The sequence below is a fragment of the Bombina bombina genome, chromosome 2, assembly GCF_027579735.1.
Source record: "Bombina bombina isolate aBomBom1 chromosome 2, aBomBom1.pri, whole genome shotgun sequence".
Lineage (NCBI taxonomy): Eukaryota > Metazoa > Chordata > Amphibia > Anura > Bombinatoridae > Bombina > Bombina bombina.
In genome coordinates this window covers 677,102,866-677,174,954 of record NC_069500.1, presented here as the reverse complement: position 1 = coordinate 677,174,954, position 72,089 = coordinate 677,102,866, and positions in this window count along the sequence as shown.

The window sequence follows — 72,089 nt, the reverse complement described above, 5'->3', positions numbered from 1 at the left end:
TCACTCCTCATTCCTAACTGAGTTGGAGTTTTTCCCACTACTGTGGGGAATACCTTGCGTGTGATTACATTAATACAATCAAATCCATAAATGGAGAAGAAATACATAAAAGAAAAAGAAACAAGAGAGAAAAGAAAAGAAGGGAAAAAAAGGGGGTATAACCGCACCCTTCCTCTCTTCTCACCCCCCCACCTTAACGTCCCCCACTGCCGCAATCCCCTATAACCTTAATCCATGGTCTGCTAATTATCTTCACTCAAATTTGGGAATTCATTTCTTGCAATTGCATTATTCAAGGTTTCTGACTATCTGAAAGGATATATTAACCGTACTTCCTCAGGCAATGATTGAATAAACTTTTTCCATTTACTAAAGAAACGTTTAATGTGTGACTCAGATTTAACTGCAGTATCATATTGCTCCACTATCAATTGTCACTCTACCACTTCTTTTGGCCTTTCAATGCTTTAATATCAGCGATCTCCCTATCAATATTACTGTATTCACAAATCTGAAATTAACCTGTGTTCTAGGGATTTGAAACATTAAAAGGATGTCTTCTTTATCTAATTGAATCACTTTCCTATTAACTTTATTCAGCCAATAATTGAGTTTACACCAGAATTTTTGAATTTTTGGGCAGCTCCAAAGACAATGCGCTAAATCGGCTAATGGCATACTACATTTGAAGCATTTGTTAGCTGCAGTTTTATCCCATTTTGCTTTTACAGCTGGAGTGATATAGACTCTATTCACTATTTTAATGTGGGATTCTCTCCAAGCAATAGATAGGGTTGCTTTGTCTACCAAATTAAAGCTTTTTTGTAATCTCTCTACTGGCTGACGCCAATCTGTCGCTAGTGCCCCTATTCTTGTTGTCTCTTGATACTTTTTTATTTTTTTGTAAAAAAAAAAGAGATAGAATAGTTTCCTTGCCTATAAAGGTTTAGTATTAAATTTATCTTTTCACTCGCATTATCTTCTAAATGTTCTTTATTTAAATCTTCAAAAAAGTGTCGTATTTGTAAGTAAGCAAAGAATTCTTTATTTGGAATTCCATACTCCCTTTTTAACTCCTGGAACGCTCTGCATTTTTTAGTTTCTTTATCCCTTAATTGTTGTACAAAAATCAATCCCTTTATTTTACACCTATGAAATATTTTAGACTCAATCGCTAGTATAAAATTTGGGTTCCCAGTTATTGTCAAGTATTTTGAATATTTAGGGTTGATTTGTAGATTTTTCATTAGTTTATGCCATGCCACGATTACATTTTTTATCGTTGTAAGGTTTTTAACTTTATCTAGTAGCTTCTCTCTGCAACGAATAAGCGCCTTTAGATCAAATGGGGCAACTAGCTGTTCTTCCAGCTCAGATATAGCATAATGATTTACCCCTGTTAGCCATTCTAGTGCAAATTTCCCTACACATATTAAATTATAAATTTCCAGGTCTGGGAAGGCCAAACCTCCCCCCGTCTTTAATAAGGTCAAATTATGTAAAGCAAGTGCCTTGCGTTTCTTCCCCCACAGAAACTTTAGACAATCTTGTCTAAACCTTGAAAGATCCTTTCGTATAATAAAAATGGGAAAATTTTGTAAAAGATATACGGCTAGATTTAGAGTTTTGTCGGTAACGACCCGAAAAGCTAACGCTGGCTTTTTTCTAGCCGCACCATAAAAATAACTCTGGTATTGAGAGTCCACATAAAGGCTGCGTTAGGCTCCAAAAAAGGAGCGTAGAGCATATTTAACACAGCTTCAACTCTCGATACCAGAGTTGCTTACGCAAGCGGCCAGCCTCAAAAACGTGCTCGTGCACGATTCCCCCATAGGAAACAATGGGGCTGTTTGAGCTGAAAAAAAACCTAACACCTGCAAAAAAGTCGCGTTCAGCTCCTAACGCAGCCCCATTGTTTGCTATGGGGAAATACTTCCTACGTCTGCACCTAACACTCTAACATGTACCCCGAGTCTAAACACCCCTAACCTTACACTTATTAACCCCTATTCTGCCGCCCCCGCTATCACTGACCCCTGCATATTATTATTAACCCCTAATCTGCCGCTCCGTAAACCGCCGCTACTTACATTATCCCTATGTACCCCTAATCTGCTGCCCTAACATCGCCGACCCCTATATTATATTTATTAACCCCTAATCTGCCCCCCACAACATCGCCTCCACCTGCCTACACTTATTAACCCCTAATCTGCCGACCGGACCTGAGCGCTACTATAATAAAGTTATTAACCCCTAATCCGCCTCACTAACCCTATAATAAATAGTATTAACCCCTAATCTGCCCTCCCTAACATCGCCGACACCTAACTTCAATTATTAACCCCTAATCTGCCGACTGGAGCTCACCGCTATTCTAATAAATGTATTAACCCCTAAAGCTAAGTCTAACCCTAACACTAACACCCCCCCTAAGTTAAATATAATTTACATCTAACGAAATTAATTATCTCTTATTAAATAAATTATTCCTATTTAAAGCTAAATACTTACCTGTAAAATAAATCTATTATAGCTACACTATAAATAATAATTATATTATAGCTATTTTAGGATTAATATTTATTTTACAGGTAACTTTGTAATTATTTTAACCAGGTACAATAGCTATTAAATAGTTAAGAACTATTTAATAGTTACCTAGTTAAAATAATAACAAAATTACCTGTAAAATAAATCCTAACCTAAGTTACAATTAAACCTAACACTACACTATCATTAAATTAATTAAATAAAATATCTACAATACCTACAATTAAACCTAACACTACACTATCAATACATTAATTAAATACAATATCTACAAATAACTACAATGAAATAAACTAACTAAAGTACAAAAAATAAAAAAGAACTAAGTTACAAAAAATAAAAAAATATTTACAAACATAAGGAAAATCTTACAACAATTTTAAACTAATTACACCTACTCTAAGCCCCCTAATAAAATAACAAAGCCCCCAAAATAAAATATGCCCTACCCTATTCTAAATTACTAAAGTTCAAAGCTCTTTTACCTTACCAGCCCTGAACAGGGCCCTTTGCGGGGCATGCCCCAAGAAGTTCAGCTCTTTTGCCTGTAAAAAAAAACATACAATACCCCCCCCCCCCAACATTACAACCCACCACCCACATACCCCTAATCTAACCCAAACCCCCCTTAAATAAACCTAACACTAAGCCCCTGAAGATCATCCTACCTTGTCTTCACCATACCAGGTTCACCGATCCGTCCTGGCTCCAAAATCTTCATCCAACCCAAGCGGGGGCTAGACATCGGAATTCGAGGGACGCCATCTTGGATGACATCCCTTAAAGGAACCGTCATTCTTCAGTTGGACGTCTCCGGATGAAGATGGGTCCGCGGTGGAGGTCTTCAGGATGGAGCCGGTCCTCATCGGATGAAGATAGAAGATGCCGCTTGGAAGATGATGGTTGCCGGTCAGGATCTACTCTTCTTCCCGGATAGGATGAAGACTTTGGAGCCTCTTCTGGACCTCTTCAGCCGCCGGAAGATGGATGTCTAGCCCCCGCTTGGGTTGGATGAAGATTTTGGAGCCAGGACGGATCGGTGAACCTGGTATGGTGAAGACAAGGTAGGATGATCTTCAGGGGCTTAGTGTTAGCTTTATTTAAGGGGGGTTTGGGTTAGATTAGGGGTATGTGGGTGGTGGGTTGTAATGTTGGGGGGGGTATTGTATGTTTTTTTTTACAGGCAAAAGAGCTGAACTTCTTGGGGCATGCCCCGCAAAGGGCCCTGTTCAGGGCTGGTAAGGTAAAAGAGCTTTGAACTTTAGTAATTTAGAATAGGGTAGGGCATTTTTTTATTTTGGGGGGCTTTGTTATTTTATTAGGGGGCTTAGAGTAGGTGTAATTAGTTTAAAATTGTTGTAATATTTTTCTTATGTTTGTAAATATTTTTTTATTTTTTGTAACTCAGTTCTTTTTTATTTTTTGTACTTTAGTTAGTTTATTTCATTGTAGTTATTTGTAGGTATTGTATTTCATTTATTTATTGATAGTGTAGTGTTAGGTTTAATTGTAACTTAGGTTAGGATTTATTTTACAGGTAAATTTGTAATTATTTTAACTATTTAATAGCTATTGTACCTGGTTAAAATAAATACAAAGTTACCTGTAAAATAAATATTAATCCTAAAATAGCTATAATATAATTATAATTTATGTTGTAGCTATATTAGGATTTATTTTACAGGTAAGTATTTAGCTTTAAATAGGAATAATTTATTTAATAAGAGTTAATTAATTTCGTTAGATTAAAATTATATTTAATTTAGGGGGGTGTTAGTGTTAGGGTTAGACTTAGCTTTAGGGGTTAATACATTTATTAGAATAGCGGCGAGATTCGGTCGGCAGATTAGGGGTTAATAATTGAAGTTAGGTGTCGGCGATGTTAGGGAGGGCAGGTTAGGGGTTAATAAATATAATATAGGGGTCGGCGGTGTTAGGGGCAGCAGGTTAGGGGAACATAGGGATAATGTAGCTGGCGGCGGCGTGCGGACGGCAGATTAGGGGTTAATAAGTGTAGGTAGCTGGCGGCGACATTGTGGGGGGCAGATTAGGGGTTAATAAATATAATATAGGGGTCGGCGGTGTTAGGGGCAGCAGATTAGGGGTACATAAGGATAACGTAGGTGGCGGTCTACAGATTAGGGGTTAAAAAATTTAATCAAGTTGCGGCGATGTGGGGGGACCTCGGTTTAGGGGTACATAGGTAGTTTATGGGTGTTAGTGTACTTTAGAGTACAGTAGTTAAGAGCTTTATGAACCGGCGTTAGCCCAGAAAGCTCAACTACTGACTTTTTTCTGCGGCTGGAGTTTTGTCGTTAGATTTTTAACGCTCACTTCAGACACGACTCTAAATACCGGAATTAGAAAAATCCCATTGAAAAGATAGGATACGCAATTGACGTAAGGGGATCTGCGGTATGGAAAAGTCGCGGCTGAAAAGTGAGCGTTAGTCCCTATTTTGAGTGACTCCAAATACCGGAGGTAGCCTAAAACCAGCGTTAGGAGCCTCTAACGCTGGTTTTCACGGCTACCGCCAAACTCCAAATCTAGGCCATAGAATTTTGGGAAATAAAATCATTTTAATTAAATTAATTTTGCCAGACAGCGACAGCTGGAGGTTTGTCCAACTTACCAGGTCCTTGGATATTTTTGACCATATTCGGGGATAATTTAGTGTGTACCACTCCTCTGGATATCTGGCAAAAACAATGCCTAAGTATTTCAATGATTCATTTGCTTCCTTAAATGGCGGATTCTTATAGCTGTCTTTTTGTTTCTGTAGACAGAAAATCTCTGACTTATTAATGTTGACTTTATAGCCTGATAGCATACATAGAATAGAAGACAACATACATAGAATACTTTTCCAAAATCTGAATTAGGATGGGAATATTTCTTTTAGTATCTTTTATAAAGATCAGCAAATCATCTGCATAAAGCAGTAGTGTGATTCTTCTTTTCCCTAACCAGATACCTTAAATTTATTTTCTCAAATAGATGGCAAGCGGCTCAATAGCCAAATTGAACAGGTAGGGAGAGAGTGGGCATCCTTGCCGGGCTTCTTTCGGAAGTATAAAGTTAGGTGTCGTACTGCCATTTATTGAGATATTGGCCTGTGGTTCTTTGTAGATCAGCTGTACCAACCTGAGGAAGGAACCTGACATCCCAAATTTTTCTATAACTGTAAATAGATGGTCCCATGTAATCATATCAAAAGCTTTTTCAGCGTCAATAGATGTTATAGCCATATCTGCTTGTTTCCTAACTGCCTTTTTTTTAGCTAGATTCCAGTAGAAATCAATTGTCAGTTGGAGCTTCCTCAGGTTGGTCGTTGTCTTCTATTTGGCATAAAGCCAACTTGGTCTTTATGAATTAACGGGCCCATCAGTTTCTTCAATCTTTGATCAATAACACTCATAAGTATTTTATAGTTGTTATTTAAGAATGAGATGGGTCTGTAAGAACCCATCTCTTCTGGGTCTTTATCTTTTTTGAGTATTAACGAAATTGTTGATGCTCTAAAATACTTGGATTGCATCTTATTCTTTATATATAGCATATTATAGAGTCCTTCTAGTGTTGGAGTTATTTCTTCATTTATTAACTTATAAAATTCTATCAGGATCTGATCTGGACCAGGCGCCTTATTAGCTGTTGCTGTTTCTATTGCTTTCTTTATTTCCTCTTGCGTTATCAGTCTATTTAGTTCTTCCAGGCATTCTCTATCTAGCTTGGGGAGTCTAATTTTATCCCAAAAATCTATTTTAGCTTCCTGATTTATGCTATCCGCTGAGTAAATCTTTTGAAAATATTCATGTATGCATTCAATTATTTCTTCCATATTAGTTAATCTCCTGGTTCCCCTTTAATGGCCTCTATGACTCGTTTTTTTCTTCCTAAGTTTGACCAAATTTGCTAAGAATTTCCCTGCCCTTCCGCTGTGTCTATAAAAAAAGCCCTTGTTCTAAAGTCTTCCTGTCTTAGTTTCTGTAGTAAGAAAATTTATCCTGCTTGTTTAGCCATTATATACAGTATTTATCCCATCATTTTCTCGAAGTGTCACTTAAAGGGACACTGTACCCAAAATATTTCTTTTGTGATTCAGATTGAGCATGAAATTTTAAGCAACTTTCTAATTTACTCCTATTATCAATTTTTCTTCGTTCTCTTGCTATCATTATTTGAAAAAAAGGCATCTAAGCTTTTTTTGGTTTCAGTACTCTGGACAGCACTTTTTTTTATTGGTGGATGAATTTATCCACCAATCAGCAAGAACAACCCAGGTTGTTCACCAAAAATGGGCCGGCATTTAAACTTACATTCTTGCATTTCAAATAAAGATACCAAGAGAATGAAGACAATTTGATAATAGGAGTAAATTAGAAAGTTGCTTAAAATTTCATGCTCAATCTGAATCACGAAAGAAAAATTTTGGGTACAGTGCCCCTTTAAATATGCATTCTAGCAGTTACATACCTGCCCTGCTAACTGTAGAGCCTTCTGTTGTGTTACTCGTTTGTTCTGAACTAAGTAGGCCTTAATTTCACCTCTAATAACAGCTTTAAACGCTTCCCAAAATGTTTCGTATTTATTTTCAAACTCTTTGTTAAAAAAGCAATAATAGTGCAATTTTCTTATCAGCCACTCCTTAAATTGTAAGTTAGAACAGAGGTTAGGTGGGAAAGAAAACTTTTGCGGGATCTTATTAAACTGGAGGTTAAGGGAAATGATTGCGTGGTCAGATATGATAATCTCTTTAATATCTGACACCATTCCTGTACCTAATAAGTTTTCTGATATTAAAAAAGCGTCTATTCTAGACATAGTTTTATGGCTATGAGATATACATGAAAAACATCTTGTATCTGTATTCTGTATTCTGTATTCTCCAGATATCTTTCAATCTTAGATTCTTGAAGAAATTCTTAAGTATTTTAGTTTCCTGTCTGCTATTTCTATTCATGGAAGGTTTTAATCTGTCTAGAGTTGGGTACATTACCATATTTAAATCACCTCCCAAAATTATATTTTCCACACCAAAATTCATTAATTTATCTTGCATTTCGCTCCAGAAATGTTTATCTATTTTATTGGGACCATAAATATTACATATAATCAAGGATCTTTCCTGGGCTTCGATCCGCAAAATTATGAATCTCCCCTCTATGTCTAGTTCTTTTGCCAAAATTTTATATTTAAATGTTTTATTAAATAAAATTGCCACTCTTTTTTTCCTTGCTGTACACGGTGTTGCAACTACCTCCCGACCCACCCTGCTCGAAGTTTGCTTATTTCATGTTCTTTAAGGTGTGTTTCTTGCAACATTGCTATAGCTACGGAATGTTTTTTAAGTTGTTTTAAGATATTTTTCCTCTTCCATGGAGAAGAAATCCCTCCCACGTTCCATGATGCACATTTTATTTGGTCAATCATTTGAATTTAGTCTTACTCTTCCCGTCAGGGTAAGGAAAGGTGGAGCAGGGAGAAGAGAGAGAGGGGTGAGGAAAAAAAAAGGGGGGGGGGAAGGGAGAAAATGAGAGCAAGAGGGAAAGCGTCCCTGTGCAACTCTTAGAAAATGATAAAATCGGTGAGTTTTTACCAACCGAACCCCCTAGGTAAGATAACCTCCCAAAGCTTGATTGGGTGGTATTATTTTTGTCTTGAACCTCCATACCTCCCACTTGGAACTACGCCTTCTATTTGTGGTGCGTCAATCATTGTCTGTCCTGAGCGGTTTATCTTGCATGCAAAAAAGTGAAAGGCCTAGATTTGGAGTTTGGCGTTAGCCATGAAAACCAGCGTTAGAGGCTCCTAACGCTGGTTTTAGGCTACCTCCGGTATTTGGAGTCACTCAAAAAAGGGTCTAACGCTCACTTTTCAGCCGCGACTTTTCCATACCGCAGATCCCCTTACGTCAATTGCGTATCCTATCTTTTCAATGGGATCTTTCTAACTCCGGTATTTAGAGTCGTGTCTGAAGTGAGCGTTAGACATCTAACGACAAAACTCCAGCCGCAGGAAAAAAGTCAGTAGTTAAGAGCTTTCTGGGCTAACGACGGTTTCTAAAGCTCTTAACTACTGTACTCTAAAGTACACTAACACCCATAAACTACCTATGTACCCCTAAACCGAGGTCCCCTCACATCGCCGACACTCAATTAATTTTTTTTAACCCCTAATCTGCCGACCGCCACCTACGTTATACTTATGTGCCCCTAACACCGCCGACCCCTATATTATATTTATTAACCCCTAACCTGCCCCCCACAACGTCGCAGCCAGTTACCTACAATAATTAACCCCTAATCTGCCGACCGCAAAGCGCCGCCACCCCTATATTATATTTATTAACCCCTAATCTGCCCCCCTCAACGTCGCCTCCACCTGCCTACACTTATTAACCCCTAATCTGCCGAGCGGACCGCACCGCTATTATTATAAAGTTATTAACCCCTAATCCGCCTCACTAACCCTATAATAAATAGTATTAACCCCTAATCTGCCCTCCCTAACATCGCCGACACCTAACTTCAAACATTAACCCCTAATCTGCCGACTGGAGCTCACCGCTATTCTAATAAATGTATTAACCCCTAAAGCTAAGTCTAACCCTAACACTAACACCCCCCTAAGTTAAATATAATTTAAATCTAACAAAATAAATTAACTCTTATTAAATAAATTATTCCTATTTAAAGCTAAATACTTACCTGTAAAATAAATCCTAATATAGCTACAATATAAATTATAATTATATTATAGCTATTTTAGGATTAATATTTATTTTACAGGTAACTTTGTATTTATTTTAACCAGGTAAAATAGCTATTAAATAGTTAAGAACTATTTAATAGCTAAAATAGTTAAAATAATTACAAATTTACCTGTAAAATAAATCCTAACCTAAGTTACAATTAAACCTAACACTACACTATCAATAAATTAATTAAATAAACTACCTACAATTACCTACAATTAACCTAACACTACACTATCAATAAATTAATTAAATACAATTCCTACAAATAAATACAATTAAATAAACTAGCTAAAGTACAAAAAATAAAAAAGAACTGTTACAAAAAATAAAAAAATATTTACAAACATAATAAAAATATTACAACAATTTTAAACTAATTACACCTACTCTAAGCCCCCTAATAAAATAACAAAGCCCCCCAAAATAAAAAAATGCCCTACCCTATTTTTAATTACTAAAGTTCAAAGCTCTTTTTCCTTACCAACCCTGAACAGGGCCCTTTGCGGGGCATGCCCCAAGAAGTTCAGCTCTTTTGCCTGTAAAAAAAAACATACAATACCCAAGCCCCCCAACATTACAACCCACCACCCACATACCCCTAATCTAACCCAAACCCCCCTTAAATAAACCTAACACTAAGCCCCTGAAGATCTTCCTACCTTGTCTTCACCTCACCGGGTTCAACGATCTGTCCAGAAGAGCTCCTCCGATGTCCTGATCCAAGCCCAAGCGGGGGGCTGAAGAGGTCCATGATCCGGCTGAAGTCTTCATCCAAGCGGGGCAGAAGAGGTCTTCCATCCGATTGAAGTCTTCATCCAAGCGGGATCTTCTATGGTCATCCATCCAGAGCGGAGCGGCAGGATCCTGAAGACCTCCGATGCGGAACATCCATCCTGGCCGACGACTGAACGACGAATGACGGTTCCTTTAAATGACGTCATCCAAGATGGCGTCCCTCGAATTCCGATTGGCTGATAGGATTCTATCAGCCAATCGGAATTAAGGTAGGAATATTCTGATTGGCTGATGGAGTCAGCCAATCAGAATCAAGTTCAATCCGATTGGCTGATCCGATCAGCCAATCAGATTGAGCTCGCATTCTATTGGCTGATCGGAACAGCCAATAGAATGCGAGCTCAATCTGATTGGCTGATTGGATCAGCCAATCGGATTGAATTTGATTCTGATTGGCTGATTCCATCAGCCAATCAGATTATTCCTACCTTAATTCCGATTGGCTGATAGAATCCTATCAGCCAATCGGAATTCGAGGGATGCCATCTTGGATGACGTCATTTAAAGGAACCGTCATTCGTCGTTCAGTCGTCGGCGAGGATGGATGTTCCGCGTCGGAGGTCTTCAGGATCCTGCCGCTCCGCTCCAGATGGATGACCATAGAAGATCCCGCTTGGATGAAGACTTCAATCGGATGGAAGACCTCTTCTGCCCCGCTTGGATGAAGACTTCAGCCGGATCATGGACCTCTTCAGCCCCCCGCTTGGGCTTGGATCAGGACATCGGAGGAGCTCTTCTGGACAGATCGTTGAACCCGGTGAGGTGAAGACAAGGTAGGAAGATCTTCATGGGCTTAGTGTTAGGTTTATTTAAGGGGGGTTTGGGTTATATTAGGGGTATGTGGGTGGTGGGTTGTAATGTTGGGGGGCTTGGGTATTGTATGTTTTTTTTTACAGGCAAAAGAGCTGAACTTCTTGGGGCATGCCCCGCAAAGGGCCCTGTTCAGGGCTGGTAAGGTAAAAGAGCTTTGAACTTTAGTAATTTAGAATAGGGTAGGGCATTTTTTTATTTTGGGGGGCTTTGTTATTTTATTAGGGGGCTTAGAGTAGGTGTAATTAGTTTAAAATTGTTGTAATATTTTTATTATGTTTGTAAATATTTTTTTATTTTTTGTAACTTAGTTCTTTTTTATTTTTTGTACTTTAGCTATTTTATTTAATTGTATTTATTTGTAGGAATTGTATTTAATTAATTTATTGATAGTGTAGTGTTAGGTTAATTGTAGGTAATTGTAGGTAGTTTATTTAATTAATTTATTGATAGTGTAGTGTTAGGTTTAATTGTAACTTAGTTTAGGATTTATTTTACAGGTAATTTTGTAATTATTTTAACTATTGTAGGTATTAAATAGTTCTTAACTATTTAATAGCTATTGTACCTGGTTAAAATAAATACAAAGTTACCTGTAAAATAAATATTAATCCTAAAATAGCTATAATATAATTATAATTTATATTGTAGCTATATTAGGATTTATTTTACAGGTAAGTATTTAGCTTTAAATAGGAATAATTTATTTAATAAGAGTTAATTAATTTTGTTAGATTTAAATTATATTTAATTTAGGGGGGTGTTAGTGTTAGGGTTAGACTTAGCTTTAGGGGTTAATACATTTATTAGAATAGCGGTGAGCTCCAGTCGGCAGATTAGGGGTTAATGTTTGAAGTTAGGTGTCGGCGATGTTAGGGAGGGCAGATTATGGGTTAATACTATTTATTATAGGGTTAGTGAGGCGAATTAGGGGTTAATAACTTTATAATAATAGCGGTGCGGTCCGGTCGGCAGATTAGGGGTTAATAAGTGTAGGCAGGTGGAGGCGACGTTGTGGGGGGCAGATTAGGGGTTAATAAATATAATATAGGGGTCGGCGATGTTAGGGCAGCAGATTAGGGGTACATAGGGATAATGTAAGTAGCGGCGGTTTACGGAGTGGCAGATTAGGGGTTAATAATAATATGCAGGGGTCAGCGATAGCGGGGGCGACAGAATAGGGGTTAATAAGTGTAAGGTTAGGGGTGTTTAGACTCGGGGTACATGTTAGAGTGTTAGGTGCAGACGTAGGAAGTGTTTCCGCATAGCAAACAATGGGGCTGCGTTAGGAGCTGAACGCGGCTTTTTTGCAGGTGTTAGGTTTTTTTTCAGCTCAAACAGCCCATATTGTTTTCTATGGGAGAATCGTGCATGAGCACGTTTTTGAGGCTGGCCGCTTGCGTAAGCAACTCTGGTATCGAGAGTTGAAGCTGCGTTAAATATGCTCTACGCTCCTTTTTTGGAGCCTAACGCATCCTTTATGTGGACTCTCAATACCAGAGTTATTTTTATGGTGCGGCCAGAAAAAAGCCGGCGTTAGCTACGCGGGTCTTTACCGACAAAACTCCAAATCTAGGCCTTAGCTTCTTCAGGATTATTCAGCATAACATTCCCTTGATCATTGAAAATTCAAATTTTTGCTGGGTATATGATTGTGGCTTTCAAGCCCATTTTAATTAGATTTGTACATAAGGGTGCCATTTCTTTTCTTTTCTTTGATGTTTCTACTGAAAAATCCTGAAATAGCAATATGCTCTTATCTCTGATCACTATTGGTAACTTTTGCTTATATTGGCTCATAACATTGACTTTGTCTTGATAATTCAAATACTTGACGATGACTGGTCTGTTTTTAATCTTACCATCTAAATATGTTCTGGTACTTCCTACCCTATGTGCTCTTTCGACCTGTAAGCCTTTTGGGGGGATTTACATGCCCAATAACAGAGGTAGTTGTACTGCAGTAAACTGTACTAAGTCCTGAAATTCTTCTAGTTCTGGCAATCCTATGATTCTTACGTTATTGCGTCTTGCGCGATCTTCTTACTCCTCAACCTTGTTCTGAAGTGTACATAGCTGGCTAGCCTGTTCCTTAATCCTTATCGTGTCTCGTGCTTAGATTTTCTATGTCTGAATTTCTGGTTTCAGCCTCGGAAAGTCTAACTGAGAATTGTTTTACTTCTGACCTTAACTCCGATATGTCTTTCTTAATTTGTTAAAATTGCAGCAGCATAATATCTGAGATTTGTTTTACTAGATCTTGTGACTCTGTGGGGTGCATGTTTATATTTGTTGTTTCTGCTAAGCTTTCATTCGCTGTGTCCAAACTGTTCCTCTTAAGATTTGTTTTATCTTTTCCTTTAGGCGGCATTGCCGGTGATTTGTTTTTAACAGTGACAAACCTTTCCATGTGTATTTACCGTGCAGGTAGTGAGGAAAAAAAAAAAAAGGAGTGAATAGTTGAATATACTATATATTACTGTTGTGAACTACGTGTGTGATTTAAATACTAGCAATGTGCTGTACAAACGTAAATGGCAATGCCTATTTTATCCTGTAAACAGTTATGTACTTCTAAATTTGCTTATTTTCCTTATATGCAGTTATTGTTTTTCGCCCTTTAAGGGCGATATATAAAGCAACCTCTTGACCTATCTTACCTTCTTACACTTGGATCAATTACTTATAAAGCCTTGTTTTTGTTGTGGTAACAAACAGTTGCTATTAGAAGATTTTCTTTAACACCTGCCCAAACAGTGCCAATTATTTTTCTAATATAAAATTTTAAGCTGTACCTTGCATGTTAACTGTAATCAGAGCATCTCTACAACGCATTTCTAATTTAGTTTTTTCTTTCTTTTCCCTTCTCCTTTATTCCCCCTTTTTTCTTTCCTTCTATACAATTATTACTTTTTACCCTTTAGTAGCTCTTTCAAGGTAGGCTTGCGTGGATCAGTCTCTTAAACTATTGACAACCCAAATGCTTACGTAAGCTGCATTAATAATAACTTTATTGCTGTTCTGTTAAAACATTTAGCAAAATGTTGCTTATGAACTACCTAAACAGCCCCTACTTAGACAAAGATATAGGGGCCTATCTATCAAGCTCTGAACGGAGCTTGAAGGCCCGTGTTTCTGGCGAGTCTTCAGATGCAGCTCAAAATTGGCAGAAACCAGTGGGACCAAGGTACATCGATCTACTTTCTCAACATCATAGAGTCTGTCTGGGATTACATAATGAGACAGAAGCATGTGATGCTGCTTAAATACAAAGAAATATTGTAGTAAATTCTCCAAGGTGTTTGGGACCTACCTGCTGAGTTCTTTAAAATACTGTGTGCAAGTGTACCTAGAAGAATTGATGGTCTTTTGAAAGCAAAGGTTGGTCACATCAAATATTGATTTGATTCACATTTTCATTTTGTTCACTCATTTTGGGCTAGATTACAAGTGGAGAGCTAATTTATCGCACACCCATAAACGAGTAAAATTGCACGTTTACAGGCAAGCAATAAAAAAACAGCCATTACAAGTGGCTGGCTATTGCTAACTCGAGCTCACAGTAGCAATTAGCGCTTATACAATTAACCAGAGATCAGATCTCTGGTTAATTTTATAAATGTCCCAAATTGGCCCTAAATTTAAGTCTTTAAGTTTTTCATTTTAATTTTTTTATAGCGTTTTTAGGGGTTAAAAGTTGGCAGGTGTGGGGTGAACTAAAAAGTGCCTTTATATTGCAGTCTATGGGGAACTTTGTGTTCCCTGTAAATATATATATATGTGTGTGTAATCTAGCCATTTGTGTTTTATTATTTCCTAAAATTATCTTCTAACATTTTTATTTTTGAAAGCATTCTTACTTTACAGCATTTGTTCACACCTGTCTAAATCTTTTTTTTATTTCCACACATTCTGCAGCATTACAGGTCATTATATTATGCTATCAGGGGGTTAGTGAAGTCTGCTGCTTGTCTAGATAAGACAGGCATAATACTGTATCATGTTAGTGAAAACATATGGAATTGCTTTAATGTCAGTTAAATTATATCATAAAGTATGGGAAATTAGTATATAGCGTGCCAATGTTAAACTAACTGTTAAAGTGACACAAAACCCCCAAATTAGACTGCCTTTAAACTAGGTTTAAAACGTTCTGTTAGTTAAAAGCAATTCTCTGGAAGTTTTGAAAACAATTGCTATTATTATTCAAAGAACTCAGCTTATTTTGAACTCTATCCTCTCTAATACCCAGTCTTCTTGTGCAAAATGTTTGCTTTAAAATGATTTTGTACATAACAGCGATTAATACACATAGCGAATTTACTCCCCCTACAGGACAAAATTATAATTGCATGAACTTGTCACAGCCAGGAAGTGATATAAAAATTAAAATATTATTCATGAATGAATGGGAGATGATTAACAGGCTTCACATACACATGTGGAAAAAAAATAATAACCCTGTGCAAAAAAGTTTTATGATGTTTAAAATATTTAGTGTTCAAAATTTGATTTTAATGTTATTAAAAAAGAAATGCCTAGATTCTAATTGAGTTCTAATTATTTATAACAGGGAAGCAACATAACAATAAAACCTGTTATTATTAAATTCAGGTCACAAACTATCCAAATTAATGCAGCCAAAAAGTCAGCATCAGCATAATGGGTTATTATTAATTACAGTCACAAAAGGCATTTCACTATTATGTCCGTGGGCATCTGGGATGGGGGAGGGGGGATCAAATTCCCCCTCTCTGGATTTTTGAACTTTATATCAAAATGTCAGCACCTACTTGCCTTTTATATGTCAATGAACCAACACATTTAAAATAATATGAGGCTCATTTGTGCATTAAGCATCACTCTCTTGCTGCACATGCTGCCACAAAATTGGGTCTCAAAGCTTAAAGGGACATGAAAACATTTGTCTTTGATTCAGTCAGAGCATACAATTTTAACAACTTTCCAATTTATTTATATTAAAAAATGTGCTTTATTTTCTTAGTAACCATAAGAAAATAACTACTGGAGTATAGCTGTACACAATTCTGGTAAGCCAATGACAAGAGGCATATATGTGCAGCCTCCAATCAGCAGGTAGCTTCCAGTAGTGCATTTCTGTTCTTGAACCTACATAGGTATACTTTTCAATAAAGGATTCCAATAGAAGTAAATTGGAAAGTTGTTTTAAATTGCATGCTTTATATAAATCACAGAAGTCATTTTGACGTTAATGTCCCTTTAATATGCTGGAGAGACATGGTAAAGGTTAATGTTATATGAGGGCTATGTGTTAAGGGGTCATGCTCTGAAGAGTCCCCATGGTATAACAGAATTTGTTCTATTTTTCTCTGTTCCTGTTTGCACTCCCTTTTTCATGTGTTCTTTTTTACGGTGAAGTTTACCACAATGGGGGAGTTCCTGAAGGTGTGTAGTAGGTTATTTATAGAGTAGCATTGTGTGCTGTTAGTTTGATTGTGGTCAGGCCAGGGCAGACCATAGCTGAATGTTTATTGCAGTGGGGGGGGGGCAGAAGCAAGGAGTTAACAGCTGTTGGGGGTCCAGCAGGCATAGTGTTGAGTCCAGTAATTTAGGATTAATTGAAGCATATCTTAGATACTGGATGGAGAAATCAAACATCATGGTTCTGTTTTTATAGCGCAATTGAGGACTAGCACTTAATGTGTTATTACTTTCAATTTCACTTTGGTACAAAAGTAAATAAACAAGATTCCAAGTTTATACTGTAAGTGCTTTCAATGGTAAGTTCCTCAAACATCAATATCTACCTAAGCTAGACATCCCACAAGCACAAGGCTGGAATTGAGATATCCTGGCGGGCTGCAGCGGCTTGGGCTGACCAGCTACAATTTAAGGGGGTGGTGCTTCTGGTGAAGTGAGGCAACTGTATCACCTCTCTTCTTCCCTCTAAACTATACTTATTAAGTATTTACTTGTAAGTTTTATTCCCTAGACCATGTACCATTTAGTAGCTCTTTTTTGAATGGCTTCTAGTGTCTAGACAAATCACACAGAGACAGAGTGACACACTGTTATGAGGATCTTCTCCAGATCAGACTATGGATAATCATTCTCACGTTGTAAAAGGGAGTCATGAATGAAATTGGATAGTAGGGTGCCTATATAGCAACAATCTGGATGGTTATTTATTACAAATTAATATAATTTAATTCTTAAGAAAAAAAATAGTGGGAAAGAAGTACCCCAGCAATTGACTTAAGAAAAATGGGGCTTGTGCATTCTATGGACTGCTTTTTATTCCCTGCACAAGCAGTACATTTATATAGTGACTGCTTTGATAATAAATTGGTTAAATATTGTTATGCATGAGTACAACAATACATGCACATAATTAAAGCTGAAAAGGAGGCAGTGACATTGGTTAAATGAGACTTCAATCTGTGATGATCACTGCACAAAAACATTCTGGTTCCTTAAAGGGACATGAAACACATTTTTTTTTATTTCATGGTTTAGAAAGAACATGTAATTTTAAACAACTTTCCAATGTACTTCTATTATCTATATTGTTTTGTTATTTTGGTATCCTTTGTTGAATAGCATATCTAGACAGGCTCAGGAGCGGCTGGTTGGTAGCTGCACATATATGTCTCATGTTATTGGCTTACTCATGTGCCTTGCTGTTTCTTCAACAAAGGATACCAAAAGAACAAAGCAAATTATATAATAGAACTAAATTAGAAAAGTTGTTTAACCCCTTAACGAACAGCGACATACCCTGTACGGTACTGGTCTTTCAATGGAGCTTGCTTTTTTAATATGCAGCTATTCTAGGAGGCCTGCTGGAAGGAGGTTGTAATAGTGCAGTCTTGCCTCTGGCAGCAAGATCTGCGCTATTATGGGCCGAAAAACCCTTAACGACCAGCACTGTGGTCGTCAAGGGGTTAAAAATTAATTTTCTATCTGAATCACTGAAGAAAACAATGTGAGTTTCATGTCCCTTTAAAGGGACATTATACACTCGTTTTTTCTTTGCATAAATGTTTTGTATATGATCTATTTATATAGCCCATAAAGTTTGTTTGTTTTAAAAATGGATAGTTTTGCTTATTTTTAAATAACATTGCTCTGATTTTCAGACTCCTAACCAAGCCCCAAAGTTTTAGGAGAATACTGATGTATACCTACTCCATCTTGCTTCTGTTTGTGTAAAGGGTCTTTTTATATGCAAAGGAAGGGGGTCTGATATTTCCCACTTGCAGTGGGTGTTCCAGTAACCTTTTAAACAGAGCTAAACTGAAAGCTTCTAAGTAAGTTTTTAAACGGTTTTATACTGGATTTTTATATCAGCATCTGTGCATCTTATTCTTTATAGTAGTGTCTATTACATACAGTTATATACAAATTGGTGTATACTGTCCCTTTAATGCTCTTTCAGGGCTGGATAGAGGAAACAGATGTTGCCTAAGTTGAGGATGTTTTTGAAAGGTGGTAATTTCATCAATTCAATGTATAGTAGATCTAGTCAGAATTAAACTTTCAGAATTCAGAAAGGGCAAGTAATTTTAAACAACTTTCCATTGTACTTTTATCATCAAATTTGCTTTGTTCTCTTGGTATACTTTGTTGAAAGCTAAACCTAGGTAGGCTCACAAGCTAATTTCTAAACCCTTTAAGGCCGCCTCTTATCTCAGTACATTTTGATAGTTTTTCACAGATAGACAGCGCTAGTTCATGTGTGTCATATATATATATATATATATATATATATATATATATATATATATATATATATAAGATTGTGCTCACTCCCCTGGAGTTATTTATGAGTCAGCACTGATTGGCTAAAATGCAAGTCTGTCAAAAGAACTGAAATAAGGGGCAGTCTGCAGAAGCTTAGATACACGGTAATCACAGAGGTAAAAAGTGTATTAATATAAAGTGTTGGTTATGCAAAACTGGGGAATGAGCAATAAAGCGATTATCTATCTTTTTAAACAACAATTCTGAAGTAGACTGTCCCTTTAAATTATCATCAATTTTCCCAAGTAGTAAAAAATGAACTAACACGTGAAGTCAGTGATATGATTAGAATCTAGGCTTTGAATGATTGCCAGGTTCCCAGTATTGGTCTGGGCAGTCCAGCGTTTCAAACTGTTGTCCAGTACAATCCAGTATATATCGATATGAATTAGTCTTGTGCAAAGAGAGACAAAATGTTCTATGCATTTAACCAGCAGTCAAAAGACTAAACTCAATGCTTTTTATGTTACTGTGAGCTAATGGTATAGAGGTTAAAAGCACTGCTTAGTCTGCATTACTATCAACTAAGGGGTTACATTTCAGTTTTGTTCGTCACTGGAAACCTAAGGGGTTGGGCTGGAGGCCTAGGAAAGAGTTTCGTAGAGGGTTCATTTTGTGACGCCATTAATTGTCCTCCCCTGGTCATCTGGGGTTGTCCAGTATTTTTTTGTGGAAGACTATTGTCAACTCTAAGGCCATGTGTCATAGTGTTTATTTCCCTTAAACTGGATTAAAGTGTTGTTTTTATCACTATGTAAGTCAGATTACATATATTTCTATATCACATATGCCAATTTTCTCATTTTTGTCATTTAGCATATCCAGGTAGACCTAACTAGAAGGTATTTTTATTCTGTTCGCTGACTTAGTAACTATTCATTGTAAAAATAATTTTTGTCACACAAAATACTATTAATAACTATTGTGCTACTTTAATGACTTCATGAAAAGTAACAACAAGGTATATTCCAATATTTATACTTATATTTTTTACTATTTTTGCCATGATTAACAACTGTGTTCCCATGTCTTCAAAACACTAGTGCTTGAACAAGCCCCCCTGCATATGTCAGCAAAAACCTACAGAAATCTTGGATCTACTACATCTGTTTGGTAAAATGATTAAAACATAAGCCTAACATGCTTCCACTCACTTTTGAAATACCCACACTGAAGCAAAGCACAAGTAGCCAAAAAGAATGGAAAACATCATAACATTTTTTTATTGTTGAGATGCAGAAAGAGGAAGAAAAGCCATGCTCATACCAATGGCTAAAACACAAGTATTCCTGTCATACATGTGAGTGCTATCATGCTCTTGATGACACCTGAACTTATTATTCAGTGCTCTGTTTTGTGGTGGCTTTTTAATGCTGATCTGCTACCTTCCCACTGTCTGAGGTTTATACTGTTTTTCAGTATTAGAGATAATATTATATCTGCATATTATTCAGGTATTATAAATATGTTATCTCTTGTGATCTGTGTAAGGAGCAATGTATCCAAAAGTCAATTTTGTGCATTTAATTACTTTCACTTCACTCACCAAATGGCTTGAGAGTTGCATCATCTTCTATATTCACACATTCATCAGTAGCAGCCACTTTGGGGAGAAAATCTCTAAACATTTTTGCAACTTTTAGAATGTGGACTTAACAGCAGCACCAATTACCCATTTTTTTTTAAATATTTAGCTACTGGCCACTTTTTCTCTTCATCTGTACGGTCCTATAAATAATGTTTGACATTAAAACTACAGGCTTCATCTCATATTTCTGAACAGAGAGTATTTTCCTTTGCCTAACTAATGTGAAACATTTTAGCATGCTAAGAACATCCTGTATCAATACAACAATTTTATCATTTTGAAGTAGAAGTATTTAAACATTTTGTAGAATAATTGTAGAATATTAATTCAAAATGTATTTTCTAATGTATTGGCATTGGATTTGTATGAGATGAATTGAAATGGTTCAGTATCCAATGAAAAACAGCCAAAAATAACTTATCATTGCCACATTAACCATTGTGATAACCTTAATGAGCAGGTTAAAATCTAGGCCATAATTATGTTTCTAATATAGATTTTTTTTTTTTTTAAATAAAAAAATAAAACATTAGCATGATCTTTAAGAGACATTAATACTTGCTAAATGTAAAAAAAAAATATTGGCCTACACTCCCATCCCAATTATTTGATATACAAAAACATATTGAAAGTGAGTATTTTTCCTTTCTAAGCCCTTCTAATCTATTAGAAGAGCTGTAAATAAAATATAATTGAAAAAATCTGGGATGGGAGCAGAGTTTACAGTAGGACTGGGTAAACAAACACACACACACACAAAAAAACTTTTCTCAGGATATTTACTACATGGAAGCAAACAAACATGGCAAGTAAAACATGGTGGCTAATTGACCACATTTCCATTTATGGGTATTATTTATAATATAAATGTGTGATTTAAAGGGGCAGTCTAGTCAAAATTAAACTTTCATGATTCAGATAGGGCATGTAATTTTAAACAACTTTCCAATTTACTTCTATTATCTAATTTGCTCAATTCTTTAGATATCCTTTGCTGAAGAAATAGCAATGCACATGTGTGAGCCAATCACACAAGGCCTCTATGTGCAGCAACCAATCAGCAGCTACTGAGCATATCTAGATATGCTTTTCAGCAAGTGATATCAAGAGAATGAAGCAAATGAGATAATAGAAGTAAATTAGAAAGTTGTTTAAAATGACATGCTCTTTCTAAATCACAAAAGAAAAAATTTGGGGTTCATATCCCTTTAAGCTTTATTTTTAACTTTAATCTGAGATATTACAAATAATACTGAAAAAATGCTGTTCCAACAGTAAAAATATGCTGTTTGAAAGATGACACAAAGGGGGATATTTATCAAGCAGTCAACTATGCTGGAATTCCACAACGTAATTGTGGCGAGCTTGATCCGACCTAATTATCAAAGCCTACAGACCGTCAAAAGTTGAAATCTGTGATGTAACATACCATCCGCTGATCTCAATCCGACACAGATAGATTCATACGTCATTACAGATGTTCCGAATACACATTCGGCACTATTTGACACTTTTTCAAAGTTATCAAATAGTTAACCGGTACGCTCGCGGCTATTCCGACCCAGCGTACCTGGTTTTCAATCTGCCACCCTGGAGGCCTCGGATGCCATAGGAATCAATGGGAGTCTGAAAACAGTGAAAGCTTATGTTCGATGCTGCCAGATATCCCATTGATTTCTATGGTAGAAAACTAGTAACGTTTACACCTAACATCCCCCAACATAAGCCCCGAGTCAAAACACCCGTAATCTGACGCCCCGACATCGCCGCCACCTAAATAATATTATTAACCCCTATCCCGCCGCTCCCGGACCCCGCCGCAACCTAAATAAAGTTATCAACCCCTATCCCGTCGCTCCTGGACCCCGCCGCAACCTAAATAAAGTTATCAACCCCTATCCCGTCGCTCCTGGACCCCGCCGCAACCTAAATAAAGTTATTAACCCCTAAACCTCTGGCCTCCCACATCACTATCATTAACTAAACCTATTAAGCCCTAAACCGCCACTCCCGGACCCAGCCACAACCTAAATAAAGTTATTAACCCCTATCCCGCCGCTCCCGGACCCCGCCGCAACCTAAATAAAGTTATTAACCCCTAAACCTCTGGCCTCCCACATCACTATCATTAACTAAACCTATTAACCCCTATCCTGCCACTCCCGGACCCCACCACAACCTAAATAAAGTTATTAACCCCTAAACCTCTGGCCTCCCACATCACTATCATTAACTAAACCTATTAAGCCCTAAACCGCCACTCCCGGACCCAGCCACAACCTATATAAAGTTATTAACCCCTATCCCGCCGCTCCTGGACCCCGCCGCAACCTAAATAAAGTTATTAATCCCTATCCCGCCGCTCCCGGACCCCGCCACAACCTAAATAAAGTTATTAACCCCTATCCCGCCGCTCCTGGACCCCAGCGCAACCTAAATAAAGTTATTAACCCCTAAACCTCTGGCCTCCCACATCACTATCATTAACTAAACCTATTAACCCCTAAACCGCCAGCCCCCCACATCGCCATAAACTAAATTAAGCTATTAGCCCCTAAACCAAAAAACCCGCTAACGTTACATTAAAATTACAACATCTCTATCTTATAATAAATTAAAACTTACCTGTAGAATTAAATTAAACTATATTAAACTATTAATTAACCTACCCTAACTATTATACTAAAATTACATTAAACTAGCAATTAAATTAACTATACTACATATTAAAAAACCCTAACCCTACTCACATTATTTAAATCTACTATTAAAATTTACTAAATTACAAATAAAACAAAACGCTAAGTTACAAACAAAACAAACACTAAATTACGAGAACAAAAAAACACAGTATCAAAAATAAAAACAAATTACACCTAATCTAATAGCCCTATCAAAATAAAAAAGCCCCCCCAAAATAAAAAACCCTAGCCTACAAAAAACTACCAATTGCCCTTAAAACGGCCTTTTGTGGGGCATTGCCCCAAAGAAATCAGCTCTTTTACCTGTAAAAAAAAAATACAAACACCCCCCAACAGTAAAACCCACCACCCACCCAACCAACCTCCCCAAATAAAAAGCCTATCTAAAATAACCTAAGCTCCCCATTGCCCTGAAAAGGGCATTTGTATGGGCATTGCCCTTAAAAGGACATTTAGCTCTTTTACCTGCCCAGACCCTACTCTAAATATAAAACCCACCCAAAAAACCCTTAAATAAACCTAACATTAACCCCCGACGACCCACTTACAGTTTTTGAAGTTCCGCTTGAAGGATCCATCCAGCCGGCAAGAAGTCTTCATCCGGGCGGCAAGAAGTCTTCATCCGGGCGGCCTCTTCCATCTTCATCCATCCAGCAAAGTCTTTATCCAGACGGCCTCTTCTATCTTCATCCATCCGGATGTTCCGGATGAGAGCTCAATCCTATTGGCTGATTGGAACAGCCAATAGGATGAGAGCTGCTCAAATCCTATTGGATGATTGGAACAGCCAATAGGATTTAAGCAGCTCTAATCCTATTGGCTGATTGGAACCTTTCAGCCAATAGGAATGCAAGGGACGCCATATTGGATGACGTCACTTGCATTTAAGTTCCAGTTTACGGTAGCAACCGTATTGAAGAGGAGCTCTGCGCCGGATATCTTCAGGATGGACCCGCTCCACGCCGGATGGATGAAGATTGACGAGGCAGCCCGGATGAAGACTTCTTGCCGCCCGGATGAAGACTTCTTGCCGGCTGGATGGATCCTTTAAGCCATTGGTAGTTTATTGTAGGCTAGGGTTTTTTTTTATTTTGTGGGGGCTTTTTTATTTTGATAGGGCTTTTAGATTAGGTGTAATTAGCTTTTATTTTTGATACTGTGGGTTTGTTTGTTTTCGTAATTTAGTGTTTGTTTTTTTTGTAACTTTCAGGAGCAAATTGCAATTGACCCCTAATTTAGATATACTATAAGCTTCTTTTCCCCCCTAATTTATACTTTGGAGTCTTACCTTGTGCACATTAAGAATTGCACTGTACAAAATTTGATGAAGTTTAAGACAAAGTGCACTTTTCTTTGGGCAGACCAATGTAAGAGTTTGAGAAGCCAATAAAAAAAATGGAAAGCATTGGCAACAGTACAGAGGGTCAATATTTTTTAAACAGAAACCAAGTATGCTACTATTTTCTTTATAGAGTTCACTCTACAGTTATTTAGCTATTTTATGAAAGAGTGTATATTGCTACACATTTTTTTATTAGGATGCATGGAGGATTTATTTTTCCTTAGTATATTTGAGGTGCTGCTGTGAACTGGCGGCACACGGGAAGTGTTTAAAGAGAACTCATTTCATTCCTGAGGATGCTTGCTGAGCTGTATAAGCAAGGCATTAAACTAGGTAATATTTCATCTATTTATAGTTGCACACAATGCTGTAATTTTCACTCAACAATCTGAGATATTTGACGGTTATGTATGAAACAGCAATAATATACAAATGCCTATGCATTCGACTTTCAGTTTTCACTAGATTATATACTACTGCATTTTTTAGTTAGGCTTATTGGTGGTAACCAAATAAATTGTAAATCATATGTATAAATTAGTGTAATCCTTTATTTTAATATGTTTACATGTGTTTTGTTATACTTTTATTCCAGGCCTATCACTTTACTACAGGTCTTAAGTCGCAACTTACAACTTGTAATATGAGCAATGTTTAGAACAGTAGCGCTATCTATTGAAAGAATAGGGTGTACTAAAAAAATGATGGCCACCAGGGCTGGATTTACAGCCTATGTGCCCTGTAGGCACCAAAGTCTTTCTCTCAAGTTCCCCCAGTCTATTTATTACCTCCTGGGTCTCTCTAATGTCCCCCTGTTGTATGTATTCCTTCCCTGGGTCACTCCCACATCCCCCGGTGTATTTATTTCCCCCCATGGGTCTCTCTCATGTCTTTCTGGTTTATTTATTTTCCCCTTGGGTTTCTCTCACATACCCCGGTGTATTTACCCCCCCCCCCGGGTCTCTCTCACGTCCTCCCAATGTATTTATTTCTCCATTGGTCTCTCTCACATCCCCCATGCACCAATTGCCATGGACCAGCTCAGAGCAGACACACATGAGGCTCAGGATAAGAAGCAACAGGAGGCAGGCGAGGGGAGCAGGGAGTGTCATGTCTGTACCGTAGAGGCCCTGGGTAGACACACAGCATGGTAACGGTGAAAGTGTGGCCGAATAGGGGTGGCACCTGTAGAGGAACCCGGGAAACAGCACCGTGCTTGGGAGTGTAGGGATAAGTGGTACGTTATACAGCGGGAAAGTGTGATAAATGTACAGTGGGTCAGACTGTTGACCGATATTTATAATAGACAGAGACAGACGCCCCTCTATAAAGCGCACCTGTGGGCACATGCCTACTTTGCCTTATTATAAATCCAGCCCTGTAGGCCATGCTAAAGTTCTTTGGTAATTCTGTTTACTATGGATTTGTAATGCCAGATTGTGGACTATTCTGAGACGGGCCCGTTTCAAGGTATTTGACTGGGAAGGGTTCCAAAGTGTATATCTATCTATCTATCTATCTATCTATCTATCTATCTATCTATATATATATATATACAAGCACACTTCTCTCTGTGTGTATTTAGTCTCCATATGGAAAAAAGGGGCAACCAGACGTGGGCTTGCTCAGTGTGCTTAGAGGAATACTGCTACACCTCACTGACTGGCCCAAATGAAGGCTGAAATAATTGTCTGGGGTTGCTGTGTTCCTTGTTCAGAGAGGAATTGCCTGGTATTTTGGTGCTGGACTGAGCATAATAGGTGGGATCAGACTGATATACTACAGGAAAGTTCTACTCTGTGAAAAGCATTACTGGGCTATAAGAAGTTGCACCCATGTGTATACACGTGTATTTATGTGTTTTTTGTGTATATATGTACGTAAGTGTGCAAATACATATTTACACATATAAACACATAAATACATATGTATACACACACGCAGATATATATATGTGTATTTTTTTGTTTTTTGTCTATATATGTACGTAAGTGTGCACATAAGTATTTACACATATAAACACATAAATACATACGTATACACACACACACAGACACACACACATATATAGTATATATAGTATAGGACAGTGGAAATGTCAAAATTGGGCCCAAAGTGTCAATATTTTGTGTGGCCACCATTATTTTTTAGCACTGCCTTAACCCTCTTGGGCATGGAGTTCACCAGAGCTTCACAGGTTGCCACTGGAGTCCTCTTCCACTCCTCCATGACTACATCACAGAGCTGGTGGATGTTAGAAACCTTGTGCTCCCCCCCCATCCATTCGAGGATGCCCCACAGATGCTCAATAGGGTTTAGGTCTGGAGACTTGCTTGGCCAGTCCATCACCTTTACCCTCAGCTTCTTTAGCAAGGCAGTGGTCATCTTGGAGGTGTGTTTGGGGTCGTTATCATGTTGGAATACTGCCCTGCGGCCCAGTCTCCTAAGGGAGGGGTTCATGCTCTGCTTCAGTATGTCACAGTACATGTTAGCATTCATTGTTCCCTCAATGAACTGTAGCTCCCCAGTGCTGGCAGCACTCATGCAGGCCTAAACCATGACACTCCCACCACCATTATTATTATTGGTTATTTGTAGAGTGCCAACAGATTCCGCAGCGCTATAAACAAAGGGGAGTATAAAACAATTAAGGAATAAAGTGGGTAGAGGGCCCTGCCAAGAGTTGCACTGTTGTAATCCACTCTTAAGAAGGTGATCTACAAACAGCTGGGCTCTTAGGCTTACATGCTAAGGGGGTTCAAGGGATAGCAATGGAGGAGTGGAACTGGTATAAAGTAAGGTTAGCATAGGTTGTATGCATCCTTGAACAGCAGAGTCTTTAGGGAGCGCTTGAAGCTTTCAAAACTAGGGGAGAGTCTTGTGGGGCGAGGCAGAGAGTTCCACAAGATGGGAGCCAGTCTGGAGAAGTCCTGTAAACGGGAGTGCAATGAGGTAACCAGAGAGGAGGAGAGTAGGAGGTCATGAGCAGAGCGACGGGAACGGGAGGGAGAGTATCTGGAGACAAGGTCTGAGATATAGGGGGGAGCAGTGCAGTTGAGGGCTTTGTATGTCAGAGTGAGAATTTTGTGTTTGATCCTAGAGGCAAGAGGAAGCCAGTGAAGGGATTGGCAGAGAGGAGCAGCAGATGAAGAGCGACGTGTAAGGAAGATGAGTCTGGCAGAGGCATTCAGTATGGATTGTAAGGGAGCTATGCGGCAGGTGGGGAGACCAGAGATGACAGAGTTGCAGTAATCAAGACGGGAAAGAATGAGAGAGTGGATTAAAATCTTAGTTGTGTCTTGTGTAAGGAAGTGTCTAATTTTGGAGATGTTTTTAAGGTGGAAGCGGCAGGCTTTAGCCAAGGACTGAATGTGAGGAGTGAAGGAAAGATCGGAGTCAAATGTGACCCCGAGACATCAGGCATGCGGGGTAGGGGTAATGATGGAGTTGTCGACAGTTAGAGAGATATTGGGGGTGGAGATTTTGGAAGAAGGGGGGAAAATGAGGAGCTCAGTTTTGGAGAGATTTAGCTTGAGGTAGTGGGAGGACATCCAGGAAGAGATGTGAGAAAGACAGTTAGTGACACGGGTTAGCAAGGAAGGAGATAGGTCTGGTGCAGAGAAGTAGATTTGGGTGTCATCGGCATACAAATGATATTGGAAACCGTGGGACTTAATTAGGGAGCCTAGTGATGATGTATAGATTGAGAAGAGAAGGGGATCAAGGACAGAGCCTTGCGGTACTCCGACAGAAAGTGGTGACAGGGCAGAGGAAGCCCCAGAGAAGGCTACACTGAAGGTACGGTTTGATAGGTAGGAAGAGAGCCACGAAAGGGTTGTGTCACAGATGCCGAAGAATTGCAGGGTTTGGAGCAAAAGAGGGTGGTCGACAGTGTCAAAGGCTGCGGACAGATCAAGGAGGATAAGCAGAGAGAAGTGACCTTTTGATTTTGCTGTAAGTAGGTCGTTGGTGACCTTAACAATAGCTGTCTCTGTGGAGTGATAGGGACGAAATCCAGATTGCAGCGGGTCAATAAGGGAGTTTAACGTAAGGAAATGGGATAGGCGTGCATATACTAGTTTTTCGAGAAGCTTTGAAGGAAGAGGGAGGAGGGAAATATGGCGGTAGTTGGATGGGGAGCTAGGATCAAGGGAAGGTTTTTTGAGGATAGGTGTGACCAGTGCATGTTTCATCGATGAGGGAAATGTACCAGTGCTGAGGGAGAGGATGAAAATATGTGTTTGTATAGGGGTAAGAGTAGCAGAGAGGGAGGGGAGTAGCTGTGAGGGGATAGGGTCAAGGGGACAGGTAGTGAGGTGAGAGCGCAGTATAAGTGCCGAAACTTCTTCCTCAGTAACAGGGGAGAATGAACTAAGTTTCAGGTTATGAGGGTTGTGGTTCAGTGAGAGCATTTGAGGGGGGGAGAGAATGGAATTATGTTGAGAGCTGATTTCATGTCTGATGGAGTCAATTTTCTTAATGAAGTGACTGGCAAAGTCTTGAGCTGACAGAGAATTTGTATTAGGAAGTGGGGGAGGGCGGAGGAGAGTATTAAAAGTGGAGAACAGACGTTTTGGGTTTGAAGAAAGATTAGAGATAAGAGTAGAGAAGTAGTGTTGCTTGTGGAGATTAAGGGCAGAATAGTAGGAGTTCAAGATGAATTTGTAATGAAGAAAATCAGCTGAACTCCGTGATTTTCTCCAATGCCGTTCAGCAGTACGGGAACATCTGCGTAGGTACCGTGTCAGAGGAGTATGCCAGGGCTGGGGATGAGTGTGTGATTTCTGAGCAATGGTAAGAGGGGCGAGATTGTCAAGGACGGATATAAGGGTGGAATTATAGTGGCAGATAGATTGTTCAGGGCAGGAAAAGGAGGAGAAGGATGAGAGGAGCGGTTTAAGGGAATTAGCAAGTTGTTGCTGATCTAAAGACATAATGCTTCTGTGAAGTTTGGTGTGAGGAGTAGAAGGAGGGAGAGTTATAGGAAGGGATGATATGTTGCAAGTAAGGAGATGGTGGTCAGAAAGAGGAAAAGGGGAGTTTGAGAAGTTTGAGAGAGTGCATCGATAGCTAAAGATCAGGTCAAGAGAGTGACCGTCTTTGTGAGTGCTTGACTGTTGGCAAGACACACTTGTCTTTGTACTCCTCACCTGGTTGCAGCCACACATGTTTGACACCATCTGAACCAAATAAGTTTTTTTTGGTCTCATCGGACCACAGGACATGGTTCTAGTAATCCATGTCATTAGTCTACTTGTCTTCAGCAAACTGTTTGCAGGCTTCTTGTGCATCATCTTCAGAAGAGGCTTTCTTCTGGGACGACAGCCATGGAAACCAATTTGATGCAGTGTGCGGCGTATGGTCTGAGCACTGACAGGCTGACCCCCCACCCCTTCAACCTCTGCAGCAATACTGGCAGCATTCATACGTCTATTTCCCAAAGACAACATCTGGATATGACGCTGAACATGTGCCCTCAACGTCTTTGGTCGACCATTAAACCGCTGTATGGTCTTGCCCACCGTGCTTCAGCTCAGTTTCAGGGTCTTGGCAATCTTCTTATAGCCTAGGCCATCTTTATTTAGAGCAAAAATTCTTTTTTTCAGATCTTTAGAGAGTTCTTTGCCATGAAGTGCCATGTTGAACTTCCATTGACCAGTATGAGAGAGTGTGAGAGCGATAACACCACATTTAACACACCTGCTCCCCATTCACACCTGAGACCTTGTAATACTAATGAGTCACATGACACCGGGGAGGGAAAATGGCTAATTGGGCCCAATTTTGACTTTTCCACTTAGGGGTGTACTCACTTTTATTGCCAACGGTTTACACATTAAACGTTTACATTGTAGCAAAGTGTGATTTCTTCAGTGTTGTTACATGAAAAGATATAATAAAATATTTACTAAAATGTAAGGGGTGTACTCACTTTTGTGAGATACTGTATGTATATATATATATATATATATATATATATATATATATATATATAAATATTGGAGCCCTTTCTAATCAAACACTTTGCTATATACCATATCCCTTTTAAAATCTTTTTAGAAATATTAATGATACATATTTTTATTTAAAAGTTTATATATGTGTGTAATACTTTATTTTAATGTGTTTTTGATATGTTTTGTACAACTTTTTTCACCCTTACAGTTTATTCCAGGTCTCAATGTGTGCTAAATATTCTAGTGTTGTTTCAGCTCGCACTCAAGCACAAACTTTACCTTTCAACTTGTTATAACAGGGCAAGTTAGCGCGGTTGCAATATCTATTGAAAAGTATAGATTGCGCTCATGTGAAATCAGCTAGAGAAGGGTTAGCGTGCTTTACCATGGATGCAATATCAAAGTTTTGCACTAATGGTAGCACAGTCAAGTGATATTGGATATCACATGCACATTATCATTAGTTTGCCACTTGTGGAGATGGTTTGCAGTGTGGCAGTGCTTTGAGTGGATGGCTGTGGAAGTAGCGCAAAATACTGTAATGACATCATTAGTTAATGATGTAGGTATTAAGTTAGCACAGTGATTGGAGTGGACAGGGCCTAATGTCCACGATTTAGGGTAGTCTACTCCAAGGGGATTAGTGCTGACCACAGTGGAGGACTCCCATTTGGATTGATAATTGTATTGTATTTAAAGACTCCGTGTTTTAGATATACTGTAAATATGCCTGATAAATGGTGAGAATGCCTGAGAAACACATTGCAGTGTACATGGCATATGTTGAAGTCCTGTTCTTTTATTGTTGGTTTTAATAAATAAGTTCATTACACTTGAAGTCTTAGTCCATATATATTATGGAAGCTGTTGCTGATATGAGAATTAAAGTGGAGTGGAGACCAAAGTAGGAGTAAGACCTCTGTTTCAGATTTGTGGCATCAGTGAGCTGAGTCACTGAAAGTACTCAGACCACTAGTAACAGCAAGAGCGGAGTGCTGCCTCACTGTGTGGATCATTTAAAGAGGGAGTTTAGTGGAGTTTATTGCTGTGCACAAGGAGGCACATTCTTTTTGTGTTTTATTTCCTTTACTGATAATTATAATTAGTTTTTCTCTTTCCTTACCTGAATATAAAAAAAAATAATCATTACAAGAAAAAAAAAGAGAAAAAGGGAAGCTTTGTGTTTTCTAAATGAGTGCATTGACTTAGATGGGACTTTCCATCAGCATAAAGATACACACCTAATGCAAGGTACTCCGGCATAAAAATATTGCAGCAATCAAAAGGAGACAGGCCCTATAATAAAGTCTGTGAACCTTGATGAACACTTCTAGAAAACATAATTGAAACCCATAATTTAGCCCCCCTCCTGCTTTCTCATTACATCACAAATTACATCGCCAATTCATTTCCTTAACCTCACCTATGATTATAGGATCATTTCAAAGCTGGCAATTTTCATCTGGGGCTACACATTCCCCTCAAACTTATGAGCTACTGAAGAAAAGGGTTTAACATTTAATACTATGTCGAGCCAAAATATGGTGCTCTAGACATAATACAAATGCAGTTTTAGCTACAGATTATGAACATATAGAGTTTATGCAAAGAAATATAGGACTTGTCCTTAACGGTTTCAATTTCTACCAATTTACCTTTGGAGTCAAATAAATTATAGTTCAGCTTTGCTCCCATGCTGTTTTATGGCATCCAACATAAATATGAACTAATAAATCCAGGTTCAGCATTCACTATCCTGGCTTTTTGGCAAAGTGGGATTGTTAAATTCAGCAATGCATTTTATTGTAATGAATACAAAGGTGTCTTACTTTTGTGGTATGTGTCAGCCTTTTCTTTGATATTATTTGTACTGATAATATAAAAAAACTCCTAAAAGAAATGAGTGATGAATTTTTGATAAATTGCACATTTTCTTACAGCGCATCTGTGTAGCAAAATCATCTATCCTGATATAGCCCAGTTGAAAGGACTAATGTTAAATAGTATGTGCATCTCATTGCCAAGCCCTATGCCCAAAGCATGTAATTTTGTAGAAACATGTTGTGCCTTATAGATTATGAACTAAGAACAAATCATACAAATAATAATGTTCACGTAACAATACACGTTTAAAACACAACACCTAAAAATGTATAAGGATAAAATAAAACCCAGTCAATGCTGGTTAACCTATATAGACTATTATAGCAACACCTGGTCACAAAACTGGAAGTGACATCATACAGTTAGAAAGCCAGGAAAAAATAAATACCTGAAGCCAAGAATTGATTTATATGTCAACTGAATGACAAACAAAGGAGCGGTGGGCAGTTGTACAAGAAGAAAGCAAAAGCCATAGTTTGACATCATAGAAATACATATCACTATGTCTGGAAATAAATCTATAGTTATTCCTTCCAGCCCTTGACATTCAGCATTTTCAACTTAGAAAAGCAATATAATAGAAATACTCTATAGTTTCTTCCTTTTTGATAAGAACCACACTTGTTCTGCTGCTAGATCATATAATCATTATAAGATCATTAATTTCATGTACAAATGTAGAAATGATGGAAAACAAAGGTCAAAACTACTATAATGCACTCACAGTAAAATCTCTGTGATTTTTAAACCATTAAATGTTTCTCTGTTACCATCTTCTTTATTTTAAAAATAACTAAACTAGATATATGTTATCTATACTATAATTGCGTTTGTAAAACGTCCGTCGCCATCGCCAGTTGCGCACGCATCCTCAAAGCAATGTTGGCTGCGTGCGCAGCCAAAATAATCCACCTGGATGCAGCCTAGGTAAACCCGATGCCTTAAAAAAAAACATGCAACCGCCCGCACAAAATAACTAAAAAACACATAACTGCCCGCAAGAAATAAAAATAAAAACACGTAACCGCCCACACGAAGTATAACAAAAAAAACCTAACCTCCCGCAGGAAGTATTAACAAAAACCTAAACTTTCAACTCCCACATCGCAAAACAATAAAGTAATTAACTCCTAATCTGCAAATAACATAATTAAAATATTAACCCCTTAACTGCCAACCACCCACATCGCAATAAACCTAATTAACCTATTAAGGCCCTAAACTGCAAAACCCCCACATTGCAAAAAAAAAATATTTAACCTATTAACTCAAACTGCCAACCCCCCAACTCGCAATAACCCTAATTAACCTATTAACCCCTAAACCGCCAAGGCCACACATCGCAATAACCTAAAGTAACATTAAATTACAAAAAATAAAAAAAGTCTAACATTACAGAAAAAAATAAAACAAAATTATCAAAAATAAAAACAAATTATACCTAATCCCTATGAAAATAAAAAGCCCCCCAAAATAAAAACACCCCTAATCTAAACTAGCAATAGCCATTAAAAGGGCCTTTTGTAGGGCATTACCCTAAGTTAAACTGCTCTTTTACCTCTAAAAAATACTAAGTCCCCTCTAACAGTAAAACCCCCCACTCACCTAACCCCCCAATATAAAAAAACCTAACACTAAAAAAACTAAACTACCCATTGCCCCTAAAGGGGCATTTGTATGGGCATTGCCCTTAAAAGAACAATCAGCTCTTTTTCAAGCCCAAAAAAATCCTAATCTAAAAAAAAACCCCTAAACCTAAGCCCCAAATAGGTACTTACTGTTCCTGAAGTCCGGCGGAGAAGGTCTTCTTCCAGATGGATCCATCATCTTCATCCTGAGTAAAGGTGGCACGGAGCGGAGATGTAGAGCTGTGCTCCCGATGCCTGCCGATGCCTGGAACCTCAATGGCGGCGGTCCTCGGCAGCATGGAGGCTCCTCTTCATGCAATTGTCCGTCGCACACTGAAGATTGAATCCAAGGTACCCCATATTTACTGGGGTATCTTGCATTCTTATTGGCTGAAATGTTAAAATCAGCCAATAGGATGAGAGCTAATGAAATCTTATTGGCTGATTTGAACAGCCAATAGGATTTCAGTAGCTCTAATCCTATTGGCTGATTTAAAAATTTCAGCCAATAGGAATTCAAGGTACACCAAATTGATTGCGGTACCTTGCATTCAATCTTCAGTCTACAATGGACATCGGATGAAGTGGAGCCTCCAAGCCCCCGAGGAACACCGCTGCCGAGGACCGCCGCCATTGAGGACCGCCGCTGAGGATCCAGGGGCAATAGGTAGTTTAGTTATTTTTAGAGGTAAAAGTGCTGTTTAACTTCTGGCAATGCCATACAAAAGGCCCTTTTAAAGGCTATTGGTAGTTTAGATTAGGGCGTGTAATTATTTTTTTGGGGGGGGGGGTATTTTTATAGGGGTATTAGTTTAGGTTTAAATCTTTTATTTTGGATAGCTTTGTTTATTTTTTTCTGTAATTTTACTTTTTGTATTTTTTGTAACCTAAGCTTGGGGGTTTGTATTTTTTAAACATAGACTGCCCTCTGGGCAGGCTTATAGCCTAGTTATACATAATTTTGTTGTACTGATACCTTGATTAGTCTGTCAGATTAAAGCGATAGTAAAGTCCAAATTAAACTTTCATGATTCAGATAGGGCATGCGATTTTAAACAACTTTCTATTTAACTTTTATCATCACATTTGTTTTGTTCTCTTGTTATTCTTAGTTAAAAGCTTAACCTAGGTAGGCTCATGCTAATTTCTAAGCCCTTGAAGGCAGCCTCTTATGTGAATGCATATGACAGTTTTTTACAGCTACAGGGCGTTAGTTCATGTGTTTTATACAGATAACATTGTGCTCATGCACAGGAAGTTATTTAAGAGTCAGCACTAATTGCCTGAAATGCAAGTCTGTCAAAAGATCTGAGATAAGGAGGTCGTCAGCAGAAGCTTAGATACAAGGTAATTACAGAGGTAAAAAGTATATTTCTATAACAATGTTGGTTGTGCAAAACTGGGGAATGGTAAATAAAGGGATTATCTATCTTTTTAAACAACAACATTTTTGGTGTTTACTATCCCTTTAAATTTTTTATAACACATACATTTGAAGTAAACGTTTGGAACACATAACTGTTATCCTGATCTTGTCATTTTAAATGACTTTGTTGACTTTTGCTATAATTGTCACTGTATTGTTATCACCTAATGGCTACTAAAAGGCACAGAAACTAATGGCCAGATTACGAGTTTTGCGTTATGAGGGGCTTGGTGCTAACTTGCAAGTTTTTGTCACTGCTCACCTCCCTATAGCGCTGCTATTACAGGTTTTCATAAACCCGGCGTTAGCAGGCAATATGTGACCGTTGAGCAAAATTGAGCTCCATACAGCACTCCAATACCAGCGCTGCTTTGAGCTGGTTTTACGTGCTCGTGCACAATTTCCTCATAGACATCAATGGGGAGAGCCAGCTAAAAAAAAGCCTTACACCTGCAATAAAGGAGCGTAAAGCTCCGTAACGCTGCCCCATTGATTCCTATGGGGAAAGAAAATTTATGTTTAAATCTAACACCCTAACATAAACCCAGATTCTAAACACCCCTAATCTGCCGCCCCCAACATCGCCGCCACCTACATTACACTTATTAACCCCTAATCTGCCGCCCCCAACATCGCCGCCACCTACATTACACTTATTAACCCCTAATCTGCCGCCCCCGACATCACCGCCACCTACATTACACTTATTAACCCCTAATCTGTTGCTCCCAATGTTGCCGCCACCCACCTACACTTAATAACCCCTAATCTGCTGCCCCAAATGTCGCCGCCACCCACCTACACTTATTAACCCCTAATCTGCTGCCCCCAATGTCACCGCCACCTACATAAATTTAATAACCCCTAATCTGCCGCCCCAATGTCACCGCCACCTACATAAATTTATTAACCCCCTAATCTACCGCCCCCAACGTCGCCGCCACTATACTAAATTTATAAACCCCTAAACCTAAGTCTAACCCTAACCCTAACACCCACTAACTTTAATATAATTAAAATAAATATAAATAAAAATTACTATCATTAACTAAATCATTCCTATTTAAAACTAAATACTTACCTGTAAAATAAACCCTAAGCTAGCTACAATATAACTAATAGTTACATTGTAGCTATCTTAGGTTTTATTTTTATTTCACAGGCAAGTTTGTATTTATTTTAACTAGGTAGACTAGTTAGTAAATAGTTATTAACTATTTACTAGCTACCTAGTTAAAATAAATAAAAATTTACCTGTAAAATAAAACCTAACCTGAGTTACACTAAAATTAAATAAATTACATTAATTAAATACAATTAAATAAATACAAAAAACCCCCACTAAATTGCGGGGTATTGCCCCAAAGAAATCAGCTCTTTTACCTGTAAAAAAAACAAACAACACCCCAACAGTAAAACGCACCACCCACAAAACCAAACCCCCCAAATAAAATCCTATCTAAAAAACCTAAGCTCCCCATTGCCCTGAAAAGGGCATTTGGATGAGCATTGCCCTTAAAAGGACATTTAGCTCTTTTTCCACCCAAACCCTAATCTAGAAATAAAACCCACCCAATAAACCCTTAAAAAAACACTAACCCCCGAAGATTCACTTACAGTTTTTTAACCCCTTAATGACTACTGACGTACCAGGTACGTCCTGCAAAACCTGACAGTTAGTGACAATGGACGTACCTGATACGTCAGTTGTCTAAGAGAGTGCTGGAAGCAATCGCAATCGCTTCCAGCAGCTCTCAGGGTATTGCAGTGATGCCTCTATATTGAGGCATCCTGCAATACCCTTTGAAAAGAATCCGATGCAGAGAGAGCCCTCTCTGCACCGGTAGCGATGGTGCCGTTCGTTGGTGGGTGGGAGCTTACAGGGGAGGCGGGTGGGCGGCCCATCGCTCCCCGGCATCCGGTTCCTGCAAGTGCTTTGTGCACGCCGGATGCTGGGAGCGCGCGGAGGGGGGCCTGCGGGGGCGCGCGCGCGTGCATGTGTGTGTATATGCGCGCGCGCGCGCGCGAGGAGCAACCACTGACACCAATGACACCAATGTAGAGAGAGGGGGACAGAAAACGTTTTTTTTTTTTTAAAAAAAATAATAGGATCTGCTAGGGTAGGGGGATGGGGTTATTGGGGGGGGGAGGGGCAGCTACACTACAGAAAAAGCTATGTTTAACAAAAAAAAAACTAAAAAATAAAAACCTTTCTTTTTTGGGGAAAACTGGGTACTGGCAGACAGCTGCCAGTACCCAAGATGGTGGCAAATAGGTAGGTTGGGAGGGTTAGAGAGCTGTTTGGGGGGGATCAGGGAGGTTGGGGGCTAAGGCAGGGGTCCATCACAGATTAATAATTAAAAAAAAAAAAAAACACCTTTTATTTTAGTACTGGCAGACTTTCTGCCAGTACTTAAGATTGCAGGGACAATTGTGGGGTGGGGGAGGGAAGAGAGCTGTTTGGGAGGGATCAGCGGGTGGGATGTGTCAGGTGGGAGGCTGATCTCTACACTAAAGCTAAAATTAACCCTACAAGCTACCTAATTAACCCCTTAACTGCTGGGCATAATACAAGTGTGGTGTGCAGCAGCATTTAGTGGCCTCCTAATTGCCAAAAAGCAACGCCAAAGCCATATATGTCTGCTTTTTCTGAACAAAAGAGATCCCAGAGAAGCATTTACAACCATTTGTGACATAATTGCACAAGCTGTTTCTAAATAATTTCAGTGAGAAACCTAAAGTTTGTGAAAAATTTAACTTTTTTTTTATTTGCTCGCATTTGGCGGTGAAATGGTGGCATGAAATGTACCAAAATGGACATAAATCAATACTTTGGGTTGTCTTCTAAAAAAAAATATATACATGTCAAGGGATATTCAGAGATTACGGACAGATATCAGTGTTCCAATGTAACTAGCGCTAATTTTGAAAAAAAGTGGTTTGGAAATAGCAAAGTGCTACTTGTATTTATTGCCCTATAACTTGCAAAAAAAGCAAAGATCATGTAAACATTGGGTATTTCTAAACTCAGGAAAAAATTTAGAAACTATTTAGCATGGGTGTTTTTTGGTGGTCGTAGATGTATAACAAATTTTTGGGGTCAAAGTTAGAAAAAGTGTGTTTTTTTCAATTTTTTCCTCATATTTTATAAAAAATGTTATAGTAAATTATAAGATATGATGAAAATAATGTTATCTTTAGAAAGTCCATTTAATGGCGAGAAAAACGGTATATAATATGTGTGGGTACAGTAAATGAGTAAGAGGAAAATTACAGCTAAACACAAACACTGCAGAAATGTAAAAATAGCCATTGTCATTAAGGGTAAGAAAATTGAAAAATGGTCCGGTCATTAAGGGGTTAAGACCCAACATCCATCCTCAACGAAGCGGCAAAAGTCCTTATGGAAGCTGTCAGAAGTCTTCATCCAACTTTGCGGGAGCATAATAATTAAGTGCTCCACTTGTAATCTAGCCCATAGTGTTTATAATTTCCATTTTAATTTTAGTAGACTGTGGGCCAGAAATATTGCACTCTCTAAAACCATTAGAAGTACTTTTTTTGTGCTTGAATTACGAGTTGAAAGTAAAAAGTTTGCGCTCTCGTGTTCGCAAAGTTGCGGTAAGAAAGAGACTTTGAGAAGTCGCAAACACAAAATAGCATTCCCCCATAGACTTCAATGGAACCGAAAATGTAGAAAAAAAGCCCAACATCCACAAGTCGCACAAAAGCGATCAGTTATTTAAAAGCGCAAAGTAAGAAGCTAATATTGCATATTACACAATCAAATGTTCTGCAGATAACAGAATATGTTATATTTATTCTTAAAGAGATATTTAAATATATATCTGATGGATATTTATACCTATATATAAACACATGATTATATATAGGTATAGATATATACAGATTTGTATAGGAATATCTATTTCATAATACATGAAACATATTCTGCTATGTGTAGAACATTGGAACGTATAGTATTCACAGAAATACATTGTTAAAAATGTTATTAAATATGAATATTGCATACATATGCTTTTACATGTTTTTATCTATTTGACACCCAAATCTACTTCTCTGCAGCAGACCTATCTCCTTCCTTTTAAGTGCAAAGAGTGGGCATTTGCCCAGATGGAAAAGAAATATCCCTCTGGGCCAATACCAACGTATTCGTAGAAATTGTACACATTTGGACGATTTCTATGAAGAATCAGATATTCTGGACCAGAGGTTTAAAGAAAAGGGCTATGATGCGGGTCTCTTATCCAACATTAAAGATAAGGTTAAAAAGATGGATAGAAATAATATGCTTAATAAGAATAATGAACAACCCGATGGAAACACTATATGTAACATTGAAAAGACTAACGACATAAGATTTATCACTACATATAGTCAAGGGAGCAGAGATATAGAGAACATCTTGAAAAAACATTGGTCCATCTTGACTCTAGACCCTATATTGGGCAAAGTGTTGCCTGATGGACCAACTATGACTTTTAAGAAAAACAAAGATTTAAAAAATCTCTTAGCGCCTTCAAAACTTAAGAGCTTACCCAAACCCTCCGTAGTAAGAGAATCACACTGGCTCAGTAGAACCAATGGTACTTGGCCATGTGGAACTAAAAACTGTAATATGTGCAATCGCATCATTAAGGGGGATACTTTTAAGGATGCAAATAGCTCAAAAACTTTTAGATTACAGCATAAATTCACTTGCAAATCCACGTATGTGGTATATCTCCTCATGTGCGATTGCAAATGCGTTTATATAGGACGCACGAAAAGACATATTAAAAATAGATTCAGTGAACATCTTAACAATATTAAAAACAAAGTTGATAATCACAGTGTACCTTACCACTTTTTAAACTACCATAATGCAAACAATTCTGGGTTACGCATTATGGTTATAGATTGGATCCCTCCCAATAGTTGTAAAAATAGATTAAGGAGTTTAAGTCAACGCGAAACATACTGGATCCACGAACTTCAATCCTTGAATACTGCAAGCAATCTGGGTCTCAATATAGACCTAGATTTGCAAGCATTCATGTAACACACTACTGAACATTCCCCATGAAAACGGATAACTGCTTCTGAGACCATCCGTGCCCATTTCACATTGTGTCCTTGTGGGTTTAAAAACTTTTGTCCAAAACTCTTGGCAATCTAGCATAATCATAAGGCCACATTAGGAGTCTACTTAGTTTAAAAGTATCTACATTCTTTGTTACTTTGCCATAATAGATTGTAACAATTTTTCTATCATTCGTTCTAAATGTATAAATACATGATTTTAAATGTAGCATTTTGTGTTGAAATAACACTGTCTAATGTTGTTGCATTGATACTTCGACTTTTTATATTTTTATAGCTTATTCAGAAAGGACTTTTTGTTTATTAGTAACGTGCAAGACTTACCTAAACATCACTGATGAGTCACAACCAATGATATGACTCCTTTGAGAGGCACGCCTTACCGGGACTGTTTAAAAGACCTAAGTGACGTCACTCCAAACATCCTCTTGAGAAAGTCAGGTCGTAGCCTGAGGAAACGCGTCGAGGCGGCACAAAAGGAACTTCTCCCAGCTTCCCTGTTATCAATGCCATTTGGAGTATCCCTCGGCACAAGCTGAATTCTCACACGGCGATCCGGAAGCCGTTTTGGGGATTGTGAGCTACGAGGTGACGGACATCACACCCCTGACATTTGGTGATACAATCTGGGATTGGTTTTATTGTGCCTGTTTATTTTGTAACACTGTACGTGCGATTTACACGTTGTTTTATTGTTTGATATTAAATGATTTTACACTTAGAGTGGGTTGCGCTCTGTGTTCTATCTTGCTATCTCCTTCCTTGCTAACCTGTGTCACTAACTGTCTTTCTCACATCTCTTCCTGGATGTCCACTCACTACCTCAAGCTAAATCTCTCCAAAACCGAGCTTCTTATTTTCCCTCCTTCTTCAAAAATCTCCACCCCCAATCTCTCTATAACTGTCGACAACTCCATCATTACCCCTACCCCACATGCCGGATGTCTTGGGGTCACACATGACTCAGATCTTTCTTTCACTCCTCACATTCGGTCCTTGGTTAAATCCTGCCGCTGCAGCCTTAAAAAATCTCTAAAATTAGACATTTCCTTACACAAGATACAACTAAGATTTTAATCCACTCTCTCATCCTTTACCGCCTTGATTACTGCAACTCTGTCCTCTCTGGTCTCCCCAGCTGCCGCCTAGCTCCTTTACAATCCATAATGAATGCCTCGCCAGGCTCATCTTCCTTACATGTCTCTCATCATCTGCTGCACCTCTCTGCCAATCCCTTCACTGGCTTCCTCTTGCCTCCAGGATTAAACACAGAATTCTCACTCTGACATACAAAGCCCTCAACTGCAACTGCACTACTCCCCAATATATCTCAGACCTTGTCTCCAGATACTCTCCCTCCCATCCCCTTCGCTCTGCTCATGACCTCCTACTCTCCTCCTCTCTTGTCACCTCCTCACTACCGCTTACAGAACTTCTCCAGACTGGATCCCATCTTGTGGAACTCTCTGCCTCGCTCCACAAGACTCTTCCCTAGTTTTGAAAGCTTCAAGCTCTCCCTAAAGACTCTACTGTTCAGGGATGCATACAACCTACACTAACCTTTCTTTATACCGTTTCCTCTTCTCCATTGCTATCCCAGTTGAACTCCCTTAGCATGTAAGCCTAAGAGCCATGCTGTTTGTAGATCACCTTCTTTAGAGCTGACTACAACTGTGCGACTCTTGTCAGGGCCCTCTACCCGTCTGATCGCTATAAATGTTTCCTTGTATTCCGCCTATGTTTATAGCGCTGCGGAATCTGTTGGTGCTCTACAAATAACTGATAATAATAATAATAATTGACTGCAAAGGGCTTCAATGCACTTATGTATACATGTCTATAGAAGTGTACATATGTATTGATGTGTGTACATGTGTCTATAAATTATATATGTACACACATATAAATATATGTATATATTTCTATGTTAAAGTCCTTTGCATGCCTTGTTTTTCTAACACCTGAGACCTCATATCTTTTTTTTTATATATAATTTATATTAGATAGTGTTATCATGAGTGTAACTGTACTTTTAAATGTTTTTTGATGAGTTTTGTGATACTTTTTTGACTCGCATAACAGTTAACCAGAGCTCAGAGGTTGTGGTGATCATTCTATCTCATCACGATTGCGCTCACGTGTTGGCATTTACTTTTAACTTGTAATATGAGCAGAATTTAACTTGCATGCAAACGGGTGAGCTAATAATCATCTGAAATAATAATTCCCAAGTCCCTTTCTTCTTTAGTTACAGTCAGTAATGTACCATGTAGACTATAATTGGCCTTTGGGTTTTTGGATCCTATATACATAATTTTGCTCTTGGTAATATAAAATTTCAGATCCCATTTATTTGACCAGTCCTCTAGTTTATTAATATCACAGTTCATTTGATCAACCCCTCCTGGAACATCTGCCCTGTTACAAATTTTTGTATCATCAGCAAACAAGCAAACCTTCCCCTTAAGCCCACCATACAGAAAGATTAATTTCTATTACATCTTAATAATTATTATTTCTAAGTTGGGAAGGACTGATATGGATGTAAGGTAAATCTGCAAAAACATAGATCAATTCACATGGGTTTTAAGTGGATTGAAATAGGTCCCAACAAATGCTAAATGTCTTAGTATAAGTGAAAACAATAAAAAAAAATATAGGGTCATTGTGCATCACAGTAATCAACAAGTTATGAGAGTATGTACCACACACACTGATGTTTTTCATAGATCTGCCTGTTATGCTTTTCCCCTACACATCCAATGTCAATTGTAAAAAATATGCACAAAATATTAAGTATAGTATTGTAGACTTGTGCAGCCAAAAACATTTTGTTTTGGGTGAAATTTTCGTAATGAATATTCCCTGAATTTTTGTGGGCTGCACTATTTTAGTTCAACATTTACGTTTGTTTTCATTAAAACAAATGTAAATGATCAAAACTACAGGTGAAAAGTTCACCTGTAGCTTTATATTTACCTTTTTAACTTTTTCATGATGGAGAGCCACGCTATCCCAATCCTCTACTTGCCAGTGCTCCAGCCGCGCTATCAGCAGGCTTAACGCACTCAGCTACCAGGACCTGCACAAACTCCTGTTACGGCGGCTGGGGCTCTGGCAAGAAGAAGATAGTGATAGCGTTCTCTCCAGTGCGCAGAAAGTAAGTATTAGCCCTTAAAAAAAAGTAAGGAAATGAATGAATACTAATTAATTTCATCAGTATTCTTTAATTTTCGTCAAAAATAAATGAATATAACAAAACGAATGCACATCTCTATTGTATTGTTTTATCTAATCTGTAAAGTGCAGAATATGCCATAATATGCAAATAAACATAAACATATGACCAACAAAAACCCAATGTCTGATTCCCACAGCCATAGAAATCCATACTAATCATATACCTCAGGGTAACATTTTACAATGTGGTACAGACTCTCTGGAAAAGCAGGAGGCCAGAAACTAGGAGTGTCCCAGGAAAACTGGGACAGTTGGCATGTCTCAGTCTTTATTAAAAAAAACAAAAAACAAAACTGAACCTCAGTATGGAGAGATGGAGAGACAATGGGGCATATGTATCAAGCTCCGTTTGGAGCTTGATGCCCCATGTTTCTGGTGAGCCTGCAGGCTCAACAGAAACACCAGTTATGAAGCAGCGGTCACAAAGACCGCTGCTCCATAACCTGTCTGCCTGCTCTGAGCAGGCGAACACACATCGCCGGGTTGATCGATCGGGTTGATTGACACCCCCTGCTTGCGGCCCATTGGCCGCGAGTCTGCAGGGGGCGGCGTTGCGCCAGCAGCTCTTGTGAGCTGCTGGTGCAATGCTGAATACGGCGAGCGTATTGCTCGCCGTATTCAGCAATGTCTGTCGGACCTGATCCGCACTGTCGGATCAGGTCCGACAGACATTGATAACTAGGGGCCAATGACTCATACCTGGGTTTCTCACCTCTACTCCTCAAGGTACCATAACTGACCAAATTTTAATTATTCCCTACTTGAGTGCAGTTGAAACTGTTGCAATATTTGAGCCCAATCTACAATCTGACCTGTTCGGTTTCTTTAGGATTAGAATTGAGAAATCCATGAAAGCCCAAAACCATGTTAACTAAACCTGTAAATATGTTAACGTGAAAATTGGTCTTTTATGAATAAATGAACATGAGACCGTGAAATCATTTTCTGTTTATTTTGGATCATAAGGAAACATTTTTGAGATGTTCACGTAAATATGTATAAAATATTTGAATGCATAGGAATTTTCATTAAAATAAAGTTTTTTTGGGAGAGAAATGTTCTCTCAAGTTTATTCACAGCTTGTGACAGAATTGTTTGAAATTGTGAAAAATGTAACAGAGTGAATTATTCTTGTATGTTTTAGGCCTCATCTGCAGCCAGTTCTCTGTCACCACGCTACATACTAAAAACAGAGCTTTTGCAGAAACATACAAGGTGAATCCAGGGTTACCATATGGTTCCAGGTCACCAGAGACATGTTGACTTGGTCTAATTTTCTATGATTGATTTTCAAATGAAATTCTGGGCAAGAAAATCCAAATATAAAAATAAGCAATCTCTTTTTCTATTATTCTGAAGCACTGGAGATGCATTGTTTTATGACCCTTCATAATGCTCCTGTGAGTTCACTTCTGGAGATGTTACTGGTACACATTAACTTGAAACATAACAAACATTCCTTAAAATATAGCTCAAACAGTAACTTTCTGAGCGGAAACAAAAATAACCATGTGCATTAAGTGTTTTTAGTTCAACTTCTTCATTATGTATTTATTTAAACAGGCTGCTTTTACAGTGAAAGAGACTTGTAATATAAAACATTAGCTGAATGGAGGATATATTCAAAGTTGTATTTGCTAATAGAACATTAATCTGAGGAATAAGTAAGAAAATAGTGGGATAGTTTGGAGGCATAAAATGCTTCCCACTGCTGTTGCAGCGGGCATTTGCCAGTAATTTAGCTGGTGCTTTATTACTGCATTATTAAATAAATACATAAAGTGCCAGATTAAGAGTGAAGCGCAAATTAACGATCCCGCTTGAACGAGATTTTTGCACTCATATTGAAAGTAAACTGTTTTTGCTCTAGCGGTAACCCGACTAGCGCAAAAATTTGAAGTTAGAATATTGCGTGCATGTTCATGTATTCCCCCATAGAAGTCAATGGAGAGAAAAAAGCACAAACACGATTGCATAGTCTCATTTGCACTAACCCAATATGAAAATAGGAATATTTCATATTTCAATGTTCTTTACATAGAATATGTTCTATGTATTCATAAATACATATTTCTACATATATCTGATGGTATTTCGGTAAAATATACAGCTATATATATAGATGTTTATATGAAACACCTAGAACTTATGTATTTATGATTGTGTTTATATGTGTATATATGTCTGTAAATACATATATATATATATATATATAAATATAAATACATTAATACATATGTACACATATATACACTTATAAACATACATATACATATATAGACATGTATATGTGGGTGTCTCAATGTAAAAGCCCTTTGCGTTTTTTTCCCTAACACCTGAGATCTCAGATCTTTGAGCCTTTAAATCTTTTGTGAGCAATATTTTTTAAACCTAATTTTTATTAGATGGTATTTATACGCGTATAACTGTACGTTGTAATGTATTTCTGATGTGTTTTGTGCAATTTTTTAGTTTTGCAAAACAGTTAACCAGAGCTCTGAAGTTGTGGTAATCATTCTATCTTAAATTGCAATTGCGCTCACATGATCACTTTTACTTTCAACTCGTAATACGAGTGGTAAGCCCGATGAGCGCAAACCTTTGCGGTATACCCCATATAACTCGGGCGCAAACGTTTGCGCTCCACTCATAATCTAGTCCAAAATGTAATTTATTAGACAAAGCAAAAATAAGAATATTTGATAGAAGGTGTTATCACACCTTCCATCAAGTGATTGCAAACAGTGACCGAGATTACAAGTTGTGCGGTAAACCCGTTGCGTACACACCACGCAAAATGAGTCCATACCACTATTTACATACCGTCGGCATTACACGTCACCCTAAAACGTTCTTTTGTCGGGCAGTATGGTGCGGTAAGCCGCATACCGCATAAAACCAAGTTCCGACTTGGCGTGCACGTATTCCCCCATAGAGATCAATCGAAGAAAGTGTTTGAAAAAACTTAACAACTGCAATTGCTAAATGCATTAATGCATTAACGCATTAATGCATTAACGCATTCCCCATTGAAGTCTATGGAGAAAAGAAAATTTTGTAAAAACCTAACACCCTAACATAAGCCCCTAGTCTAATAACCCCTAAACCGTCATCCCCCCCCACATCGCCAATACTAAATAAAGCTATTAACCCATAAGACGCCATCCCCCTGCATCGCCAACACTAAATAAAGCTATTTACCCCTACTGCTGTCCCCCCCACATTGCCAACACTAAATAAACCTATTAACCCCTAATCCACCACCCCCATCGCTAACACCTAATCAACCTATTAACCCCTAAACCGCGTCCCCCCACACAGCGACAAACTAAATAAAACAATTAACCCCTAAACCTAATACCCCCAACTTTAAATTTAAGTTACAATATAACTACCCTAAAATAAATACTTACCTGTGAAAAAATATTATCAAAAATTAAAAACCTAAATTACCAAAAAATATAAAATCCTAGCATTACGAAAAATAAAAAACCTAAGATTACAAAAAATAAAAAAACCTAACATAACAGAAAATAACAATTATACAAAATAAAAAAAGTTAATCCTATTCTAATACCTTGTTAAAAAAATACCCCAAAATAATTAAACCCCCTAATCTATAAATAAACTACAAGTAGCCCTTAAAAGGGCATTTGTAGGGGATTGCCCTAAAGTGATCAGCTCTTTTACCAAGAAAAACAACAAAGTCCCCCCTAACATTACAACCCCCCACCCCAACAACCCCCCAAAATAAAAACACCTAACTAAAAAAAATCTGCTAATCTATCCTATGCCCCAAAAAGGGCATTTTTTATGGGCATTGCCCTTAAAAACCTAATCCATAAAAAAGGAACCCCAAAAATTAAAAAAATACCTATCACTAACCCCAAAATAGGTACTCACCATTCCTGAAGAGCGGCGCTAAATCTTCATCCAGTGTGGAACCATCTTCAATCTTCATCCCGGCGGCGCTAGAGGCTGAGGCGGTCATCCATCCATCCGACACAGAGGTCCTCTTCATGCGATTGTGCGCCGCACACTGAAGATTGAATGCAATGTACCCCTTTTATATAGGGCTATCCTTGCATTCCTATTAGCTGAACATGTTAAATCAGCCAATAGGATGAGATCTGTTTACATCCTATTGGCTAATTTTACTTTGATCAGATCAGCCAATAGTATGTAAGCAGCAATTAGCAAACACTACACAATGCAGACTGCAAGGTGTGGTTCCTTTAATAACTATTCCACTGCTGGGCCGCTCACAAAAATGGCTATGGGTTTTCAAGCAGGACTTAAAAAAACCAAGCAGAGAAATGGGGTGTATTTATTTTCAGGGTATTTTCTTTTACAAGTTTTTTATTTAAAGTATTTTTTTTGTGTGTAACTTAACTTAAAGTGAATGTAAATTTTCATGAATTAGTGCCCGGTTTTTAAAAACACTATTAAAAACAGGGGCACTTTCATTCATGAAAGTTTAAATTGCAGCGTATTTTTACAAATACTTATCTTTCTCTTCAGCAAAGCAGGATCGGAGATCCCCCGCTCGCCTCTCATGCTGTACTTAACACAGAAATGAGGAAACCGGCTTCCTCCAATCACGGTGTGGCCTTGCTTTGCGAGATGGAGGCTCTGGGGTGCACGCCATGATTGGAGGAAACCGGTTTCGTCATTGGAGGCGTAAGTACAGATGAACTGCGGGCGGGGGATCGCCGATCCAGCTTTGCTGAAGAGAAAGGTAAGTATTTGTAAAAAAACACTGTAATGTAAACTCTCATGAATGAAAGTGCCCCTGTTTTTAATAGTGTTTTTAAAAACCGGCACTAATTCATGAAAGTTTACATTCACTTTAAGTATCCTGTATGTGTCTAAAAAAGATTAATTCTTTAACAGGACCAAAAATAAATTATACATTATACATCTACAAGTACTTCTTTTTTTACGCAATGCTGTCTAGCTTTAATTCCTCCGCTGCTTATAATGGATAGTGAAGATTTTCAGCAAGAATAAAAGCGTGTCTGTATTCTTCCTTGCTTTTCAAATGGTATTCCAAACCAATATGGCTGCACAAAATGAGAAACATTGCAAAAGTATTTTCCAGTAAGTTTTCATGCATAAACTGAAGAGCCATACATGTCAGGCAGGACTGCTATAGATATATATTTATTATCTATAAATTTAAAGTTATTGTATATCATTAATTCAATGAATGTAATACCAATTTAAAGTTATTGTATTCATTATTATATTTATACTATTTATATTTTATATTTTGAATTGAAACGATAATAGTATAACATGTATCTATGTATACAATGTATAAGCAACAAATATTCTTCTAATTGTCAAATAATTTAATAGTTTTTTGTAGATATCCTTTCAAATCGATTGTACATTTACTCTGATCATATACAAAATTGTCATTCTGTTAATGTGTACTTAGGAGTTTGTGTAATCTTAATGAATTCAAATTTTGCTAATTGGTTGACCAATAGCTACTTAGCAGTTGCTTTTTAGAGGTTGGACATAACATATCGTTACGTCTATGATTACTTCTCGATGCCAAAATGCGTAAGACCAGTCCTCCTGTCGTACTCATTCTGTTTTTAACCCCATGGAAGAATAAAAGTGTATATTTTATCCTACTTTTGGTTTGGATTCCGGACTCTTTCTTTATATGGTTATCTCCTTCTACAAGGGACTACGGGGAGTTCCCTTATACACTGGATCCTAACCAGCTTTGTATCCAAGATTTGATACACCCGGACACTGCCTTTACCTTTATCCAGCCTATAATGATACACTGTAGATACACCTTTTGAGACCAAGTTTGCCACATCTCGTTTTGGATTAGCCGCTCACAATTTGGACGTCATCGACTCAACCGATGATTGGGCCTTAGATTGGTGGGGGCGTGGTCACACACGCACCGCTGTCAGAGGGGATCTGGAGAACGTTGAAGCAAACACCAGCATGGAGCAATGAGCGGCGCCTCATATCGAGTGACTCACTTCAGAGAACACGGCTATATGGTTGATAGAAGTACATCAGCATTTTACTTGGTCTCATCTTCAGGGTGAGTGTTATTATACCAGTGTTTATCTCTATGGGTACAATATGTGTAGTGGGTCTACATTATATTTAACAATACCCACTAGATTCCAGGACACTTTGTTTTTTGTTTTCACACACACACACATATATATAAATATATATATATATATTATATTACATTTTATATATATATATATATATATATATATATATAATATAGTATATATATATATATATATATATATATATATGGGGCCGATTTATCATTGCCTGAATGGGGCCTTCATGCTCGCCGGAAACAGGAGTTAAGAAGCAGCGGTCTTAAGACCGCTGCTCCTTATTTCGTACGCCTCCTCTGAGGTGGCGGACATCAATCCGCCCGATCGCATATGATCGGGTTGATTGACACTCCCTGCTAGCGGTTGAATGGTGAACTGCTTTTGCAATGATAAATGCCGACAGTGTATGCTGTCTGCATTTATCGATGTCTGGCGGACATGATAAATCGGCCCCTATATGTCTTTAAAAAAAAAAAAGATATATATATATATATATATATATATATATATGCATAAGGCAATAAGCTTTGTTTTACACACTATATTTACTATTGTTTTAATATAAGTCCTCTCAGGACAAGTAAAGAAGCCATTATTACTGTGGCATCTTCAGAAATAGCATACATGCACTTCCTGAAGGTCAACCAGAGTTTTTAAAGGTGGGGCCAAGGTGGGTGGGCTAAGTTGAATGTGTCATAGACAGGGTCTGGTATAATGTAGGCTGGCCTAGGCATGCTATGGGTGGGATCAAATTAAGTTGGGGGGCCTGGGCAGAGTGACAGTGGTAAAACCGGGGGGGGGGTGATCATGGGGCACATGGGGCCAACCACTTACTGCTGATACATTTAGTTTATTTATTCCTCTTTACTACAACTGTATAAAAAGAAGTGCCTAAAATATATTTATATATACGTAATTTGTTTTTTATTTTGAGGATTAATAAATAAAGTGACAGGCCATAAAATCATTCATCATTGTCAACAACATCACCAGCTATATTGTCAACATCTTCTTACATGAGGATTAGGTATAGGTTTGGTGATTGGGGTTTGTATTGAAAGGTTGGCTTTGCAATTGGTTACCCTTTCAAAGGCCTTGAAATTGGGTTTTCTATCAATCATTGGTACTGGAAGGGGACATGGTTTTCTATTTCTTATTTCTGCTTTTCTAATATAATCTCCGTTTTGACCCCATTTATATATTCCCTTTCCTGGCACAGCAAAGAGCATGCAAAAAAAAGCTCTCCTGAAAATATGTGATTGAGAATTGTGAGTGGTACGGGTGTCTAACATCCCCTTGGATGCCAACCATGGGGGGTAAATAGTAGGGATGTGCATTCGGATCCTTCTTGAGGATCCGAATGTGGACTTAAGCATCGGCTCCTGTCCTTCGGATATTTTCGCAACCTAATTGATTCATGTAAAGATCCGCACTTTAAAGATCTGGATTCACACAGATCTTAGTGTGGGGATCTTTTACAGGAATCAATTTGGCGGACACGAGCTGTTGCTTACTTCCGCATACGGATACTCACGAAGGATCCAATTGCACATCCCTAGTAAATAGCAGCAACTGCAACTGCATTATACTAATTTGGTCTGCAGTGCAATTTGCACCTGAAGATTCTTGTACTGGCAATACTGTCAAACTCCTCTCACCACTATGACAGCTGTAATATAGTGTTTTAGTTTGATTGGCTGTCACATAATACAGTGGACAGGCAAATTGAAGTCAATTTTTAAATTTGACAGAAAAAAATCTACTGCTCAATGCAGTGTAAGTGCTATTGCATTGCCTTTTTTATACACTTGTTGATTATGCAGTTCCTCTGTATTTAATGGTACGTCCAAGGAAAACATTTCCATTTTAAATAAGGAAAAACAGAGAGACTTCAAGACAGACAATAAGATAGCATTTAGAACTCATGTCTTCCATATGTATTTAGATTTTATCAAATCTTGGTCACGTTTCTGGGTTACTTTGATTAATTTAGATACAGACTATATAAGATTGTTGAATTATTTTACATCATGTTTTCATGTTTTTTCTCTGAAAATGTAAAGTTCTGATCCATATATAAGTACTTGCCATTGTTTTTAACTATGAATTTATGCAGGAAACAGACCAAGAAGCTGATTGACAGCATGCCCAGAAGTTTTTGAAAGGTCAGTATAGTAACTGTAGTAAAATAAAGGTACATTTCCCTTGCTGGTTTGTTATTAATTATATCTGGCTAAGGAGAAGCATTAAATAAAGACTTAACTTATCTAGAAAGAAAATACACTAATTGTGCTATTACTTGTATTACATACTGTCAAGTAAAATGAGAACACACACATTTAAACAATTTTGAAAATCTTTTATGTGAAACATATGAAGGCCTTTTCTTTGTCGGTAAAAGCAGAACTGCAGTATTTTTCAACATTTGTGGCTCAAGGGCAGTGTGATAGCAATACATTAAATGAAGCTATGACAGCAAACCCTTTAATACAAGTATTATTCAGAACACTATTTAATTGCACAAATTTGAAAGATTCTGAGGTCATTATTATTATGGCTTGTTGTATAATTACTTTTTAGTAATATATAAAGTTATTTAGTCCTGTGCTTATAATTTTAGCTATTTCATTTAATGTGTGTATCCGGCTTATATTTTATTGATTATGCGCTAGAGTACAGGTGGAGTGTTGACGTTAATGCAGTTGCTATATTGCAATATTGTGACTGGGCTAACAAGTTGAAATTAAATGCGTACCGACGAGCGCAATGTAAATTTCTAAAATAAAAGTTGCTGTAAACACAACATAAATACATTAAAATATAATGGTACACTCATATATACACAATCTAATAAAAAAGAATCATATAAATTAGGGTTAAAAGATATGTAGTATATTACAAAGTGTGTGTGGGTGTATATATATATATATATATAAATATACACACATATATATATAAATGTGTGTGTGTCAAACGCAGTCGAGTTAGCTTGCGAGCGATAAGCGTTAGGTTTTCTTTATGGAAAAATGTAGTTAGCATGGGTGTGGTCGCAATATCTGAAGTTAGTGCGCAACGGTTCTGCTTGAGCACAAACCAATTACTTTCAACTTGTGCCCGTTAAAAGTTTACTTCCGGTGGTGTTTGCACTTGAGTGAAAGCGCTAAACAGCCCGCAACATCTTATCTCGCCTTCTGTGTCTACATTTACGTTTCTAGCAGCGTTATTGTTGACTATATTATTTAAGCAAAAAGGAAACACAATAAATGCATACTTTTTTTGTAGATAAAGTAGCTTTTTGTATATATATATATATATATATATATATATCCTATACTATAAAAGGCCAAGTGTGTTTGTCCGAAGCTGTCATGCGCAGTAGAAACAGCATGAGGACAAACACACCTGGCCTTAAATCCCTACCTGATCTGCCGACTGCCGCAAGCAGAAGTGGGTGTGGCCGCGCGTGCGCGGAGGTGTGACCGACCGTGAAGTGGGCGTGGCCTAGTGTGAAGGCCCGTGAAGGGGCGGGGCCTAGCGTGAAGGTGCGTGATCAAGAGGGGAGAGGGAGATCAAGAGGGGAGAAAGAGAGAGGGGGAGAGAGAGGGGGGGGGGGGAGAGAGAGAGGGGGGGAGAGAGAGAGAGGGGGAGAGAGAAAGAGGGGAGATGTGGAGAGAGAGAGGGGAGAGAGAAAGAGAGAGGGGGAGATAGAGAGAGAGGAGAGAGAGAGAGGGGAGAGAGAGAGGAGAGAGAGAGAGAGGGGGGAGAGAGAGAGGAGAGAGAGAGAGATGGGAGAGAGAGAGAGGGGAGAGAGAGAGAAGGGAGAGAAAGAGGGGAGAGAGAAAGAGAGAGGGGGGAGATAGAGAGAGAGAGAGAGAGAGAGAGAGAGAGAAGGGAGAGAGAGAGAGAGAGAGAGAGAGAGAAGGGAGAGAGAGGGGAGAGAGATAGAGACAGAGGGGGAGAGATAGAGAGAGAGAGAGAGAGAGAGAGAGAGAGGAGAAAGAAAGAGGAGAGAGAGGAGAGAGAGGAGAGAGAGAGGGGAGAGAGGAGAGAGAGAGAGAGAGGGGGGGGGGGAGAGAGGGGGAGAGAGAGAGAGAGGAGAGAGAGAAAGAGGGGAGATGTGGATGGATGGAGAGAGAGGGAAGAGAAAGAGGGGGAGAGAGAGGGGAGAGAGAAAGAGAGAGGGGGGAGATAGAGAGAGAGGGGAGAGCGAGAGATGGGAGAGATAGAGGGGAGATAGAGAGAGAGGGGGGAGAGAGAGAAAGAGGGGAGAGAGAGAGAGAGAGAGAGAGAGGGGAGATGGAGAGAGAGGGGAGACGGAGAGAGAGAAAGAGGGGAGAGAGAGAAAGAGAGAGTGGAGATGGAGAGAGGGGAGATGGAGAGAGAGGGGAGAGAGAGAAAGAGAGAGGGGAGATAGAAAGAGAGGGGAGATAGAGAGGGAGAGAGAGAGCGCAAAAGAGGGGGAGAGAGAGAGTGCAAAAGAGAGGGGGGAAACAGAGAGCGCAAAAGAGAGGGGGGAGAGAGCTTAAAAGAGAGGGGGAGAGAGAGCGCAAAAGAGAGGGGGGAGAGAGAGAAAGCAAAAGAGAGTGGGAGGGAGAGAACGCAAGGGGTGGGACCACTGTACTGCAAAAAATGGCCCGTGTGAACAGGCTTTAGGACTAGTATATATATATATATATATATATATATATATATATATATATATAAACAAGAGATATTGATGCAGTTCCTGTACCTTTCAAATTTTGTCAAATTCTGTAATTAACACATCACTTTAGCCTATTCGTGTGAATCTGAGTGAGTGCTAACTATTCTGTGTGTTTTGTTTTATTTGATTTTTTTCTATTGGGTTTTGCAACCAGGCTAGTATGGGGTTAACAGTAGCAGTTACTAGATGCAAACCCAGCTGTGTGTAAGTAACAGGTGAGCACCCATAGCTTGCCAGCGGCATAGGTTGTTTACCCACTACAATCTGAAAGAGCAGTCAGTCTCTATGTTTTATATTTATATCTATCTATCTATCTATCTATCTATCTATCTATCTATCTATCTATCTATTTATCTATCTAGCTTTATCTATCTTCTTATTTAATAATAAATTAAATAATCTCACACATTGCTGGCAAATATAAGGTCTGAAGAAGGTAGTACTTACAACATTTCAATAAGTAATTACTTGTTTCTTGTTTTTTTTTTTAATGAAATGTTACGCACCCTGAAATTAAGACGTTTAACTCTCCACATAACTATTACATCACAGCAATCCAGTAAGTCGCCCTTTGATTTTCTTGACATTTAGTTGACATGTGAAACCGAATAATATAGCAAGCTAAGCTTAATCTAATTAGCAGAATTGCCTTTACATGCATGTAGTGTGCCCGGTACACATGACTGATGGACATCCGGTAACACTGCCCTGATTGCATCACTAACATCTGGCCTGCACATCACTGGGGAGGGGACGATTTCTGACACACAGAGTACAGTGGTAACAATCACTAAAGCAAAACACCATTTTCTACTGTTTGATATTAAGATAACATGACATTTTTTTCCAGGATATTACAAAACATTTAAAAAAAAACCTTTGGGCCCTTGAGTTGTAATTAAATTACAGCAATTGTTTTCTTATGTTAACCCACCAAAGAGAGAGATAGGGAAAACAATCTACAGACATATTACAATTAAAAAAAATTATGTAAATGACATACATTGAGTTCTCATTTAAATAAAAAAAGAATATTCTAATATAAATTTGGCAGAGTTTTTAATAAAAATGGATTAAAATATAGAATATTCGGGAAACTTGAGTAAGGATTACTTGTGGTGACTACTAATGTTTTTGTAAGGGTGTTTGCTGGAATGGGTCAGAAGGATATAGTATAATACTGGACATTATGAGGGCATTTGAAAGTTACCATCAAAACAGCACATTTTCATGGATGAATAACGTTTTTGATGATGAAGACCTGTGAGTGCCGATCTATGGAATGGTGTTTTATAATGATAAAGGATGTATTTGATAAGAGCCCCAGTCATATGTGCATTGGAGCAGTGAATGGAAGATACATCATAATTACAGTATAATATATATATATATATATATATATATATATATATATATATATATATATATATATAATGCATTAAAATTATGGTGGAGATAAAAATTTGAGAATAAAATCCTCCATGTCTCAAAAGTAAATCAATAAAATTTGTTGCACAGGAAATTAGCACATCTAGGCAAGTATCCCCGCTTGCTTTTACCCAGTAAAACTCCATATACATTGTTACTAAAGCACAAGAGGATTCTGAGTAAGATATGCAAATTAGATATGCAACATCTCAAACTCTTTGCTTTAAATACTGTGTTAACACACAGCTATCCCCTAATGGGGTCAAGGCAGCAAGTACAGACATCACTACTAGTCAGCCTGTTTCGTTCTTATTAAATTAAATCAAAATTAATTATTCATAATTTTAATGAATTTTTATTTAACCCTGGAATGAGCTTAATTTAGCAGCAATCAGAAATCTGTCTACTACTGATGAGTTCCAATAAGAACGAAACAAGCTGTCTAGTAGTGATTTCTGTATTTGCTGCATTCACCCCATTAGGGGATTGCTGTGTGTTAACACAGTATTTGAAGCAAAGAGTTTGATATGTTGCATATCTAATGTGCATATCTTACCCAGAATCCTCTTGTGCATTGGTAACAATGTATATGGAGTTTTACTGGGTAAAAGCAAGCGGGATACTTGCCTAGATGTGCTAATTTCCTGTGCAACAAATTATATATATATGGGCAAGATCCATAGATGCTTGTGAGTTTGCAGTGGGGTCTCATTATAAACATAAAATCATTATATAGATTCATTGAGCCTCACTTCATCTACCTTTTTGAGTGTATAGCTAGTGGGTGTTCCTGCCATTACCATCTATAGTCACCCACTACATGAAATCTTGCACATAAAATGATAACCTATTACTAACTGGTTAAATCAATTACATCTTGAAACACAGTTAATGTAAATTTCTGTAAGTATATACTATTTGTATATCTGTTTTGTTACATTTAAGTAGTCCTTCTAGTAAGAACAAGATGCATTTCAGAAACCTCACAGACTTAATGAGTGGCTGACCATGGACATTATAGAGTCCATAATCAGGATTTTTTCACCTAAACCTCAGCCAACCATATGGAATTTATAAAAACTCTATTGTCCTTGTTAATTATCTCATGTGGTGGTCATGTCTCTCTGACACTGCCCTCTCCTGGATCCACTCTTATCTCTCTAATAGGTCATTTTATCTCTCCTTTGCGGGTGACTACTCCTCTCCATTGCCTCTGCCTGTTGGAATACCTAAAGGCTCTGCTCTGGGTCCTCTACTCTTCTCTATTTATACTTCCTCACTGGGTAAACGTATTAGTAGCTATTGCTTCAACTATCACCTCTATGCTGATGATACTTAGATCTACCTATCCACCCCTTCACTCTCTCCTTCTGTCCTTTCTCCCATCAGTGTCAGCTTATATGCATTTCTTCTTGGATGTCTTCTCACCACCTAAAAATCAACATTTCCAAGACTCAGCTCCTTCTAATCCCCCCCTCTAATTCTACCCCGGTTTCTAGCTTTTCAATCACTGTTGGTGACACCACTATCTCCCAATCACCCCACGTCCGCTGCCTAGGAGTTACACTTGACTCCAATCTGTCCTTCATACCCCACATCCAATTGCTCTCTTCATCCTGTAGCAACCACCTATGCAATATCTCCAAAATTCATCCATTTCTGAGTGCTGAAACTACTAAACAGCTAATTCACTCTCTGGTAATTTGCCGACTTGACTACTGTAATAACCTACTAACTGGCCTCCCTCTCTCCCGCCTCTCGCCTCTTCAATCCATCCTAAATGCCTCTGCTAGGCTAATCCACCTCTCCCGACGCTCTGTATCTGCTGCACCTCTCTGTGAGTCCCTTCAATGGCTTCCCATTCACAGCAGAATTAAATTCAAAATTCTCATCCTGACCTACAAAGCCCTTACCAACGCAGCCCCCCCACCTGTCCTCACTCATCAACAAATATACTCCAGCCCGCCCAGTGGCATATTTAAGTTTTGTGCTGCTCTAGGCACTCAAAATTCTGCTCCCCCCAATTTTACACACTGACCCAAAAAAAAAACACTGGGTCAGTGTGTAAATTTTTTTTTTTCATAACAATTCAAAAGAAAATGGGCTAGCAAAACACTTGCATACAGGTGGGTTGAATTGCATGCATCTTATACAATTTTCTCCCTGAGAGAAGGGAGAGAAAAGAAGGGGAGGGGAGAAAAGGGAGGGAAATAAAAAAGGGGGAGAGAGAGAAAGAGAGAGAGAGAGAAAGAGAGAGTGTGAGAGAGAGAGAGAGAGAGAGAGAGAGAGAGAGAGAGAGAGAAGAGAAAAGTGTGTGGGGGAGAGGAGAAAAGGGGGGCGTGTAAGAAAGGAGTAAAAGAAGGGAGCAAGGGAGGGAGCTGAGGGAAAGAAGGAAGGAAAGAAGGAAGGGAAAGAAAGAAGAGAGGGAGTTGAGGGAGGGAGGGAGTGAGTTGAGGGAGGAAGGGAGGGAGAATGGGAAAGAAGGGAGAGAAGAAGGGAGGGAAAGAAGAATACACTTTGAAACTATATAATTACCATAATTCAAATAATGAAACTTTTTAAGTGTCCGTTTACTATTTACTCCGTTGGTTCATGAATGCAGAGAAAGCTAGTTATTAGTAGCTAACATACATTAGTGCTGAGAGTTTATGATTAGACATCACAAGCTGATCTAAGCAGTGCACAGACGCATCCAGTCTGTTAGTTACTAAGACCTGCAATAAACACTGCGCTTGCAGGCGAACCACAGGTGACAAGGGGAGACAGCATATCGGCACAAGGTCTTCTCCTCCAGCCTCACCTTGTAAGCATATCCCCGGGCAAGTTTCTCATAAAAAACGCTTCCACTGCAAAAATGCAGGTGGCTCTAAATGAAGCAACAGTTTAAAGGAGCATTGCCTGTGAAGAGCGACCTTAATCATCGCATGTGCCTTGTCTTCTCTGTAAAAGCCTGCACTTTATTGCTCACTGTACTGTGTGCTGGCTTTTAGAGAGAGGAAAGGGCAGATGTGCTGCCCCTCCCAAATCTGCTGCCCAAGGCACCGGCCTTGTTGGCCTAGGCCATAATACGCCCCCGCCCCCTAAGATCCAACAATGACCTGCTCCTTGCATCTTCTACCATTACCTCCTCCCATGCTAGACTACAGGACTTCTCTTGTGCTGCACCAACTATCTGGAACGCACTTCCTAGAGCTGTCAGACTTTCCCCTAACCTTTCCTCCTTTAAACTCTCCCTAAAGACCTTTTTGTTCAGGGAAGCCTATCTCCAAATCAGTAACAATTCAATTTGCCTAATAGCTGCCCTCATCTAACTCCACACTAACATCATTCTCACCTTTTCCGTCCCCACCTCCTGTTTCTCACCCTCCTACCCATCTAGATTTTAAGTTCCCACGGGAACAGGGCCTTCAATTCCCCCTGTATTTGTTAAACTTTGTCTGGTGTCTTTTATATTGTATTGTACTGTACTTTTTATCTTTGTACCCATGGACAGCGCTGCGGAATCTGTTGTCGCTTTATAAATAAAGAAGAATAATAATAATAGGGGAAATTTTTTCCATGTTTAATCAATTGGTTTTGTAAGATTTTAAAATGTTTTTGAGATGCTGATATTCTTCATATACTCTTTGTATACGGTGAGAAGGTAAAGGGCTTTTTTATTGTAAAATTAGTTTCCCCTTAATGTGTTTCCAATTTCTTGTTACAACAGCTTCAGAGAATACAAAGCATAGAAAAGTGTTCCTTTGGGGTTAATTTTGTTTTTGAGCTAACTGCTGATTGGTGACTCCAAGTAGTGCATTCCTGCTTCTTAAATAAAGGATAACAAGAGAATGAAGCAAAAAAACAAAAAATGTAACTCAAATACTGCATTGTAACAAATGTGTTATTAATATAGAACACAATTGTCACAATGCTGTCGCAATATTGGAATTAATACACAATAAGTGTTTTTTTGTTGTTTTTTTTTGCAAGATTATATTTTTAAAAACAGTTTTTTTAAAAAAAAAATCTAGAAATAAAAGTGAGCTTCAGTCATGAGTTTTTAAAAAAAAGAAAGTATTCCCAAAGTAGCTTTATTTTGCTAAGGATTTATTGTGATACTAAGTGCCTCCAACCTCCCACCGCAAGGATAATTTTTTTCAGTGAGGTGACGTTTCCACCTCTTACCCATTAGCCATATGGCTATTGGCTACTTTGAGAATACTTTTTTTTAAACTCATGACTGAAGCTTGCTTTATTTCTAGCAATGGCAAATCCTAGCATTTTTAGAGCATTTAAGACAAAGATGCCAAGTAGACATGTGGAAAAATTTGTTTCATTTCGTACCGATTCTGATTTTTTTAAATTTAGTTTTGGATCGATTCAAATTCAGATACATTTGAATTTATTAGTTTTGGCTTCATTCGGATTCAAATAAATTCGGATGTATTCGTTTCGGATTCGATTAGTAAATTTGGAAGTTGTGTTATATTGATTTAGATGGTTCCAAGTTACACAAACGGAATTATTTCACTTTTCTATCTCACTAAATTAAATTTTTATACTGAATTGTGATTATAAATTTAATTTTTATACTGAATTGTGATTAGTCCATGGCCATTCGAAATGTAACAAATAAATCAGAACTAATTCGGATTTATTTGTTACAAATGCATTCGGATTAGTTTGGTTTCGTTGCTAGGCTAGAATACTCCGAATTTGGCGAATTTGGCTGAATTTCGATTCGGAACGAAATGAAACGCACATGTCTAATGCCAAGCCTCATTAACTGCTGTGATTTAACCTGCCCTGGATAACTTATTATCCCTAATACTTTGCTTTACCAAAATGCTTTAAACTCCTTGCATTGTAACGAAGCTCCGATGTTGCCTTAAATCGTGAGCACAATTTAGTAAAACGTGTGCACAGTTTATAAAAAAATATTGTATGGCTGTCTTTTTGTTAGCAAAATTAACCTTGTTTTACTGTCCTGGGATGCACCCCTTGAAAAAGCTTAAGTTTTGCTTATGTTTTGTTAATGTTATTTCCTATACTGTGGCCAATTATGGATAGATATAGATGAGCTTCAGTACATATGTGCAGCATTAAGAGAGGGTCAGGACTTTGACCCCAGCATCCCTGAGGGGAGTGGAAAAGTACAGGTAGAATAAATAATAATATTATACGTTAAAGTATTTTTTTCACTTACATATTACTAAACCTTTTATGGGGAATTACATCTTGAGTTAAATGTCCATTTTAAGGGGTGTTAAAGGAATAGTCTAGTCAAAATTAAACTTTCTTGATTCAGATAGAGGGGCCGATTTATTAATGTCTGTCCGACATGATATGCTGTAGCTTATAATGTACGACAGACATCGCTGAATGCTGACAGCATATGCTGTCTGCATTTATCATTGCACAAGCAGTTCTTGTGAATTGCTTGTGCAATGCCGCCCCCTGCAGATTCGCGACCAATCAGCCGCTAGCAGGGGGTGTCAATCTGCCCGATTGTATAGGATCGGGCGGATTGATGTCTGTAGCCTCAGAGGCGGCAGACCAGTTAAGGGGCAGCGGTCTTTAGACCGCTACTTCATAACTGCTGTTTCTGGTGAGCTTGAAGCCTCGCGTGGAAACAGCGGCATCAAGCTCCATTCGGAGCTTGATAATTCAGCACCAGAGCATGCAATTTTAAGCAGCTTTCTAATTTACTACTATTATCAATTTTTCCTTTTTCTCTTGGTATCTTTATTTGAATGTAAGGTTAGGAGCTTGCTAATTTTTGGGTCAGCACCAAAGAAAAATTGATAATAGGAGTAAATTAGAAAGTTTCTTAAAATTGCATGCTCTATCTGAATTATTCAAGTTTAATTTTGACTAGACTATTCCTTTAAAAGGTACAATCTACTTGAAAATGGTTAATGTTTAAAAATATAGCTAAACCCTTTATTACCCATTCCACAGTTTTGCATAACCAACGCCAGGCCCGGCTCTAGATATTGTGCTGCCTGGGTCCAAGAATGCCATGACGCCCCCCCCCCCCAGTAGTAACATTACTGATTAGCATATCAACCTACCATGCCTAACTACATGCAACCAATGCTTATGCACAATTGTGCAATAAGTGGAAAATAGTTAGGAAAGAGATTCACTTTTCCCACCCAGGGTCGGCTACAGAACAAATTAAATGGGGGGCATTTTTTTTCACAAGGGGGCACACATTTACAAAGCTGGTATGAGAGTCAAAATAAGAGCAGACGTACATATTCTGCAGGAAAGTGTAGCTTCTGGCTGGCTTATCCCCCACTATTAACATTTGGAGAATATGTGCTAAATCACTAGGTAAAATAATGAAATCTGAATCCTATGCGGTGCACTAAAACAGAGCCATTAAACTTGAGACCCCCAGTGCAATAGCTCCTTAAAACAATTCACCCCTAAATCACCATGATCCAAAACCCTTAAACTCATTCTCAAATCTCAATCATGTGCCCTAAACAGTCATGCACCCCAAAACCCCCAATGCAATTAACCCCATTGTTTGCTATAGCAGTGAGGATACTAGGTTTTCAGGTACTGGTAATTTTTGTAGCATTACATAACAATTCATTATTTTATTTATTATTTTTAAAGCGTATGATCATATCAATATTTTTTGAGAGGGCACAACATTCCATTTGAGTGGGAATTGCCCCCCAATGCCCCCCCTTGGAGCCGACCCTGTTCCCACCTTGAATGTCGCCCCTGTCCGGTTCTGTGTCTTTGTGCATGATGAGTTTATGCTGCTGGGAGTCTGCGACTTCTCCCACAGAGACAGAGGACAGAAATGGTCTGGGTCTGATAGTGACTGATTCACTGAAGTGCTGTCCCTTGTAAAGTGCTGCCTGGGTCCATTTTGGCCCACTTGGTCCCATGGTTGAGCTGGTACTGACCAACTCTGTTAAATTAATATACTTTTCCTTCTATGATTACCTATGTCTAAGCCCCTGCAGACTGCCCCTTATGTCAGTGCTTTTTTTTTTTTTTTTAGCTTTTTACAATTTTGCATTTTTGCCAATTAGTGCTGGCTCTTGTGAACACATTATCATTCTCCTTGGGAGTGAGCACAATGTTATCTACATGGCAAACATAAACTAGCACTGTCTGTCTATAGTATAAGGTTGTAAAAAGCTTAAAAACAAAAAACAAAAAAACACTGATAAATGGGATGGCCTGCACATGCTTAGAAACAGGTAATCTTAGAAGTTATAAAGTATACTAATATAACAATGTTGGTAATGCAACTCTGGAGAATGGGTAGTAAAGGAGTAACCTATATTTATAAACAATAAAAAAATCAAGTAGGCTATGCCTTTAAATTCAACATTTAATTTTCCAAAAACGTAAAGAAAAGAAAACTTAGATGCAATATACATTCATTAGTTATTTTGCTTACTTTTGTTGTAAAATACCTGAAAAGTTTACTTCTCTCAGATAGGCTGGAGGGTCTCCATCATACATTAGTATGGTGATATTTACTTGAGCATGTAACATTCTATGCAGTGATTGGTTAGTTAGAAACACAATATTGTATACACCGTTTCTAACTTCCATAGCAAAGGAAACCAGGAACATGGTTTCCATCAGGCTTTTCAAATGTCACTCTAACTAAAAGTCCCTTTATCTAATTTTGTTGTACTTTGTCTTGGAAGAAGATGTACTGTCCTTAGTGGTTGTTAAATATATCACAAAGGATATCATCACAATTAATTAATGAATAAATAGGGGCTAATTTATCAATGTCCGACATGATACGCTGTAGTGTATCATGTCCGACCGACATCGCTGAATGCCGACAGCATACGCTGTCTGCATTTAACATTGCACAAGCAGTTCACCAATACTGCTTGTGCAATGCTGCTCCCTGCAGATTCACAGCCGTGATTGGCCACTAGCAACTAGGGGGTGTCAATCAGTCCGATCATATACGATCGGGCGGATTGCAGACCACAGCCTCAGAGGCAGCAGATCAGTTATAGAGCAGTGGTCTTTAGACCGCTGCTTCATAACTGCTGTTTCCGGTGAGACTTAAGGCTTGCGCAGAAACAGGGGCATCATAATGTCTTCAATGTGTTTAGAAGGCTAATTTGGTGGATGAAAATCTTAATTTGTTTAAATATGATGTGAGAAACTTGTCAGATGTTTGGATCAAAATCTTTTAAATAAATGTATTTTTTCCGATATGGTTATCTCTGTCAATTTATGGTGTTTAAAGGGCTTGGCTCTTGACAGTGAACTGTGCAGTTATGTAATGTTTATGTGATGCTAATATATTTTGCTATGTACATGAGTTACACATCAATTGTAGCTTAGGCAGCGGCTGTGCATTTTAAGAGAACTACATATGTTTCTTATTTAGCTCGTTCAGCTGGTGGCATAGATGTGATTCCCTTTCCTATGCCAAAAAATAATAGCTTTTTTTTTTTACATACAGCCATAACCTTCTAACCTTAGTTGATGTATCATTTAAGTGTCAGTTTATGTCTTATTTTGTATAGGCCTTATGGGAAACTGTGAAAGCCATTACTGCATCTATATCTATCAATCTATCTATCTTTCTATCAATCAATCAATCTATCTATCTATCTATCTATCTATCTATCTATCTATCTAGCTACACTCATATCTATACTAGACAAATGCCAGTCGGCTGAGGCTTGTGAGGCCTTGCCTTGGATCCCTCTACTACCAATTTGCTTTCCTTGTCCAGAAGCCATAGCACAGGTTTAGCAAAACTCTCTGGGACAGCAAGCTATCAAGCAAATCATGTCACGGAATGAAACTTGGAAGCCTACAAAGATACTTGTGGTGCAATACATGATACAGCCGATATACTTTGTTGGCCAAGTTAATACACTTTTTCAGGGTTCCTTTGATGCCATGTGACATCATTTTGAAGACCCAATGAGTGTCTCCACTTAATGCCAGCCTGCTGGTTATACTAGGAGATAATCCAGTGCACAACACCACAGAAAAGCTGAAAGAAGTAAATGCTTGTCTCCTACATTTTTTATGTAACTGATCACCTTATACTTTATGATGCAAGCATGGCACTGCAGTATTTAGCTATATAACTCCGGCATTTGTGATGTTTTCTATAGTCATCAGCTCACTGACCACACAGAGACAGTCTTCATTGTGAGCTTTTTGTCATAGAACGTATTAGAACACAAGCAAAAACAGCTTCCAACACTATTAAATGTTTGAAGTTTAACTTAAATGGGTTTAATTACCTTTTTTTCTCTAAGGAATCTTGCAAATGACCACTCTAATCTAGCAGATGTCAAAGTAGCAGCTAGCAAACCATGCAAACCTTATTAAATATAACCTGATGAATCAAGTTCCTGGTGTTGGGTGTGTAGAATGGGCTCTAGGATCTGTCTTGGCAAGTGGGGAGTCCCACACCATGAAGCAAATGTTACTTTTCAGGTTATGAGACTGAGGCTCTCCTTGACATAAGCAGGAAGCTGCAGGAATGCATTGACAGTAGAGATAAGTAGGACAGGATCTGTGAAATGGGGATATGGAAAATACGAGACAGTGGAAGGATGGAAACAACATCAGGCAGGAAGCAAGGGAAGGACTTAGTGAAGTACATGCAGTGCTGCATAGTTTTCTGGTAGGTGCAGTAACAACACTGAGATATCATAGTCTCTTAATAGTTAACAGTGCATAATTACCTCCTACATATTTCCCCTGGTCATCCAATCATTTTTTTTTAAATAGAAGGAATAAGGATTGCTTTACAAAATATAAATAAAATATTGTCCTTCAAAGTTTATATTTAGAATACAATATGTCAAGTTTCTATTTAAAGCTTCAGATGCCTAATAACTTATACTCCTACAAACATACCTGCATTAACTATTGGAAATTAACAATCAGCATATAGCCTGTATACATACTAGGGATGGGCAAATGAGTTTATATTCAAATTTTAATGTTAGAATGAATGTTATTGTAGAAATTTGATTTACATATATAAGAACTATAGAATGTCATTTACAGTTTTTGAATGTCACTTTCGAATTCGGATATCACATTTATACAACACAGCTGTAGACTAAAAATACTATTTCGAATTTGAATGTGACATTTGAATTCGAAAGTTACATTTAAATTCGAATATTACATTTATAAAATACAGTATTAGACAAGAAATACTATTTTGAATTTGAATGCAGCATTCGAATTCGAATATTACATTTATTAAACACAGTTGTAGACTAGAAATTCTATTTCAAAATATATTACATTTCAAGAATTGAATGTGATATAAAATACATAGCTAAACATTCTATTATTCGAATGAATATTTTCGAATATTATTAAAAGATTTGAAAACGAAAATTCGAAAATAGAATGTTAGAATGTTATATAAACATTCGAAATTCGATTAGAAGGAACGAATGTATCAAAATTCGTGTTAAATTTCGAATTTTTAGAAACATTCACCCATCCCTAATACATACCGAATATACTCTCTTCCCAGATAGTGACTCATGGTAAAGTAAAATTAATTAACTGAAAGCAGGGGCTTTATTAAGCTGTAAGGTATAATAACAGGGCTATTTTGTAATACTGATTAGCTAGTCATGGTGAATCACACCAGAGATGTACCAGAATGACTAAAACAGTACTGCCCATCTACTTTTAACATACACATTCTTACAGAACCCATATTCAATAAAGCCAGTTTTTGTACCAGAGGCAGATTTATAATGCTTGGACCCCTAGTCAATGGCGACTAGACGCTCCTTGAAATTTTCAGTCTATTTGTGTCTGGTCACACAAATAAGTGCTCTCACAGCTATCAGCTCATTTCCGTGGACAGTACACATAATATAGCATGATACTGAGTGTAGTACAAAGTTAGTTTTACCACTTAGCCAATCTGGAAGGTGCATCAAGCAGTTTTTAACACTGTCTAATAACACTATCTGGCTCTGCCTGGACCAAGCTGCATCTAAAGCAAAATAAAGCCTTAGAAATCATCCTCTGTCATGCTAATCAGGTTTATATATATCTGTATATTATTTTAGCATCCTCTTGGTTACTAGGAACTCAGCTGGCATGAACAGTAAACAGCAGTATCTGTGCTCCCAACTAACTATCTCACATTTTGTGGGATTGTCATAATTTTGGACTGTCTCTCACACAGCTCTTCAAGATATTCTAAATGTCTCAGTTTGTCTCACGGAAATGTAGGTAGACATGCAGTGTATTTGAGTGGCTTGGCACTCATCAGTGACCTATTAAGTCTAGTCCTTTATCACTCTCCAACACAAGTTCATTAAAGCCAGGCTGTATTGTTTACCTTGGACCCTTGATGCTAATAGCCTGTAGTAGTAGTATTTGTCTCTTTAGTTTTCTATTTTATTTTTCTATTGTCAAAATTGCATTGTTCTCTTGACACTCTTTATTGAAAACATACCTAGGTAGTCTCAAAAGCAGTAGTACACTACTGGGTGGTAGCTGGTGGTTGGCAGGTATGCACATATTCCTCTTGCCTTTGGTTCACCAGATGTATTCTGCTAGGTTTCAGCAGGCATTGCTGCTCTGGAGTTTACTTTAACTATGTGTTTAATCCATTTGCCTTTACATGTAAGCAATAGTGCAATACTAAAATGACAACAGGATAAAGCATTTTCTTTTTCAATGTTGATGTCTCTTTAAACATTTTGCTTACTAGATTTTAAAACTGATACTAAGCTTGCCAAGATAAAGTTATTTGGAGCTTAGTGCGAATCTAATGGAGGGAAATAAACGCAGGTTAAGGAAATTATCCAAACGTTTAAACTTGTGCCACTGTCACAAAATGGGTTAATTTATTTATACATGAAATGAATTAAAACCATATGAATTCAGGGCTATATTCTGCAAGATGGATGAATTTTGATATCCCAAGAATGCAAAAGTTATTAAATATCCAATATCTAGAAGCAGCATTTTTCTTTTTTTCCCCTTTTTTTTACACATAGCTGTATATTTTTAAACTTTACATCTGAATCCTTTAATGTCCAGAACAATTTCCCCCACAGATTTCTAGTGCAACAGGAGCACTCCTTGTATCATTTTAATTGAAATGTAGGCGCATGATATCTGAGATGGCATTTTGACATGACTTTAATGTACAGGAGATCATTCTATATTCTAAAATAAAGAGAAAGACAAGGTCATGAGCTCAGATTTTACGTTTATTTTGAAAGGCACAGGCCATATCACTTATATCATATATGGTATATTAATATGTGGTATAGCTGACTGGACATGATACAATTAATTAAATCTTTTAGTTACTCTTTTCTGCATTTGTTTACAGCCATGAATAAGAAATACACAGTGAGATGTGTTCTTTATTTTTTTATGCTGCCCAGTAAACATACTGCCTTGAGAGTCCAACACCAATCATAGTTGCTTTATATAGTGTTGGCATCTAGAGGCCAAGCACTTGTACGCACCCCTACTAGACAACCAGGAATAATTCATTGGTATTAAAGGAACAGTGAAGTCAAAATTAAACTAAATTGATTAGTTCTCTTGGTATCCTTTGCTAAAAAGTAATCTGAGTTGAGCTCAGGAGCATGCACATGCCTTTAACCATCTGGCAGAAGTTTTTGCAGCAATGTTTATATCCATGTTAAACATAGTTGCAAACACTGCTGCTATAGACTGCTAAAAACATGCACACTCTTAAAAGGCCACTGTAAGTAAATATTTTCTATGCCTGTTACTAACTAACTACCCCAAATACGATTTTTATCAATAGCATTTCATTAACATATCTCTACCGTATATCAGAAATCTTGTCTGCAAATTTAATTGTTTTCCAAACCCACTCCGTGGGTATCCTTTGCTCTGTACCAATCCGTTTACAATACCTAGGTTTCAAAATGGCGCTTTAAACACAAAGTTATTGGTTTAAGTATTTTGAACATGCAGTGCTGAAAATAGTGGGCAGGATAACGTGACATCATCGGCGAATAAAAGATATAACTTTTAGAACGTTATGAAACTTCGTTTTGGAGAAAATATAGGTCAGTAGGTTTTAATTAATGTTTATTAACTTTAATATGTTAGTTGTTTAGCTTAAACATTATAACAGAAAGTAATCCTTTAAGCTCCTATCAGCCTACCTATGTTTACGCCTCAACAATGTGTACTCTCTACCTCTGAAGAAGCGCATGAAACATGCGCGAAACATGTCAGTTAGTTTAAGCTACCCTTGCTAAACTACTTCACAGATGAATAAAATTTATTGCACTGGCTATTCATCCAGATTTGTCCTCTTTTTTTTCATGTCAACAATGTATACCAAGAGAACAAAAGCAAATTTGATAAAATAAGTAAATTGCATGCTCTATCCGGATCATAAATGTTTCATGTTTACTGTCCCTTACAATATATAAACAAAATCAATTGGAGAACATAGGGGTGGAAATGCTTCATGCCTCAAAATGTTGCTGCCCACTCTATATCAGTTGTACACAAACATAACCATCAAGTTTTTTAAAAACCTATTGCACCTAAAAGGGGTCATTTTAAAAAGTATTAGGGGTCAAGCTGCATTTCCTGTTGCTTCAAAATCATAATGCGGTTTTATGTGTATGATATATAGAGTTTCTAATGTTTTAAATAAACATTCATAAGACATTCCATGAGCTAATTAATACATTTTTTGGCTAGATTAGAAGTGAAGCGCTAAATTGTCGCGTATTTGCGGGCGTGCGATAATTAACCAGCCATTACAAATGTGTGCAGTAGTAATTAGCGATCAGAAAATTAATCAGAGATCTGATCACAGGTTAATTTTCTAAAAGTTCCCCAAATGCCCTCAAAATACACGGTATTATAGTTTTTTATTAATAAAAATGTAGCATTTTTTTTAAAATTAAAAACAACTGCACTAGGCAGTTTTTGGGGTCTAAAGTTGGTGGGAGTGGGGTGGTAGAAAAAAAAGGCACTGAAAAGTGCATTTACATTTCAGTCTATGGGAACTGTGTGTTCCCAATAAATATAGATGTATATGATTATATACATTTATATTTATTTGTTAATATGTGTATATACTTATGTATGAAAATATTAATATGTCTATATACACATATTAACACATAAATATATATGTATATACACATATTAACACATAAATATATATGTATATACACATATTAACACATAAATATATATGTATATACACATATTAACACATAAATATATATGTATATACACATATTAACACATAAATATATATGTATATACATATATTAACACATAAATATATATGTATATACATATATTAACACATAAATATATATGTATATACATATATTAACACATAAATATATATGTATATACACATATTAACACATAAATATATATGTATATACACATATTAACATATAAATATATATGTATATACACATATTAAACATAAATATATATGTATATACACATATTAAACATAAATATATATGTATATACACATATTAGCACATAAATATATATGTATATACACATATTAGCACATAAATATATATGTATATACACATATTAAACATAAATATATATGTATATACATATATTAACACATAAATATATATGTATATACACATTAACACATAAATATATATGTATATACACATAGTAACACATAAATATATATGTATATACACATATTAACACAAATATATATGTATATACACATAGTAACACATACATATAGATGTATATACACATAGTAACACATAAATATATATGTATATACACATAGTAACACATAAATATATATGTATATACACATATTAACACATAAATATATATGTATATACACATATTAACACATAAATATATATGTATATACACATTAACACATAAATATATATGTATATACACATATTAACACAAATATATATGTATATACACATAGTAACACATACATATAGATGTATATACACATAGTAACACATAAATATATATGTATATACACATATTAACACATAAATATATATGTATATACACATATTAACACATACATATAGATGTATATACACATAGTAACACATAAATATATATGTATATACACATATTAACACAAATATATATGTATATACACATAGTAACACATAAATATATATGTATATACACATAGTAACACATAAATATATATGTATATACACATTAACACATAAATATATATGTATATACACATAGTAACACATAAATATATATGTATATACACATAGTAACACATAAATATATATGTATATACACATTAACACATAAATATATATGTATATACACATATTAACACATAAATATATATGTATATAGTCATATACATTTATATTTAAATATATGCTGCCATCACTGCGCTACTTACCCTTTCGCTGTGCAGGGTTCTGATGCCATCCCATTGGAACCTAAGGAAGCGCGCTCTCCTGAGTGCAATGCATCCCAGCAATGTGAGCAACCAGCACACATTAGCGTGTGCTGGTATTACTCAGTGGCTAATATACTTTTCGTGAAAGTGATAAATAGCGCTTCACTAACCCTAAAGAAGACTGTAATATACATTTGTTATTTATTTTGCTTTCTTTTCCTGTAAAATGCCTCTGAAAATTCTGCTAATTCCCCTTCCTCCCAAACATGCTTCTTTGTTTACAGCAGCCACAGACAGTTAATCCTCACTGGTCACAATCAAAGGTGATAGGATGAACACTGTCAATTTGATTTTTCAAATATTTTGTTTCTAAATTGCTCTTGATTTGCATAATTGGTATTGTGTTACAAAAGTGGCAGTTTTAAATACTTTTAAAATACTTGTATTGTCTGTAGATTGTTTGATAATATATAATAAGGGCTAGATTATAAATGGAGAGCTAAATTATCGCGCGCCTCCAAACGGGCAGATAATAAACTATACTATAAAACTATATGAAGTTGGTGGGAGTGGATTGTTAGAGAAAAAACGACACTGAAAAGTGCCTTTAAATTGCGGTCTATGGGAACTGTGTGTTCCCAGTAAATATTTATGTATATGACTATATACATATCTATTTATGTGTTAATATGTGTATATATACATATTAACACATAAATATAAATGTATATCAGCATATACATTTATATTTACTAACTGCTGCCCATCACTGTGCTACTTACCCCCTTCGCTGCACGAGGTTCTGATGATGTTTCATTACAGAGCCTATGAAAGATCGCTCTCGTGAGTGCAATGCTTCCCAGCAATGCG